The 72089-nt window shown below is 47.6% G+C and overlaps 1 protein-coding gene across 10 annotated transcripts; it reads right to left on the reverse strand.

Annotated features, from left to right (window-relative positions):
- Positions 1-6635: 6635 nt before the first annotated feature.
- On the reverse strand, positions 6636-50601 carry Hr38 (Hormone receptor-like in 38). 10 transcript variants are annotated; one of them, XM_055061571.1, is made up of 13 exons: positions 50122-50266; positions 49413-49566; positions 44329-44384; positions 40193-40290; positions 35922-36079; positions 19059-19372; positions 18472-18996; positions 13889-14063; positions 13276-13405; positions 12322-12482; positions 10411-10610; positions 9653-9831; positions 6636-9272 (listed from the first exon to the last, which is right to left on the reverse strand). In XM_055061571.1, exons 3-13 carry the CDS (start codon positions 44370-44372, stop codon positions 9016-9018), a joined length of 2241 nt encoding a protein of 746 aa, XP_054917546.1. In that variant the 5' UTR covers positions 44373-44384; positions 49413-49566; positions 50122-50266; the 3' UTR covers positions 6636-9015. The 10 variants fall into 10 exon arrangements, with proteins under 10 accessions (XP_054917546.1, XP_050049218.1, XP_050049217.1 ...); XM_050193261.3 differs by having other exon boundaries at positions 19059-19192; positions 49413-50601; XM_050193260.3 differs by having other exon boundaries at positions 18472-18990; positions 49413-50601.
- Positions 50602-72089: the final 21488 nt, after the last annotated feature.

Here is a 72089-nt window from a genome sequence, read left to right on the forward strand (position 1 = left end):
GCAAACTTGATAGTTTCGTTTTCTTAAAATGTTTTTATTTTTGCCAATCTGTAATAAAAAATTGGCGACCTAAATGAAAAATCCAAAACCAACAGTCACTACATTTTAAGTTTTTTTTTTAAATGCAACAAACCTCGTCTAATTTCGTGCAGTGGTTGCCGAGAAAAACGAATTAACCTTTTACATGTATTTAGATAGGAGGGACTCTGGAGCACCTTCTGCTGGCCTGCCCTGCTCACCTGCAGCACCGGGGCCGACTTCTGCAGGAGTTCTCTCACCTGGGGCTCCCATGTTCAGGACAGGAAGACATCCTCTTCCCCAGTGGTAATCAGCTACCAGCCTTCCTAAGTGTCATCGAGTACCTCGACTCGTCGGGGCTCTCGGCGAGACTCTAGGAAATTTCCTCAAAGACGAATAGCCTAACGGCTATTCACCACCTCGGGCCTCCTGATAAGCCTCAACTTCGCTTTTGCTGGGCCACCTCCTATGGTCTATCACCAGTCCACTCCTCCGGTCGAAGCCACTGGGCCTTCCCGGCCGGGCTGCTCCGCTGCTGCCATGGCGACTCTCTACCTTTCTCCCTCCTTCTATCTCCTTCACTCCCATATCCATCCCCCTGCTGACGCTGAGCCGTGCTCCCGCAAGGGTTGCAGAAGTTAGTGCCAGCCTTTCCTCCTTTCCCTACAAGAACCACTTCTCCCTTTCTAGGAGCACCCGAGCTGAAGCCTTCCTCTTAAGCTTCGCCTTTTAGAGTGGAACGCAATAGCATTCAAAGACCCCTGACTGCTTCTCACGCTTCCCGTCAACTGCAGCCTATGTAACCGTAAAGTTTCCCAGGAAACGCTGGCGGCGAACGCTATGCACGAAGGCGGGCTTTTTAGTAGAAACCCGGCCTCTGCGGCGGAGGCGAGCGCCATCTGGACGCGTTACAAGGGACCGGGCGCGCCGCTCCGTGGCCTCCAAGATATTCGTGCGCCGGCGCGCGCTAATGACGGACGCTGTGGCCGGTCTATGGATTGCAGAAACACTGGAAAAAGGGTTTGTTTGAGTTACCGCGTAACAGAATTATGTTTTATCATATATTCAAATTGAAATACGACGCAATCGTGCCTGTAGGTTGTAAGTCGTACTTTACGATTTCCTACGTATTTCAGCTTGAAAAATTCAATTCAGTAACTTCCTTGCGCCACATGAGGGGCCTGAGTATGGGTGGTTCGAAATTCCTTTTGCCGAAATGACGCCCGACGCCGGACGCCGAGGCCGGATTTTCTGCGACGCGGGGCCCTTAACGTTCTCGCGTTAATGTTGTTACGGCGCATTTGGACAGGACCGCGCGCGCAAGAGGGAGACGAATAGGAAGTGCTAGTCTAGCACGGTTGAGAGCGTTGCGATACGATAGTGCATGAGCGCATTTACGTGGCTTTGTTTCATATTTGGCGGGCTTTCTTTAAACGCCGAAAAAAGAAATCACCACGCGGCATCTGCGTTGGCACAAAAAATTGCATCGGTTGTTTCTGAATCCCTTCTACAACGTAACGAAACGCACTTGGCCCTAAAGTGAATATAAACAAAATTGCATACTTGATCTTAGTTAATTAACTAATTAAGTGGAATATATAAATATACTCTAAGGAGCGCCACATGACGGCAAACCATATGTAGTTGGTTTCATTCAGCTGGGGTTAAGCACTTTTTTTACATTCTTGGTTAGGCTCCACCTACCAGTCCCCACGTGGTAGAGGCCCGCAGCTCTGCCCTAGGGCAAAGCTTCTCAGGACCTTGTCATTAAAGTTCTTTGTCTGTCTGTCTGTCTTGGTTCAAGTTACGTGAAACACCCTGTATAATTAGCATAACAGCAGACAAAAGATGTGGAAAAGAAGCAAGAAAAATGAAAAAAAAGGAAGAATAAGGTGGAAATTTATTGCTCAGCCTATATGTGGGTCAGTAACAATGACATTAGACTTTAGTTATCGTGAGAAAACGCGATCGAATGGAAAATATGGAACACTTAAAAGAACGCAAGATACCACTTAGGGCAGCACCAGCCGAAGAGGTGCCATTCAATGCATTACACAAAACTCAAACTTAAAACAGGTCAATTTAATAAATTATGGGGTTTTACGTGCAAAAATCACTTTCTGATTATGAGGCACGCCGTAGTGGAGGACTCCGGAAACTTCGACCATTTGGGGTTCTTTAACGTTCACCTAAATCTAAGTATACACAGGTGTTTTCGCATTTCGCCCCCATATCGAAATGCGGCCGCCGTGGCAGGCATTTGATCCCATGACCTTGTGCCATAAAACAGGTGGTCGCAAACATAAAACAATATGATATCATGCCGTCTTTATTATTATTATTATTATTATTATTATTATTATTATTAATTGGCATCCCCTTTGAAACGGGGCGGTGACAAATAGTCACCTAGCCTGACTGTGTTAATCAGGTATGCTATACATGCTTTTTATGTTAACATTTTCTATACATCTCCTTAATATTTTTTTACCTTCCTAAAAACTTCTATATTAACCTTGTACTGCTACCTATGCCTGTAACGGACGCGATCGTATAAATCTCTTTCTATCTTTTTTTCCACCAAAACTCCAAAGGTCTCTTGCTTATCTCTACTGCTGACGGTTGATGCTTCCGTCCTCTGGATGAATACCTTCGTATTCCATTACGATGTGCTAAGTGGTCTCGGGAAATTTGATGCAGCAGAAACGTGCTTCATCTGGTTGCGAATATTTGCTCCGGTATGTTTTTATGTTTAAGCAACCAGCTCGAGCCTGAAATAGCCTTTGTGTTATCGTATAGATTTTCCCTTCTAATTTCTTTCTTGTCGTTCTTGTAAATCTCCATGCTGTTTTTTTTTTGCTTCCACTATTTGGATCCAATTTACTTGCTATGTTTCTATCACATCCGCGAACTCTCTTCAGCGCCCTTTTCATGTAAACAACTTCCTTATCTATACTCACTAATTGTGACAACGACGTGAGTGAATGCTGTATTGATATGAATTGCCGTGCTACTCATCGGTGTCCAGAAATGATGCGCAGGGCTTACGTAAATGCCGCAATTTTGACGCAATGGACGCCGTTTGCTGCGTGTAATACTGCTAGCCTTATTTACACGAAAACTACAGGTGTGACTCGTACCTGGTGGTGAGTCAGGTGAGGTCATTACAACTCGCCACCTGCCGCGTGCAGACGAACACTATTTTAGCGCCGATAAAAACACGCTTCCTCTCCAATATACATATTATGACCGCCTGCACATTTGGATAGTCAGTTCTGCTATGAGAAAATTTGCGCTCTAACCAAAGGCACAAAGCTGCAGAGTGGGCCTTGTATATCGCAGCACGTCCTTTAAGATTTTTGTTGTTGTGGCCTTCAGAACATGACTGTTCGGCCAACCTGGGGGTAATGAACACACACACACACACACACACACACACACACACACACACACACACACACACACACACACACACACACACACACACACACACACACACACACACACGCACACGCACACGCACACGCACACGCACACACACACACACGCACACGCACACACACACACACACACACACACACACACACGCACACGCACACGCACACGCACACACGCACACACACACACACACACACACACGCGCACGCACGCACGCACGCACGCACGCACTTTGTTGCGTAACAGACGCACTAGGACAACATAGTTTTCATAATAAAAATTAAAGTACACCATAGTCGGCCCCATAGCAACGCAACCTTCCGGACGCTTCAGAGTGCTTTCGCAGAGCTGCCATCACGGCGTCATGCTGGTCATGCTGGCGGCGGATGTGGAACATCCGCCGCCATGGTTTGTAAGTGGTGGCGCTGTCTAACACTCCCAAGGTTAGTTCTGGCAGTAAAACATAAATACCCAAGAAAGTGGATGGGAAGACGGCGCCAGCGGTAGCTCAACTAGTTAGAGCATCGCACGCGTAATGCGAAGACGTGGAATCGCTCACCTTCTCCAGCAAGTTGTTTTTTTCATCCACCTTCATTGCCATTAATTTATCATTTCTTTAATTCAACTATTCTGTACAAGTAATTTCCCATATGTTATCATTGGTGTCTTTCTTTGTTGGCTTCTTATGCTATGATTAATAAGAATTGGGCCCCTCGGTTAATCCCCTTTAATCTCATCGAGGTATCTTCAGTGTTCAGATATCCTGACGACACCCAAGTCCAGTTTTTTCGTGGCATACTTTCAAAGTGGGCCGGATTAGCGTCCGAAACGTAGGATTGGCGGGTGTTTACCTGCATGGGCCGCTTGAGTATACCTTAGGTTCCTTCAATTTATATAGGTGATGGCAGAAACCATATGTGGATAGGCTGCTTTTGAATGCGCATTGGCTTGAAGAACGCAGATCACTGGCCGCGCTGAAGATATCTTTTAACCGCCGAACGTCTTTAACTAGGTTATCGTTCCATTTGATCTGTTCTTGTATTGCGATAATGAGGCGATTAACCTTGCGAGACGCCTGCCCACAGTGCGCCGACAACTTTCCACCCTGAAGTCAGAGAAAAAACCTCAGCTTGCATGACATATTGTGTTGGACCAGTCACGCACATTCGCCTTCACAATGAAACTGCGAGACTAAGAGTTTTAGGCTAGAGAAACGACCACATGCCAACTTCGTACGTGGTATGCCCCACACCAGGTCTGGCTTTTCAAGATGAGAGACTTTCGCTCTACATTATACATTATATGTATACTAAAGAAGTATATTAAGCTGGATTCCAAAGTGACGCCCCTACAATAACAAGACCATGTCTTACCCTGAGCAGAGACTTGGTAACCCTCAAATTATGCAAAAAGAAAACACAGCTTTGATGTTCCCCTATACCAGCTTCCCGTGACGTCACATATTTGGCAGCGTATGCGTGGGACAAACATTGCTTACTAATAAACGAGGATTACGACCCAATGTAACGGCACAAAAGAGCAAACCTAGCAAATTTTGACAAGTTTCACACCACATTAACGCCCCAAGTACGCTAAAATATTTAACATTATTCTCGTGTATTTGACCGTAACGTCACGCTGATGGAAACGGTGTTGCAGTTTGGGCTGCCTATGAACTAAACGACCCGACCGGGAACATTTTTTTTGTTGCCATCTCTCAATGCGAACAGATCTTTTTTGGGATACATTATTTCCTCTTTCTCTTTTGTGTGTGTGAACCATGGACTTCTAGTTAATAAATATACATCCTTGTTATTTGTGAGGTATGTAGTAGTCGGCTGCAAATTTTCACCTAGGGTTTGCGTGTCAAAAAAGATTTGACCTTTTCAACTGGTTAAAGCACCAAAGAAAGCAGAAAATCGACAATCCCGGAGGTCTAGTTTTTCCTCTTTCACCCTACAGCAAATGATTCAGTCCGATATGATGATTCTTACGCCGATGTTGGGCACTTTTATTATTCGTACTGTACTTATATATTTGTGAAAGTTATGCTCGGATAAAGCCATGTAATTTATCTGTGCACAAATCTATGGCGGACTGGAGTTCTTCTACATATTTTCAAGTTTTTATATGCTTACGACTTTCTCAACCTATATCTGGTCAGTTTTCCAATACGCAACAATGCAGTTACGCTGCATTGTATGAAGTTTGGATTTGTACATTCAGAGGTTTAGAGATTTTCTTAGTCATAATGCTAACTTGGCGAACTTTTCTTAATTCGGGCGATTCCCTATGAGGCATATGACAAATAAGGACATCGAATAAACGAACGCAGCCCTGTGTGGCGCAGGTACTGCAGTAGTGACTTTGCGCACTCGTCCGTTATCCAGTGGGGATGGTCTCCTGAAACATTAGGCTTGAGTTTGGCTTCCTTGAGTATCTTGTGCCCAATATTCCCAGTACTATGGCAAGCCACAGCAGGTGATGAGTTTCCGCCGTAGACACATGGGCCGGGCTCTTTGGATTGTCACTTGTGGATTCCCAGGCCCATGTGACTGCAGCTGTCAGGGTCACCCCAGCACCAAGCCTTTTAAGACACATTTCTTCCGCACGGGAAAGGTTGCGGGGAAGGAAGCAGACACACGGGGATATAAGTGCAAGTGTGCCCCGTCAGCGAATGGACTTGGAGGCGTAAAATTACTTGACGAATTGGCGAAGTAGGAATTGACACTTGGTGAATTACTTGATTAGACCATTTAGCTCTTCTTTTTCTTTTGTGTGAGCAAACAGTTTGACGCAAGGCCAACAAAGAATTTCAAGATGTAGCACCAATTTAACTGATGAGAATAGGCGGGGCTGGAAGCTCCGGCATAGGTTTCCGGCTGCTTCTTTAGTGTTGGAGCATAAAAACTCACAAAATGAGTTGCTGACACAAGAATGTGAAAATAAAAAAAAGCTGGCACTACAATTGTGTGGCCCACAATGTCTGAATCGTGCCTACATCAACTGTGTTCCCTGTATGTTTGGTCGTGGCAGGTTCTCGCGCTTTCTTCGTAAGCTTCGTAATAGCACACGCATCGTCATTTATTACGAGATGTATAGCGTCCTAACGCAATCGCTAAAATCCCCATCTCTTCACTAAAGTGTCGAGACGGAGAAGTAGTGACACATCAACGATCACAACAGCAACAAATTCTGTATTTCACTCACGTCTTTCAAGAAAAACAACAACAACAACATAAAAAGGGCGGTTGAAAGCACAAAGAGAACCGTGAACCATGTTACAGTCTTCTGGTCAGCACAGTATTTCTGGGATGGTGACGGAAACGAGTACTCCGGCAGATGCCCTCCCTAACGAACGGCAACAGAACGGACAACGACTCGAACGAACAGTGGTGGTGGACGACGGCGGGACCGCACGTCATGCAAGTTTGGTCGGTTTTGGGGGGCCGCAGGCGCGGTCCCAGGAGCCTCGCCGACGCAGACGCCGCCAAGGGCGAACATCCGGTATGTCACCCGCAACGCTAGTTCGGCTGCACGCCATATGCAGGTCGCTTTCTCCACGGGCCGAACGGAACGAGCCCCGTCACATATTCGCCTCGCTGGGACCCTTGGCGTGTTGCCGGCGGTGTGTGGGCTCGGCCGGTGCGACCTGCCGTGAGCGAGTCGCTCGCGGAGGCGAGGCGGGTTACGCTTGGGACGTGCTCGCAGGACCGCACCAGCGAGGCGGTGCGCGGACAGGATGGGGGTATTTGATACCGTTACCGCTGTACCGTTACCGTTCCCATCCAGGCCCCAAGTCGCGACACTATATACGGGCGTAGGCGGACTGGGCGTCTGTAAGGAGGGGCAACGGCAGGGGCAAGGCTAGAGCTAAGCGCCGCGCGCGCGCGACCGCCGCGGTGCTTTTGAAGCGTGAGCATCGGGCAGGGCGCAAGCACGGCGCGGACGACGCGAGACGCCGGACCTGTCTTGTGTACTTGCCTCGGGAATTCCGCGCGCAGCTCCCGTATCTTTTTGTACTATCGACATATATTGGTTCCCTAGACACCGAAACAGCCGCACTCTTCAACAACAATCTAAGTGAAAAACGTCGACAGATAAAAATAAAACTGTCTAAAGACTAGAGCAACCTTGACTTTAAGATGCCGGTGCCAAAAGCACGTGCCTGTTTGTCTGGTGGTTTTGATGTATGTATCTTATGTACACGCGTTGGTATATTATTTATATCTGTATATATATGCACATATATGCGCTCAAGCTCAAAGAAATGAACACTAAACATATTCGAGGAAATAAGCTGACATCGTGAGAGCCGATTGCAGGTCTGCGAAGAGACAGCGTGAAAGAAAGCAAAATGAAGGGCGCACAGAGGAAGCCAACGGCTTGTGGAATGTTTCGATACTCTCCGGGCGCCATCCACGAGAGCGCAGTAACTAAGTTGGTCTAGCCACGAAGTAGCGGGGAATGTTGCTGGAAGGCAGTGAGGGGTCTCGTGTGTGTATCGTGTCGCCGCGTCTGCTGTACAGAAAAATACGAAAGGCAGGCTCTTCTCTTTGTACATGACTTGTCAAGAGCGAGTACCCATGGCATTCTCTCTCGTTCTGCCTTTTTCTTCCTTTCCGGTGGGTCTGCGAGACCAGTTACCAACAAGTGCTAACCGACTGACCGCCGATCGTTTAATGGGCAGGACACCACAAGATGAAATAGAAAGCGAATACAGCATATCGAGCAAATAAGGGTACAGTACACGGAATACGGGCCGTCCGCTTCTGTGTACCGGGCAACACACATAACATTTGACTAGATCCAACAGCAAAATAGACTCGAGAAACATTTTTTCAACACGTGCGCCTTGGGGACCAGTATATCATGTACGGCGTGTATATAACGTATATGAATATATATCCCAAAAAGAAAGGGCGCTCAGCTTCAACATGTGCTCAATCTCGGAATACGCTTACTCGAAATGCGAACGAAACAGAGGGCGAGCTGGCTGACTAGAATGGGCTCTGCCGAAGGGACTAACGGTAGCGCGGCACGACGCCGGTCTAGCGGAGCACTGACGGCTCGTGTAAGTATGGAGGGCCCGGGCGGGCCTCTCTCTCTCTCTCGGGTGACGCAGGGTGTACGCAAATAAATAGCGCATGAGAGGTGATAGTGAGCCACATACAAAGGGGAATACACAAGTTCTAAAAATGTTCACGGGTGCGATGCAAACAAATGCCATACCACGGTGAGAGTGCGCGAGCGATAGGACTATGGCGTGCGCCGGCCACTTTTACGGAGCGTGGCTCTCGCGGTCGCCGGTCTAGTCCCCGGGTGCAGGACACGAACACACAAACGAAGCGCCGGAAGGGCGCGCGAGTGAGGAGGGTGGGATCACAAAGAAACGCCTCGACAAGACACACGAGAAAACGGACGACGCGACTGCTATCACAATCATTATTGTGAGACGGCCCCGGCCGGGTACCGAAGGCAGATTGACAACAACCACGCGGGACAAAACAAGAGGGGATGATCCGATGTGCGGAGGGCGAATGTTCGGGCGCACAGCCTTCAGAACGGCAGGCTGGAGACGAACATGTTCTCGATGACCGTCGGCGCGGGCACCAGGTCTTCGAGCTTCAAGTAGAAGATGCGTTGCAGGCCCTGTACGCTCAGGCTGCGCAAGTCCGGCAGCTTGGCCAGCAGTCGCGAGAAGTAGTGTGGCTTCTTCTGGGCCTCGCTGTTGTACGTCACGTGGTCCCTCAGCGACCCGATGATTTTCATCTGGAGCCGCTCCACCTTGGCACCGTCCTTGAGGCCGTGTCGCTCTGCGGCGCGGGAACGAAGCATGAGCTCACCGCCGTGCACACAGCGCAAAAGTGGAACAGCCTTGCACAACTACTCGCGATGACAGCACCCTGCCAATCCTTCTTACGCAGGAACCACATGCAGAATGAGGGGATGCAATCACTAAGGGATACGTCATACACGATCAGTGGCCAACAGTGAGCGCTCTGATCTTGACCTTTCAGACTGCCCCTTGTGTATTCATAAATTTCGCAATTGTTCCGCATAATCAGCTGGCTGTTGCTGATGTCTGATTAGACTCCCCCACTATTCGGCATACTGCGTAGCTGCTTCGACTCGAATGCTAGCATTTGCCGGTTAGCCTACGTGCGTGCAGAAACGGCCAAGAAGGTCAACTTACCAGTCACGAGCGTCAGTGCTGCGAGGCAGGCGAACGCAGATATGTCTATCTGCATGGCGTGCAGGCTTCTCGAGAACTCGAAGATGGCAGCCAACCATTCCCCGAAGATCCTCTCGCACTGAGTTCGGTGGAGGACGACGCCGTTACAGAAAGTGAACTCGTCATCTTCCTGCCTGATCCTGCACAGCGCGCAATTGAAAAAAGAACGAAAAGCTTGTAAATAAGTTGCAGATCTGCATCGAATTTTTTTTGCTCTTAAGATCACCTCGGCTTTAAACGGTTGTCGAATAACCAAGCATACCATGCTTTTTTACTAGAGGATACCACGGCTTGGACTGCAACGTTTAGAGGTTAATGGACGGGACGCTTGCTGTAAATTAAAAAAAAATGAAGACAGATACACCTAACAGTTGATAAGCTACCTCTAAGTCGGCCTTTCTTACTTACTGCAGGTGAAATGTCAAGAAATTTATTTCAGCGACAATCGTCTTCGTCATTGGCAAACTTAAAAATTCAACCAACATAAAACGTCAACGTGCTGTTTCACCTCTCTTTTTCACATACATCTGGTTTGAAATAGTTGGAGATGGCAGGTGAATTTTTATCTGTAATCATTACGACATTACGAAAAGTTTATTTAATATGTAAAGGCCAAAACAAGCGAAGCTAGGTCTATTGTTTTCCGTGTGAGATCCTGCAATGGTTACGCGCGTCCTGCTGAAGCGACGCCAGCCACGTGTCTCTTGTGGCATGCTTACCTGTATGCCAGTCGAAGGGCAAAAAGCTCGAGGCTAGCAGACTGGAAGAGAAGGTCCTGGTCGCTTTTCTCCAGTTCATTGAATCCCGGAATCTTTTCGGAGAACGTCTTGATGACGTCAACCGACGAGGTCAATAAATTGTAGAACTGCTGAACTTCAGCTGCAGTCCTGCGGCTTTCATCGACCGGCATCTCCTGGCACTGTAAAGGAGAGAAATAAAAGAAAGAGCCCTTAGAGGTCACGAAAAGGTGCGCAGAAAACGCGACACTGTCCTTGCCCAGGAAGAAGTGAAGTTCTTGACCAAGGTTTCGCTTTAGAGCCTTCACGCCGAAGGAAGCTGGCATGAGCACTTGGGGCTTAGGTACTTTTGATTACGACAACTATTGTGCATGCTTTGACAAAACCGAAGATTATAGTACAAACTGAAAGTCACCTTAGGAAACAACTGAAGCATAAAAATGTAATTGTTACGAACGATCCACTGGCCCCTAACTATTAGGGCGATTTCACTTCTGACAGTTAAAGTTAAGCAGAATTGACATTTGGGTTGGTTGGTGAAAATTCATCTTTGACTAGAATGCTGCGCAGAAGGCGAGGGATATATTATAGAGAGACAGAGAGCGATAGAGAGAATGAAAGCAGTGGTGTGTCATCTTTTCTCATATATTAACCCTCGTTATCTGCACGCTGCTGTAGCCAAAGATGAGCTGTTCAAGCACGTGCGGAGGCTGAAAGTTTGTAGTGTGGCTGAAAATACTATCTCTCAAAGAACTAATAAGACAGAAACCGTTTATTACTACTACTACTAGTACTGCTACTACTACTACTACTACTACTACTACTACTACTACTACTACTACTACTACTACTACTACTACTACTACTACTACTACTACTACTTCCCTCCATGGTGGCTTAGCGGCTTTAGTGTTGCGCTGCTAAGCACGAGGACGCAGGATTGAATCCCGGCCGTGGCGTGCATTTCGATGGGGGCGAAATGCAGAAACGCCCGTGGTCCCGTGCTTTGGGGGCACGTTAAAGATCCCCAGGTCGACAAAATTAATTTGGAGTCCCGGACTACGGCGTGCCTTATAATAAAATCGTAGTTTTGGTACGGAAAACTCCAGAATTCGCACCTACTACTACAAACTAGTGGTCAGTAATAGTAAGTGGCTGCTGATTAAAATATGTAAATGAATGGGAAAGAAATTTCTCCTTAACTTATCTTAAATCTGTTGACAAAGCTATGTGATTTATTTTTGTATCATTTTCATCTTGTCAAGTTACGTTTCTTGCTTCGGTTTGCTGCTTCACATTCCTGTACCGTGAAGCATGCTGGTAAGTGCTGTTCTTGTATTATGTCTTAATCACTGAATTCCAAATCTTTTTTAAATAGATATGCACAACTTATTAAATTGAATCGTACACTATGCTTGTAAGTGCTGTTTTTATATTGTTAATCGCTGTAATGCCAAATCTCTATCTTTTTTCTTTTACATAGATCTGTACAAATTAAGTAGCCTGTATTTAGAAGGAACATGGGCCTTTGTCAAGCCGCACTCTTTCGGCTTTTTGCCCATTTTCCTGACATTGTTTAATAATGATGTCGAATAAATCTGTCTGTCTGCTCGCCACACTGTAACTGTCTAGCTCGACACCTAAACAGCGGCGATCAGAGGGAAGATGAGCTATTGGATCACTGGACAGGTACAGAGACAGCACCGCTGAAGAGATGGAAAAAAGGGATCAGAAAAGGCGATTTAGCGTCGATTTCGAATTGAGACCGACTCTCGATTTTTCTTTCTTTTTTCTTGCACGTACGCGAGCGCCTTTTGGCCTTCAGCTGTTCCAGCCTCCATGGAATACAGGCCGCGCGCTAACGATCGTCAGCAGCAGCGAAGGAAGGCTTACCAACGAGTAATCCCTGTTGGCGAGATCTGGAGAGGTGTCCACGTGGGCCCTGACCAGTGCCGTGATGAGGCTGACCGGCGGCGATGGCGGGGACTCCTGGGGACTCTTGGGCTTCGAAGGCAACCTGCCCCGTCGTCCCTTAAGGCTGTCCGTCCGCACAACTGAAAGAGGCGCAGCATGTGAACGTCCGATCGTGAACGAAACACGCCAGCTAGGCCAGCATACAAGATTTCCACGAGAAACCGAAAGGATCAGCAATGTGATGCTATTCATATTGTACGCATGCATTACAGGGTCTCACAATTCTGACTTGCGTTCTGTACAGCCTCGAAAGAAAGCAGTTTTTAAGGATTCCACAACATATTTCCCACGTTACATGAACCTCGTTACATGCCCCTTTAATGACGGCTTATCGCTTCCCCTGCCCAAAATGACTAACACAAAATACTAAAGATAGTGAAATAAATGCAGCAAGTTATCACGGTGGGTGGCGTGTTGTTGTTGTCTGTGATAGCGATAAAGTTCGGGCCAAAAAGGGGGTTTAACGACCGCTACTAGGTACGAACACATTTGAAATGCTGGGAATAAAGATATTAGTTTTTCATTTGCGTAGATACTACTGCAGCACCAGTACATATCTTTGTAAATGGGGAAGGGATACTCATACAAAATAAAACACGGATAATAAATCGGGAAAGTATAAATATATTTTGAAAGGGAGATAGAACGGCAGTAATATAGATTTAGGGGCTAGTGATTACTCCATAGAAAGGACTTGCATATTAATTTTTTGACAAAAATTGTCACACGGCACAGCAGTCAACAACATTACTTAGGGCGGAGGATATTATTAATTTGCGGGCTGCAAAGCGTGTTAGCACTTGTTCTTGTGGTTTAACGCAACGAAGTAACGCCACTTTAATTGAGCTGAAACTAAGGAAAATTGCCGCTTACCTTCTTTGACCATTCCGACAGCGAGACATTTCTGAAACCTGCAGAACTGGCAGCGGTTTCTTCTCCTCTTGTCGACTGGACAGTCTCTGTTAGCAAGGCACACATATTTGGCTCCTTTTTGAACTGTCCTCTGCACAAAAGAGATAATTAAAATAAGAAAATGAAATTTGAAGATGAAGGAAAGAGCGCAAAGAATAGGACGAAATGGAGCGTAGACAAACACAGCGCTACAATATTGCATTATTGGAATTTAAGAAATTATGACGCCGAACGGGCCATTAATTAAGTAATTATTAATGTCATTTAATTACGTAAGAACAAATGCGATTGTTTATTCCTAAATTAGATGACTAAATCATGGCTACATTTCGGATCGTGCTCAATTAGAGTGAAAGTACTCCTACACCGCCGGGTTGCACGAGAGCTCTCGGAAATAGAGCCAAGCATGGGAAAAGCAGTTACTCTCCGATAAAGGAGTTGCCAGCGCTACGCCTTTCTCTCGGTGCGTCAAAACGTTCGGAATGCTTAACAGTCCAAGATGGTGGAACTGCTTTTTGTGAGCGTCGTCTGTACCGCGGTAGATCGCTGTCGGCACGTGTTCGTAGAACCGTACCTTGAAGAATCCCTTGCAGCCCTCGCAGGTTCTGACGCCGTAGTGCTGGCAGGCGGCGTTGTCGCCACACACGGCACACAGCTGGTAGGACGGGGTGGCGGGCGGAGGCGACGAGGCCGCGCTCGATCCCGACGCCGGGGGCGTTCCGGGAGCCGACGGCGGGGCCAACCGTCCACTGCGCACGGGGCACACGTCCATCAATCAATGCGGACACAGCCACGCATCGAAGGACTCTGACCAGAAGATAACGAACCCTCCCGTCTAAATCCCGGCTCCCTTTTATTTTCCCCATGCTTTCCTAAACTGAAATGTCATTGCAGGTAACGCAGCACAACATAGAAATCTTGACACCACCCCATTTTTTTCTCCTTCTGCTCTTTCAAAAACGCAAGTTCTTTATGGGAAGTAGTCTCTGTTAGCTGCAAGAATAAATACGCATGATATCATAAACGAAGAACATAACTTGTGCGAATGTCATGGATGGTCCAGTTGTGATCATAATATACGAAGAAATCGCCTTCGTCTCGCCTGAGAAGTGCTAGAACCTCCAAGCTCTTTGCACTTCGTAGAAGCGAATTTTGGGCGCCCCTGTGTGTTTCTGCGCATGCCTTGAAATGTCGAAGGCACTGTAGGTTTGACAGTTTCAGAAAGCATTGTGCTAATAAGAAAATTATAAATTTAATGGCTAGCGTAAATATTGATCCGTAATTTGGTCCTGCTCACTAGAGTCTACGACGAAGATCTGCATATGCAGTGACCTGCATTTTTATTCCAGTAGCATCAAAAAGAAACAAAAAAGGAAGAAATTTGTTCTTACTGCTGCTTTGCTATCGTTTAAGTTTTGCCAGGAAGGATTCTAAAGCAAATAACTGTCCTCAATGACAAAACACAGCATGGCTATGCAAGTAGCCGCACATTTTAGAACCAGACGAGGCAATTAGCAGCTTGCAGTTTATTAGAGCATGGTAGTTATTTTAAATACTATATAGAAGTAAACTCTGTGAGTAAACTCTGGTTTCAGAAGAAGACATACTTCGGACCCGTTGACTTGCGAAGAGAAACAAACACAGTTATACGAACATGCAAGCCAGAGAACGACTCTCAGCAGCAAGAAATTAAGCCGCCCAAATCCTGCCACGTGGAATGTACAGTAAAGTAGGAACGACGCATCAGGACAGCCGGTACTGACTTCGATCTTTGTGTGTAAAAGGAAGTGCACGACAACGACATGAAGCATGAAGGGGTTGTGCCAGAGGTAGCACGGAATCGACAGTCCCTTTGCCGAGATATAAACACTTGTTCGATGGTGAGTAGATTGCAATGCTCTTACCGCTTACTTGACACAGAAAGGTAATAGGAAAAATACAACTGCCTTATGTCTGTAGAGGCGTTCTGACGACCACAGCTATACTACTGCGACGTACCAGCCTATCTCCGAGGCTATAAAACCCGGCAGCGTATGGCGTTTGTTTTTCTACACTTCTAATACCATAGGAACTCGGCCAAACAATGCTCGAAATGACCGCCATAGGAAGTGACGTACACTGCATCACAATGACAGAAATATCTGGTAATATGGGCGGTTTGCTTCGTGCATATTTCACCTAAAAGGCGCCACCGAGCGTATCCATACCCTATGGTTACAAAAATAAGCGAACAAATACTACGAACAGCTGCTTGTCTAGTCTGTTACTGGTGTGGCGCTAGTTAATAATCCCCTGAATTCTGAGGAGGGTAGCTTTTCGAATATTGCTCCAGTGAACTGACCAGTCAAGTAATTTGACGAGTTCTTAGTGTTCCAGGCTGCAGAAAAAAAAAAATCGTACTCCTTCCACCATCCCATGATAAAAGTATCGCAGTTATATTTTAAGTAATGGTATCTTCCATGAGAACGTTATATTCATATACTAGTGTGGATGACGTCACAGCAGGAGAAAGAGGACGTCGCTTCTCGGCGCTTTCGTCTTTCTCCTCAGAGTTGTTTCGCCATCCAGTAGCTGCTCCCTCACCATAGCGATGAGAGTGAGGGCACGTTTTTTTTTTTTCCAGCGAAAGCAGACGGCTGCCGTGCACGGATAAGAATGTGACCTTATCAAAATGCGATCACAAAAAGTTGTGCTCGTCACAAGCTGTCCGATGCTGACATAGGGGAACTGACGCACTAACTCGGTTGTTTTTAGCTCTACAGAAAGAAAAGAAAAAGACGTTCTACACGGTTAGGTTTGCTTGTTGTTCGCGCATCAGCTAAAGCACTAACTACTAGCAAAAGAGCTGAGGAATGAGAATAAGCGCACACGTCAAGGGATTAGTCCGCGATAGCCCTTCCGCCGCTCTCTTTTATGGCAATTCCTGAGAACATGCATGCCGAATCCGATTGATTTATTCGGACAGGATTTATAGGAAATGATCTAGATGGAGTGATTTTAGGAGAAAATATTAAAGTGAACTGAATGCGACCCAGTGACTGAGGACGGACGGAGTTTTGTCAGAGCGACAAAAAGCTGGGAACATTGGTCGGAATTCATGGCACTGAAAGGCAGGCGTGCAAAACAAGAACATAAGAAGAACAGGAAAGACGTTTACACTTTGCTGCTCGTTCCTGTGTCCGTACGCCTACCTTCGCGTACCATGAGTTTTCTTTTAGTGTTCGGAAGCCTGAGATTGGTGGCGCACTTATTACTGGTTACCTTCTCCTATATACATGAGACAACCTTGTGGATTCGCTACATTCGCTATATAGCCTGCTCGCGCAGGGTATGTTTGTTAACGGTCATGCTTTAATTTCCAACGGTGCGGTGCTCATGGCCGTTTTATGAACGCTGAACTGCGGCCGCCTCGCAATTCTGACGAGGACCGGATGCGTCACGGTACACAAACTGTGCAATGGAAGACGATCATATATGGTGACCTGACAACGAAAGTAATATATTTCTTCTTTCTGTCGCCACTGCCCGGGCTCATAACTGAAATTCAAATTTTTACACCGCAGTTTCTCATCTGTAGAAAAAATATTAAAAACAATAGCGACGTGAACACAAGCGCCGTACACATCAATTTTAGGGCAGAAGAGCAAAGTCAACGAGCTGCTTTTTGCAAAGAGTTCGAGCAATACGGAATTAGTGATCCGTAATTCGGGTTAAGCGAGGATTGAAATAGTCTTGATGCACTATTTTAAACGTTTTTTGTCACTGATATTTTACATTTCACAGAACCTTACTGCACTGCTGTGGAACTGCGCAATACAGAGTCCACAAATTAGTGCTTTGAGAAAAGTAAGTGGGCTCGGATCAGGCCACTGATATGAATACGTTTTCGAAGGGCTGCGCGGAAGGCGGGCTGCGGCAGCTGCCACGCAAAGCCCCAATAGCGCCACGAATAAGGCTTTCTTTGGTGACCAGGTCAAATGATTGACTTCATTGGTAAATGCAGTTTAACAGAACTCTCCACCCCCACAAATGTCGACACACCATCAACAGTGATGAAGAGGTTTGTATGTAGCACACGTCAAGTCGAGAGTGCCTTTGACGCCCAGCGAACAATCGAGAGGCGCCGTTGGGCACTCTTCTGTGTCATGTTACCGAGAAAAAAAAAGACAACTAGCGCAAACGCAGACTTGCTTGCAAAATAACAGTATAGATCTGTCTGTCGTCACTGTCCAATCGGCTATTCATCATTTTTTTCTCGAACCAGCTGCACACAATGCGCCACCGTCCGAGCCACAGAAACCAGACTCCGCTGTGCGCCGCTGTTTACGGCGTGTAGTATCGCTTCGGCCTTGCGCTTGACTTTATACAGCGGTACCAGAGTATGCGAAGAAGGATGCATTTAGCTGCCGAGAGATAATGTTTTCGGCATTGTCTTCACCACAGAATCACAGCGCACCAATTCAGGATGGATTTCTGCCCGCACAGGAGAAAGTGTGCATGCGCGTTCCCAGTAAACTCCTGTGGCGCAGCGCCTAAAATTTGATGTGTGCATGAAAAACGGCAGCGTAAATTCCTGCACTCGCTTTACCTGAACGATGAGCAAGTTTTTGTCTCAAAAGTCTCGAGGCGCCGAAGTAATCTTGATGGCGCAGCAGCCATCTCTTATTAAAATGCGCTAGTTCAGCGGTTCCCAACAGGATAGGAAAAGACAGGGGGCACATACTGTGAGAGTCCGGAAACACACATTACATTACTCCACAAGGCGAACTGCGGACGTACGACAGAAAATGACATTTAGTGCGGCACTTTGCTTCCTGAAACAACGGTATTAATGATGCATAGAGACGACAGAGAGCACTGAAAACGTTAACTGGCCACTCCAGAACGGCATGCGACACTAAGACCATTTAAAAGCGCCGGGTAAAATAGGCATTCGATAAAATCAAAATTTATCTGTATAAAGAAAGCATCCACAGTTTGCTGGCGCGTCTGAGTTGCCTACCTAGTAAAAAACAAGTGCGTTCTTACTCCTAGCGCTCTGGCACATTAGAGCCCACAGCATAGCTTTTGAAGGACTGTGCACTGTTTTACCACAATGTTAAAGCGGTTTCGAGCAGCAAGTGAAACATGATGCGGGGGCACTAAAGCCAGACTTACCCTGGCTCGCTGGTAGCGGCAGCGGCAGCCTTGAGGAGCGCCGGCTTGCGGGCCTGCGGCCACGTGCCCCCAGGGCTGGGCAGTGGCGGCGTCAGGTCGCCTGGGAACGATGCGAGGGAGGACGAGGAACCGGCCGAAACGAGGCTGAAGCTGGAGCTTTCTGAAGGTCCCGGGAACACGAGTCCCTTCTGGAACACGGGTGGCGACGGGTGAAGGTAGCCCGAGAAGCCGGCTTTAGCATGTTCCTGCTCAGCCTGATACTGCACATAGCAGCTTGAGCTCTGGTACGACGGCGGTTCTGTCTTGTAGAACTCCTGGGATGGGCCAGCCATTGGCTGCGGCGGCGGAGGTGGCGGCGTGAACGGTGGCCGATAGCTGGTGGACGCGTGAGGCTTAGGAGAGAAGCCGCCCACGGACACCTGGTAGGCCTCAGGGCTACCGGCCTCAGCCGGCAGCTCGGTGTCCGAGCGCAGCTCTTCGAACTTGAAGGAAAACACGCCGGAGTGTGTGATGTCCCGCCTGTACCTGGAAGCAAGGGGTTTTTGATGAAGAGTCTGGCTGGTGCAAAAGCGGCGCGCACAACCCACCTGGGCGAGTACGTCTCCTCGAAGCTGGGCAGGGCCGAGGGGTTTGCAGGTGAAATGCTCAAGGGAGTCAAAGGTGTCGGCTGCTCGGTGAGGGAAGGACTGCTGACCACCGGGAAGCCCGACTGGAACATCTCCTGGTAAGAGGAGACTTCTCTCACGGTGCTGCCGAATACCTCAGAAGGAATCTGCGCTCCCACTAAATCGAGACCGGGGAGCTTGAGCTCCTCGCTCAGCGATAACGATTCCTCGGCTGTGAACGAGGATGAGAGGTAGTCGGCGTGTAAGAGGCTGCTCGTGGAAGTTAACGCCGCGCTCTGCAAACGAACAGCGGACGATCCAATGTGAGTCCGCCGGCAACGCAATGCGGCCCCCCACCCCAACTCCGCACAGGCCGGGCTCAGTGCAGGCCTCGGCCGAGCCCGGCCCGTGCGCTTTTTTCCCGCGCTTGCAATGGGCGCTGCTCGAAAGCAACCCACGAAGCCAATGGCTCTGCCGCGAAACGCGCACGGGGAAGGCGAATTTGGTTGGAGAGTCTACGAGCAGCTCCCGGAAACATTGCAGAGCGGCCGCTGCGGAGAAGAGGGCCAGTGGGCTCCCTTCTCCGCAGCGCTTCCAACATAGTACGGCACTTCATGGTACGCTCCACATGACTCTGGCAATAATGTGCGAGCACATACTTCAATATCGCAACTCAAGATCACACTGAACGCCGGTATGCATGCGCAGGAAGCACGAAATACAACTGCTTAATCACGCAGCTTACCCAATGCAAGTGATCCACAATCATACAAATCGCATTCAGCACATAAAAAATTGCATGAAATACGCCGAGAAACAAGGGAGAGCGAGCGAAATACACAAAGTATAATGGCGCGAGACCCCCCGCGTCGTCAGCCGTGCCTCCTCAACAGCTCAATAGCTAAGAGCTCGATGAAAACGAATGAACGGCTGGCAGGCGAATGTCGGACTGCGCGCGCGGCCAGTGGCCGAGTGGATACGTGGCAGTCGCGCGGGTCCGATCGCCGCCACCCCATGACTGGTGGTTCTGGAGCCTTACGTGAGCTCTGCGTACGAGACCGTGCCAGGCGCCTTGGATGCTAAGAGCCGCGTCCAATTCCATCCGCGGCAGTCTGTCTTCGCAATGAACACGAGTGCAGCCGTGGGTTGCATATAATCGGTCGCGTCAAGGATTACATGTCCAGTGGTGATGCGCGGTTCGCAGGTGCCAGAGACAATGACGAGAGCATGTCATGACGAGGAAAGAGGGCTAGAAGGGAAGGGCGCGCGGTGGGGGAGAGCATGTCCACAGGCAAGGGCGCGAGCACAGCGAGCGATCCGCTAAAGGCTAGACGTGGTCAGGGCGAGCAGCAGCAGGTGCTGGGCGTGCACACGCCCGACTCTGTACGTCACGCGGAGACCAACGTCAACGGCGCCAATGGGGTGCCATCCGCCTCCCCCGGCACTTGCTTCCGTGGGGAGAGAGCGCTCCGTGTCCACTCAGCAGCGCGCTACGCACCCTCGCCGCATGCGCGCGAAATGACACTGACACGAGGTCGAGGCACTTCATCCTTAGGGATCGGGCCACGCGTCTCCTCGGCGTGTCATCTGCGCGCAGCCGCTGCTGCCGCAAGGCGAACGCGTAGCGCCTTGGACGACATCCGTCTCCCGTAGCGCGCGTCCGCATTAAACACGACAGTCGCCATTGTTGGTTGGTGTGGAACAGCGGTACACCAATGCAAATTACGCGTGTGACGCCGTAATGGTCAGCGGAAACAGTAATCAGAGGGAGAGCGGGACGCCGAGAACCGGAGTGTATATGCACACAGGTTCAACGGAAACATCGAAAACTGGCTATCCAAGCTTGCTGAACCTTTTTCCGCTCAGCTGCGACCTCCGGATACCATTCCGCGCCATCTGATAGGTACACCCGGCGCGGCCGATCGCCCGCTCACTTCCTTTTGATCTGACTCTTTTGCGATTCCTCGAGAAGTGAGGGCACGCTTCGTGTACGCCCCTAGAGCGCCACGCCTATATGTTCCTCCGCCGAGGCAGGTCTCGAGTGGGGAGCGCGTATCTAAAGAGACACTCAGTCTTGTCGAGTGCTTCATGTTCACACGACCGAAGGCTTTTAGATGGTTTTAAGTGTGATGCAAGCGAGTCCAGAACCAGCGTTCTCCCCTGAACCGCGAATATTAGCGGCCACTTGGAGCAGTAATGAATGAGACAAGATATGAACACTGTCTGGAACAAAGCGCCCGCGGAAACCACAAGCACTTCGAGGTTTCCACCCTTCGTCGCCAAACGCGTTATTGTATGTGTCTGTCAATATGACACTGTTCCACGAGAGACGCTACAAGAAGCGATGGCTGGACACGATTTACAGTAAGTATTGACAGACAGCGCAGGTATTTTCGTGTAGATACGAACCGATATATGCGTGTATACGAACCCATGTGGCCGAAGTATACAAATCTACAGCTTCAAAGATTACTTTTGCTACCAGTATATTGGTACATCGTGTCCAGAAGTAGGAGACGTGCACAAACACTCAGCTTCAGTGCGCACTACACTCTTTTGTTAGAGAAAGAGATGAAAGAAAAAGCAAGCCCATCCATGTACTGGTATTATGCAAGCGCTACGTACGCAGCAACGCAGCAGGATGTGATAAGGGAGAAATAAATAAGAAAAAGTCAGAGATTAACAGAATGAGGACAACGATCGGCGAACAGACTTAATATAACGCTTTAGGATTTTTTTGCAGAAACTATAGCAAAGAACCTCAAAAATATGCAGACGACGAAACGCATTTATGCTTCTTGGTACATTGTTCAGTTAGTTGCTAGCCTACGGTTAAGGAGGAGGAAGTGGAAAGAAAGAGAGAAGGCAGAGATGTTAACCAGAAATACGTCTGGTTAGCTACCCTACTCTGGGGGACGGGAAAGAGGGAATATAAAGACGATAAAGAGAGAGGGAGGGGGGAGGCCAGGAAAGGCGCGGTGGGCTCGCGCACGCGGATGGCCCGAGCAAGTCACAGGCGTTCACATAGGCCAATCGCCCTCGTTAAGAAACCTGAACAGAATCATTAACTCGACCATCGGCATTTCAGAGCATGAACGTGAAATTTTCGGTCGATGGCTCCCGGGTAACTGAAGGGAAAGAGACACGACAAACAACGTCCGGTCTATACGTGTACTCTCAGCTTGCGGACAGAGCGGCCACCGTACGCAGTATGAAGGCCTGTTGGAACAGACGTGCACGCGTAAAGCATGGCTCCGGAATCATGAAAATTTTTGTACATTCTGGCTTCGGCAAACTTGAGTGAAGTGTATTCGTTATTTTCCCGTCTCATCAGACTTTCAATTGGTTTTGGTGTTTGTGGTTGAGATGATGTTATAGGCCGCCCAAGCATGACGAGCTAGGTCGAAAATGACTCCACCACAAAAGTGACTTATCAAGCTCCCAGCAAACCGATGTCACGCAGAAATGCAAGCGCAAGACGCCGCACATTTAGCTGCCTCGAGCCTTTTTCCAGCGTGTATCCATTACCTTTTAGTATTTCATCTGTGCTCCCGTTTGGTAGATATTTGAGCTCTGCGCTGCAAGTGAATTTTTCGCTATGGCAGTCGTGGCTCCTGTGTCATTGATAAGTGCCAAAAAAAGAAAGAAAAAAAAAGAATGCCAATTACAAGGTGAACAAACCGAGCAAGCAGAGGACTCCCGCTAAGAGTGGCACGCGAATCTCTGCTTGAGTCTGCGGATTAATGAAATCGCAGGCGCTGCACGACGCGACACCATATCAGTCTTAAACGCGCATTTAACTGTACAGGTCTACACGAAGTTGTAAAGTGTGCACACCTGGACGCTGTTCTCTATGTCCTCCATTGCCCCCTGCTTCGATTGATGGACGTGAGCGCTGCGATGTGCCAGCTAAGAACGCGGCGCTGATTGCAGCAAAGGCATCTCCTATCTGCGCTGCAATTTCGGTGCCACATGTGAATGCGCTGATAAGCTGGTACGGCTATGGCACTGAAATGAATGCAGGCCACCTTCACAGGATAACTCATTACGCCTGTGTGTGGTTGAACACCAGCAAGGTGTGTGACAGGGCGAGTGTATATGCTCTCGCTCACTATATATATATATATATATATATATATATATATATATATATATATATATATATATATATATATATATATATATTCTTAATGAGTTTATTTTGATGAGAGCAATAAACGTGGCAAGCAAGCTAGAAACCATACAACAACATGGTAAACGTTCCTTGGCCCTCACTGAATGATATTTAAACAGGAATTTCGCGTCTAAAACCCCAATGGCTCGAAACTGTTCGATTCGGTAAACTGTTGCCTTTATTGATCAAGGGAATTGAACCGTCATGCCCATGCGCTTTTACACTCACAGAGGCAAATTGGGAGATTGCTTAACCGTCTACAAATGATTTCCAGCTTGACACAAATTGCACTGAACAAATACAGGGTCTCATTAAGGCTTGATAATGACAAATCGAGCTGAGCAAGCCTTTCCCAGGTCTCCATAATTCTTCAAGTTTGACCGTAAAAACTCTGCTATCGTTTACTATCTCCTAATGTCTACTCTTAAAGGGTAGGGCAACAACTAAACATTACTGCATTGTTAGCCTTCGTGGTCTTTCGTACGCGCTCAACGTGCTCCATTATGTTGATCTCCCAACGCCACGTCGCATTTGTAGCAGCAGAACGCATTAAATGGAACGCTGCATGGTTGTAACGTCGTAAGAAAATTTGATGGGAATACGCGTAAGAAAGATAAGCTATATTAAGAATATTACCTCTTCTGAAACAATCCCGTATTTGAAATTCTTCTGAAACAATGTACAAATAACCAAACAACCTTAATACGGGCAACGCTGACGGCAATGTTTGCATGTTCGTCAAACAGGTTACCCAGGCTGAACACGAGCAATATGCAGGAAATGCTTGAGATTCAACGCTTCGAGTTTCAGTCTGATTATTTCGGATGTCACTATACCTGTGCTTATCTACGAGAACCCTGCTTCTTACTTTTAGTTTCTTTGGTTTTTCTTTGTACTAGTGCATTGGCTAGGTGTTCTCATATCCACTGTGGTGTCGTCATACAAGTTCATGTACGCGGCTTTCATTCAGCACTGGTTAATACAGTACTGTTATGTCTACTGATCTTAATGGATCACCAACGAGCCCAAATAGCCACATTAATGGTTAATCCTCATTTATCACTTGCCCACAATGACGCGTGAAAAGTGCGCAGACCAACTTCCACGCCGGAGTTTTTACGCTGCATAGAGTCGAGAGCAGCAAATAATTAGATGAAGTAATGATATTAAAAAGTTTTAGGTTCTAGGTGATACGGTTAAAGAGGAACTGGGGCGAACGAGCTCCTTTGTATTTGTCTTGTAGTTAACTTAATTAGACTGAGGACAATGGTCAGTACGCATATCCGCGTAAGCAATCATGCCTCTTTTGAGATCTAGCCTTATTTGGTGTTCATGGTGCTGAAAGTCATCCTGTGTTGTGATTGTGTGCGTATGATTGTGTGAGTATGTGTGCGTGTGTGTCTCTCTATCTTATCTCTCTTCCTCTCCCCCATCTCCCCCAATGACGAACGATCCCTACGATTGGAAAGCTTTGTGGATGCGGTACAAGTTTTGACCGCGAGGAACGTCGTGACGCGCAAACGGCCATGCTGTGCTGCTTTGGTCATGCATGGAAGGCTCCTGACCACAACGGGCCTTCTTGGGCGATGGATTAAGAAGTTTGGCTGATAGAGTATCCAGTGAAACTGGCCATTAATTCATGCTGGCGAAGGCCATGGCTTTCAACCGTGTACAGTCCCTTTGAATGCGGTGAAAACACCGTCCGACACGGGAGATGTGACAATCATGAGTAAAGCGAGAAGTGACATCAGCTGGGTCCCTCAAGGTGAAGGGCCCAGCTGGTCATAAACGCGGCGCATGGGGCACGAGGAAAGCTAAAGAAATCGCGCGTAGGTTGTCCCTGCTCAGGCGTGACCCGCAGAACAGCAGGTAACTCAGTGCGTGAGTAGGCAGCCCCAGTACAGGCACACCGAGCGGCGTTGACACGTTTCCCTTTCCTACGCTGGTCACAGTTGTAATTGAACACGACTATGCGCGTCCGTCAAAGCCACAGTGCGGCGCACTGCGACACATCAGATCACGATGGTAGGCAGCCACGCCTGTCGTAATAATAACAATAATAATAATAATAATAATAATAATAATAATAATAATAATAATAATAATAATAATAATAATAATAATAATAATAATAATAATAAAGCTGCTGCTGATGATGATCTGAAAGCACACAAAGCAGAGCCAGATTAAGACGCTTCTCGCACCAATGTGGAAAGGTTTCGCGGCTGCCAATGAATCTATCCTATTCTGTACACGTGCATTAGAATGACGTCACTCAATTTGAGGGGCGTATGCAAAAGTGTGTGAACCTATCGATATTGCGCTTAACAGGCAGCCAGAGCGAATGCTTCAACTTGCGTCTCTCAAGGGGAAAGGCGAAGTTCCAAGCAATGCACGAAGTTGGTTCGCCGGACAAACTTTTCCACGAAGAGGAACTCTACGGCCATAGAGATCTGGTGCGTGTAGTCGATCTTTATCACTCTTCATCGCATTTACCGCGACTGTGAGTCACAATGAAATACGCCCGCCTGCTGCTTAGCGCGTGCATCTATCTTGTATACTTTTGTAACTGTCGACTGCTCAGTTTCGTCGTAATACGGTGAATTTCAACTTTATCTTGCAATTCATGTGTGCAATATTCACAGTCGGCTATAAGACTGTCTTGCAACGCCAGAAGGGAAATGCCGTTGGCACGCTTTGACAAAGACTAACCGCTTGCTTGAAGCCTGTCAGCGAGTGTTTGGCAGGACCAACTCGAGCGGTCCTGATTCCCAAGTAGCGCTCAGTTCAAAGAACTGTTACATATATATATATATTCTTTTCTACTCTCCGAGAACTCTTGTTTAACGTCTGATTCGCGGAACGATTATTTGGTTAACGAGAAATGAAATTGTAACGAATGACTCTATTCTCTGACCCGAGACGAGGAACGTACGCGCTCACGTTCACGTTTAGACGTCTTCAAGGTTGCAAACCGAGTTATATGCGCGCCGCAGTTGGCGCGGATCATGCTTCGGCGAGTAGGTAGGTAAACAACCTCTGCTACAAGGACCGTATGCGCAAGCACGTGATGTATGTAGTCGCTTCTGCGACGACGCTCGCTAAATGCCACGAAAATGAGCGTTTGACGGACGTGCAAATATTTACCACGCCCGTCGAAAACGCATAACCACGTGAAAGGAGCCACAATTGAGCTATCAATCACAAGAAGGATACGAGTTGAGCGGTGGGAGCAATCCGAGGGAGTTAAGAGAAAGCGAGAGGGGGGGGGGGAGGGGAGTGATGAAAGCTGTTGTGAGTGGGTGGCGACAAATTCTAATTTCCCTGACGCATTAGTTGAGCGTCACCTGCGTGCAACACAGGTTCTTGGTATGTGCTTCCCCCTGCCGGCTTTGGCGAGCCCCGAGCTACGAGATCACGTTCTCGTGCAGCTGGGCGAGTCTAAATAAGGCAAGTGTTTCGTCGCATGTATCGCCTCGGGAATCTTTTGCCACGAAAACGTTGCCTGTGTGGAGCTGTTTAATACAGCGTCGTGCCGAAGTGCACGCAGGCTATAGCGACCATGCTTTGCGTTCGCGAACCCCTTGTGTGACGATGCAGTGCCACGCTGAATATTATTTCCGCACGCGGTATAACCCAGTCTCGAATAAGACATCTGCGATGTTTATGGGTGAGCATTATCTTGTCAAGCCCGCATCGCCCTATTCGAAAGAGGGGGGGGGAGAGAGAGAGAAGCAAGCTACGAGAAATGAGAAGCTGGGTGCCATCTGTTCTACTCGGTGCTCTCATCAGTCTCAGCTGCGTCTTGCCTCTCAACCGCCTTGAAAAGAAAACTGCCTCCGCGAGCCAATCACAGACCGGCGTACAGGTTACGTAGGGTGGTGAAGCAGCCACTCGCCGGGAGCAAACAATGTTGCGCCAACGTGGGACGGTGCTGGTAGAAAAAAAAAAAGAAAAATGAAGTTTGTTCCTTTTGCATTTCGAACGGCGCAGTCTCCGAGGGCTGCTTGCTCAAGAGCGCGGGGCCGGCTGTGTCGGGGGTGTAACTCAGCGGCGCCACGAAAAGGAGGGAGGGAGAGATGAAACGGCAGCCTCCACCCCTGCTGCTCGAGACTGGGCTTCGAGAACACTCCTACTTCCCTGAGAGTGGACCTTCGCGGATGCACGGGCGCGGGCCCTCCTGCCTTCCCGGTGGCCGCTGTGGAGACGTTTTGCAAACCGCCGACGACAACGAGGCGGTTGTTGTCACATCTTTGATCCCTCTATCATTAACATCCAACTTTGGCGGGAGCTCGAACGGTACTGGCTCTCACGCCCGGTTATAGTATTACCTTATTTTCCACGCTGCTTGAAGGCAGTAAGTGCAGGGATACGAAGTCACACCCGAAATGAACATTCAGTCGTCAACAATGAGCCGTCCTAACGCTCATTCGTGAGCGATTGGTTTTCTAAAATCTTACTGCGGGGGGCCCCAACCAAATAATGCAGTGTGCGCGTTGCACTGTAGGCATAGGTGACACTCCCCAGAAGATAAACAGGTAATTTTCGTGAGTTTAAGATAATTGCTACTCACAGCTTTTCGCGCATCATCGTGATGCATTGAACTGAAGTTAATGAGTGGTAACTGATACTGGTCGTTGTCGCAGACGTCAGTGAACCTTGACTGATCAGGTTCAAACATTCCTGGTAAGTTTTATGGAGTATACAATGGTGCATATACCGCGTCCGCATCGGCTATCTGGTCATGATAGGCGTAATAAGGCAAATTTGTCGTTGAACTCGACAGGCCATGAGGAAAAGAATTAAGGCACAGACCCCGTGCCACTTCAAATAAAACAGGTCATCAGATGCGCTTTTCTAAGTCTTTTTGTTCGAGGTCAACTATAAATTATTAGTTTGTAGGCATGAGTGGAATTAGCTTGCTCGTTAAAACTGTTGAGCTGTTTAATACTCGGCGTTATCTATTAATACAACCGCCTCCCAAAAATTTAAGACGCAACTTTGTTTTTAATTAAATAATGACGAGCGCCTGTCCGTTAGACCAAAGCGAGTCGACCAAAAAAAAGTGCATACGGCCTAATATACGGTTGCGCAACGAGGCTGCAACCCGCCGTGGTTGCTTAGTGGCTATAGGGTGTTGGGCTGCTAAGCACGAGGTCGCGGAATCGAATCCCGGCCAAGGTGACCGCATTTCTATGTGGGTGGGATGCGAAAACACCCGTGTACTTAGATTTAGGTGCACGTTAAAGAACCCCACGTGGTCCAAATTATTCTGGAGCCCCCCCCACGACAGCGTGCCTCATAATCAGATCGTGATTTTGGCACGTAAAAGCCCACAATTAACTTTTTAAGGAGATTGCATGCCATTCTGAATATTACACTCTAAAAAAAAGTTTACGCCCTTTGAGTTGTATTTTGTACCCAAACAATAATCGTCATGTGCCTTGCCCGCATTTCCTTTCTTTAACGCTGCGAGCCCGGTATAGCCACGAACGGCATGCGCGTTATCAGCTTGACACAGCATTCTCGACAGGAAAGTAGCGAGCGCCGTTTTCAAGAGAGGAAACGAAAGCAAGGCAGATGACAATTATTGTTTCGAGACAAGATAAGCCCGAAAGGGTGTAAACTTTTTTTAGTGTGTACTCTTAAAAACATTTACACCCTTTGGGTGGTATCTTGTCCGACAACGATAATCGTCATGTTTTGTCCGCATTTCCTTTCTTTAACGCTGCGAGCCCGGTACTTCCGAGTCACGAACGGCATGCGCGTTATCAGCATGACAGAGCATTCTCGCCAGGAAAGTAGCGAGCGCAGCGTTTTGAAGAAAGGAAACGCAAGCAAGGCAGATGACGATTATCGTTGTGGGACAAATATGCTCTCCGAAGGGCGCAACTGTTTTAAGAGTGTGTAGACTTTTACGCGCTGTTGAAGCGCAAAAAAGGACTGCGCATATTTAGCCTGTGATCGAATGCAGGGTTGCGACACACGTATCCCGTCTTCGGCAACAAGTGTCTTATGTCTATCGCTTGTCGTCACCAACACGATCGTCCGTTGTGCGAGTGCTCGGGGTTCCGCAGCACTCAGCGTGACAAAAATGGACGTAGAATGAAACGTAGATAAGGTGAACTACGCTCGTAAGCGACTCCGCCGCAAGAAAGGGGAGAGGGTAAATTGTGAAGCGGAGGCGGGTGTCAGCAGGACGGCGATTAGCGGAGCGCTCCGTGCGACCTCGAGTGGCGGGCGGACTCCATGGCGAGCGCGCACGGCGTGATGCAAGTGGACGCGTTCGAGCAGGCACCGCAGGCTGCACGCGTGACACCTCTCGCTCTGCACTCGTGCGCGGCACGCTTATCTGTTGACGTTCTGGGAATGGAATTTCTCACTTCAGCTCAACTTATCGTCGCCGCGGCAACGTAAACATTCGATAGCCATGCGCTTCTTTTAGAACGATAGTGAAACCTCTGATGTCCGAAGCGATGCGACCCACCTGCGTAGTCGGCGGCCGCACCCTCTCCCGACCCGGCTCCCTATTCTTATTCCTGAGCGCATTTTAATGGAGATAAGCAGCGCGAGGCGTCCGCGAAGACAACCTTCCAGCGCAAGCGTAGAGACTACCTTTCAGGGCTCGCGCAGCCCAGCGAGGAAATGGGAACGGATAAATCGAGGAAAGGGCACTCCTCCTTCACCGAGGCACCACGATGTCAAACAAATTTCGATTGCGACAACTGCCGTCGCAAGCATATACAAAGCCACGCTCGAGTGCAAGGCGATGTCTGGCCGAACGTTGAGGCTGGTAAACATCCTGTGCATGTCTGACCTGACCTGCTGGTGTAGAAAAACTCGGAAATCTCGACCCGTGGTGGTCGCCTCAAGCAGATACGCAAATTACAATCGGTGTATTGCTTTGAAACGAAAGTCATTCACAAGTCGGTTCTACCGTAAGCCTCTCCCACGTGCCTCCGGAAGAACCTTTGGCGAGGCCCATGTCGTTATATATTGTAGTCATAGAGCTCTTTGATCATCGCAGCATACATGGCCGCAAAACTCCCTCAGAAATCTGCACAATGAGTGTGGTGTTACATTTGGAGCCACAAGACTTAATGTGTCATCTATGACTGACTGAGACATCAGCGGCGACACGTACTATATGTAAGACATGGTGGAAGCCCCCTTTCTCCAAAGGGATAATCTTTCGCTCTTTTCTGTTGACAGGGTAGGCAAAAAACTTAATGCGCCATCTACGACAGACTAAGATAGCGGCTTTAAGACGCAGTGGAAGCCCCCTCCTTCCCAAGGAGTAAACCATTTTCTCTTTCGGTGCGCACATGCATACTTTTTAGATTCCGAGGGAAAGGTAGACGGGGCAAAGAAAGGGAGATGGCAGGGAGGCTAACCAGAACATATAATACGGTTTGCTACCCCATATTATAGCATGGGGAACGGGAGTTAGAAAAATAAGTGAGGGGGGGGGGGAGAGGGGCAGTGGCGATCTCACAACAGATACAGACATGCGAAGACGTCGTCACAATGAAAAGGTTTGGCGTGTAGTTCAGGAACTGTTATGGTCAAACATTCTGTCATGCTATGTATCACGAAACACCTACAGCAAATGTATTCCGAATAGACACGATCAAGGCTCTAATGTTACAAGTTCCGCTTCCTCGACTACCACCATTGCCACCGCGTTCGGCAGGCGCGGATATCGGATATGGGATATCGCTTTTGTACGTTTCTACGTGCATTGTAACAATCTCAAAGATAGACATACAAAGAGACAACTATGATGGTGCCAGCGATGGCGAAAAACAGTTTCACCATTACTAAAAGTCAGAGGGGCATTAGGCTCACCTATAACTATGCGTGACTCCAGATGTGCGGATTCATGGCGGTAGATAAAGAGAAAGAGCTGCAATTTTTCAAATGCCAAAAAATGCTTATCAAATTTCGTCAACAAATGTAGCATAACATCTATTATACACCCTGAGAAACTTGTTCAGCTCAAAAACGCGTACTGTGGAGACTTGGCTGGCAGGTCCAGAGAGCGGAAATCTATTTGTATCACTGACACACTCTTAAACGCCGGCCAAAACTTATTACCCCTATATTTCTATATATCAAGGTTTTTGGAACCAGACCTGACCCTTATGTGAGTTGGGTAAACATATGTAGTCAATAAAAAAACATAATTCACTTGAACCTGACTAAAATTTCTTTAGTATGTGGCAAACGCCAAGAAAACAGGGCTCCCAGATAAAGTTAGAGCTTTAAGAGAGCATTGACACTAAATTTCCGACTTCATCGTTACCTGAAGGTCACAAACCGCTAAACCAAAGAAACAACTCTGGCAAGTGTCAGACCACCCTAAAAGAAAATAGCTTATTCTACGAACGAGGGCCCGTATTCACAAGAACGTCCAATACGGTGCAATTGTTCGTAAGAGAAAATTTCAACCAATCCTAATGCTGGACCTATCATTAGCGAAGGCAGCCGGCCAATGGCAAAGATCACGAAAAGATTTGCGAATTCAGTGCAGTTTCGGTATTCAGGTGGTGGATGCGTCACGACGTCACGATACATTGGCTCGCTTCGCTTCTGCGATAGATGCGGCTTCCACACGCGAGAGCAGCCACAAGAAACGTGTACAATAGTGTCGTTATTTTTGTTCTTTAATGGTCAACGTCTTCATACCTCTGTCATGACGTCGCGGTAATGTCGATGACGTCAGGACCGGCGTTCCAAAAGTGTGAAATTAAATTTTTTTATAAGCGCTTCCTAACGTTCGTGCTTGCTAAGCGTCATCCTTTTACGCGCGAGAAGCTTGTGGAAGAGTTCTTACAACTTTTAAAATAGGTGTCAGTACTCCCTCAAGGTTCACGGCCCGAGACTGAGCTAGCGATCGTCCAGGTGGCGTTGCAATGGGTGAGTGTCAGACAAGGTGCAATTCTAGGCTGCTCGAGAGGTACTTTTCTATCGTAATGCTATCAGAGCTGCTGGCAGTACATGACGTCAGTGGCTTAGCACCCCGAGCGAGTATTTTTATTTGTGAGTTTTTTTTTTCGGCAAGGCGTTCGGCGTGGCGTCAAGTGAGTGCAGCTGTGCATCGCGCCGCATTGGATCGAAGGCGTTTTGCTGTGCAAGGTGGCTTTCGGAGAGGGAGCAGCGGGGGTGCTCGTGGCGTAGCCAGTATTTACCGCGTCGCCGACGCTGCCAGCGCAGAGCTTGCTGCGCTGCGCTGCGCGGAGCCCATACATCAACAGCGGCTGCAGCCTTCAGTCAAATTGTTTCAATTGCAAAAAAAAAAAAAAAGGAAAATGACAATGCAACTGGCTCAAAAATAGACACAAGAAAAATAATAGGCGTAGTCGAAGGCTGTATCTAGAAGGGAGGGGGGGGGGGGCGCATGCACTTGGTAGTAACGCTTTCGATATGGCGGGCAAAACTCGGGATCGAAGGCGAGCAAGAAGAAAGGCCGACTTTCCGAGACACTGACCATTGTCACTTAACCCGTCGGTATCCTTGGGGAAAAGAAAGACGAAAACGAAATCAAGACGAACAACGAAAGAAACAGATTTCTCGTTTCCCGGCCGACTTTCGTGCGTAACAAAATGTGCAGGTGCGGACAAGAAAGTGAAGAAGAGGCATCGGCCCATCGATCTAGTGTGACGAAAATTCACTCCCGACAAGTCGCGGCTCCGCACGCTGCGGCAGCGACAGCGACGTTCGTATCGTGACGGCTGACGGCAGAGAATAAAACGAACAGCTCCCGACAATGGAAAGAAGACACAAATTCGAGCCACGTTTGTACAGGAAACCGAAGCACCGCTTGCTCGTAAGGCAGCCCATTGTTTGAAGGCGCCCTGAATCTCCGACGCGCAGGGGCGCAGGTGCCTGGAGCGAGCAATGGGGAACGTGCGCTGTCGCCGCGGCAATACGACGCGATATGCGCTTGACGCACATCTGAGGTGCGCATGGGAGCACTCGAGGGCCGAGCATGGTCAAGACTGACGAGGGATCATGTCCAGTGACAAATATAGTGAGGAGCCTTGAACTCCCGAGAGCACTCAATCTGAGAAGTAACTGAATAATAATAGTAAAAAAAAAATGTCAATGACATGCGCAGGAGCATCATGCCTTGTGGTGCGTATCAGCAAGCGTTACATTCACTACTACAAGACGCCGAACCGTGCTCCCTAAAGGAATGCAGAAAATAGCGCCTCTTCATCTCCGCAAGCACTATCTCCCTCACTAGTACCGGATCATTAAAACCGAAGCACAGTGGCACATGGTAACAGCCTGGCCTGGTAACCCTCCCTTAGCTCACCCCCCCCCCCCTGCACACACACGCACGCACGCACACACACACGCACACACACACACGCACACACACGCACACACACGCACACACACACACACGCACACACGCACACACACGCACGCACACACACGCACGCACACACACACACACGGACACACACACACACACACACACACACACACACCCCGATCTAATCACTGTGAATAATAACGACTGAGTGAGTGCAGTAAATAAAACATCTGTCAAGTAGCTGTACTGGATTATGGGATGTTCCCGTGCTAGAGTAGGGGAACATGATAAAATGAGAGCGAAAGCTTACGCTGTGTTTTTCTTATGTACTAGGACTGTGCTTAAGGGCAGGTGATCACGTACACACAGCCACGAGGAGATTCACGTCGCCGGCATGACCGTCTTTGTTCGAATTGGTCGGGCGTCCTTGCAGCAGTAATTTCTGCATCTTGAGCCTTGGTCTACGGCTTTACGAACGCGTCTTCGACTTGCCGGTGACCTGTGTCGAAACATTGTTTTAGCGCTTGCCAGGCGTGAACGTTAAGAAACGGTTCCCGCCGAGTCATGCGTGCTGTCTAGTGACTTGTTTTCCCCCATGTCGAAGGCAGCTGCGCATTTAATGCAAAGAAAAAGCAAAAAAAAAAAAAAAGAAGAAAGGAATAGGAAAAGAAAGAGAAAGAAAAACACGACTGTGTTTTCGCGACTGCAATGGTAACATCTACGCTCCATCTTACCAGTGACATGAAAACTGGCGTTCACGCCTGCTATCTGAGAATCCGCAGAGCCTGAAAATATGCGTTTTACACAGCGCCACCTTTCCGGCCTGACACCTTGTCTGCTGCTTTCTAGTTTGCTTTATACCTTTACACTCTTCATCATCGGGTTTCTTGGTTGGACGAACGAAGAAGGGGGACGCGGGACATTCGTTCCGGCTTGCAGTTCACACGCACGGGCACGACGTCACTAACTCAGGCAGGCAGGCACCGAAGTTTGACTCAACACGCGCACGCAAACGAAACCCCCGCATGCGATATGCAGGCTGTCCCAACTGTCTTGCACCAAGACCTCAAAATGTGCAAATGCCACGTGGCTGGATTGAACCAAGATGATGTTGTTTGCCGTCGCTTGCAGGTACTCAGATTACTTTCTTTTTTGCATTCCGCCTAATTAAATAAATAGTGTTAATTATTTAATCAACTTCTCAAATATCGTAATTAGATTATAAGTGTCAGTGAGAAAATTGGAGAGCGACAAGAAAAACTCTCGATACAGCTTTTTGTTGCTCAATACGTGCTACGTGATAGTTCTGCGGAAACCCGCAAGGTGGAGCGGCTGCCCCGGAAAGGCCGTGGCCCCGGGTTGGAGTCCCGGACCAGGACAAATTTTTTCTTCAGTTGCGATGCTTTTCTTTCGAGGAACCCGTATGGGCTTCCTTTGTAGCAATTGTGCCTCGAGCGGCCAGTCATGCGGCAATTTAGCGTGTATTCGCGGGCTTCTTTCACGCTCGGAAAAACACGTTTATGTAGCACGTATTGAGCAACTGAAAACTGTATCGAGAGTTTTCCTTGTTTCTCTACAATTCTCTCATTCACACTTTTAATCGAATTACGATATTTGAGAACTCGATTAATTAATTAAGACTAATTATGTAATTAGGCGGAATGCACAAAATAATCTGAGTATCTCCAAGCGACGGCAAACAGCATCACCTTGGTTCTGTCCAGCCAAGTGGCATTTGCTTATATTAAATTTTTGTTCATGATAGTCGTCACACCCTGTAAAGCAAAGTACCGGAACCTGTGACATGAGGGGGGGGGGGGGGGGATTTCGCATATTGAGAAGTCCCAGCTAAATGATGTAACTCCTGTGTTTCCACTTCATCACTGTCATCTCTGCATAATAATAATAATAATAATAATAATAATAATAATAATAATAATAATAATAATAATAATAATAATGATCTCATATCTTCTTCCTGGCAGTCTTACTATATATATATATATATATATCCCTCATACCATCGCTTGGAATCTGGAGTACCTTTAATCGACAATATGAGAACACCAATAGAAAGAGGCCCGCAAATTAAACAAATTTACTTCAAGCCCGCGAAACCACAGTATATCTACACTCGCGCTCAGAGCAGCACCCAGCATATTTAAGCGCGTATGTTTTTCTTTTTCTTCGCGATAGGACCGGCCAATGTTTTCTTGCCAGGCGTCAAAGACACCCCACTCGACATGAAAATATCCGCCATCAGGCCACGGCAAACACTTCTCGCGAGGAACGGCGCTGCTGGCAGGGCGCCCGCGAGCGCAAGCAGTAAAAGTAGGGGGCGCCTTACCTGCGGTGATTCAAGGAGCAGCATGGTTTCTGACGGTGCAGCCCCAATTGTCGCCAGAGCCTGGGAGGCAGACTCGAGCTCCGTGCTGGGTTCCGATCCCGCTGAGCTTGCAGCTGCACTCGGGCTGGGCTGGTCTTCCGGCTCAGACACCGCGAGGGCTGCGTGGGAGAGTCGAGCAGGGCGCCGCCATCACAATCGAGACAAGAACACTTTACAGTTTCGCGCGCCAAATATGACGCCATTGCGCCTCCTTTTTCATCGTTTTTTTTTTCTTTCACGAGCTAAAGACGTTCGGGAATTTAGATCAGCTACAGATACAAAGCGTGAACCTCGAGGAGCCTATTTTCCATTGGGCCTGACGATTCTTGCATTTGACGATGGCAACCAATAAATCAGTAACATATTAATCGTCTATGAATACGCTAACAATTGGACAAGCATCATCATTATCATAAGCCTATCTTTATGTCCACTGCAGGACTAAGGCCTCTCCATCCGATCTCTAATTACCCATATCCTGCGCCAAACGATTCCAACTTGCGCCTACAAATTTCCTTATTTCATCACCCCGCCTAGTTTTCTGCCATCCTCAACTGCGCTTCCCTTCTCTGGGCGCTTATTCTGTAATTCTAATGGTCCACCGGTTATCCATCCTACACATTACATTGCTTGCCCAGGTCCTTTTTTTTTCTCTGAACTTCAACTAGAATATCGGCTATCCCCGTTTACTCTCTGATCCACACCGCTCTCTTCCTGTCTCTTAACGTGACACCTAACATTTTTTCATTCCATCGCTCTTTGCGCGATCCTTAACTTGTTCTCGAGCTTCTTTGTCAGTCTCCAAGTTTCTGTCCCATATGTCTGCACCGGAAGAATGCAGTGATTGTACACCTTTCTTTTCAGTTATATAGTGGTAAACTCCCAGTCAGGATCTGGCAATGCATGCCGTATGCACTCCAACCCATCTTTACTTTTCTGTAAATTTCCTTCTCTTGATCAGGGTCCCTTGTAAGTGTTTGACCTAGATAAACGTACTCCTTTACAGACTCTAGAGGCTGACTGGCGATCCTGAACTCTTGTTCTCTTGCCAGGCTATAGAACATTATCTTTGTCTTCTGCATATTAATGTTCAACCCCACTCTTACACTTTCTCTGTTAAGGTCCTCAATCATTTGTTGTAATTCATCCCCAGTGTTGCTGAACAGGACAATGTCATTTGCAAACCGAAGGTTGCTGAAATACTCGTCATTGATCCTCACTCCTAAGCCTTCCCAGTTTAACAGCTCGAATACTTTTTCTAAGCGTGCAGTGAATAACATTGTAGAGATTGTCTATCCTTGGCTGACTCCTTTCTTCATAAATAACTTTCAACTTTTCATGTGGAGAACCAAGGTAACTGTGGAATATTTGTAGATATTTCCCAAGATATTCACGAATGCCTCCTATACTCCTTGATTACGCAATGCCTCTATGACTGCTGGTACCTCTACTGAATCAAATGCCTTTTCGTTATCGATGAAAGCCATATAGAGCGGTTGCTTGTACTCTGCTGATTTCTTGATTACATGATTAATGACATGCATGTGATACATTGTAGAATATCACTTCCTGGAGCCAGCCTGTTCTGTTGTTTTACTGTAGTCAAGTATTGCCCTTATTCCATTGGAAATAATTTTGGTGAATATTTTATACAATACCGAAAGCAAGCTAATGGGCCTATAATTTTTCGATTCTTTAACGTTTCCCGTTTTGTGAATTAGTATACGTTGGCATTCTTCCAGTTCTCTGGTACACTTGAAGTCGTAAGACATTGTGCATAAAGAGCCGCAAGCTTTCCAAGCATGATATCTCCTCCATCTTTGAATAAATCGACTGTTATTTCATCTTCTCCTGCCGCTTCTCCCCGAGTCATCTCTTGTGAGGCCCTTCGAACTTCATCGCTAGTTATAGAAGGAGCCTCTGTATCTTGTTCATTACTACTTCGAATGAAGATAGCTTGGCTGCTTTGGGTACTGTACAGGTCAGTACAGAATTCTTGCGCTGCATTTACTATATTTTCGAAATTGCTGATATTAACCTGCTTAACATTCATGCATACATCTTGGCTTGTCCTATGCGAAGTTTTATTTACACTGATTTCACGTTGCGCCAATTGTTTACTGCTTCCTCCGTCTTTCTCACGTTATAATTTTGAATATCCCTTTCTTTCTCCTTGTTGGTCAGTTTTGACAGTTCCGCGAATTCTATCTGATTCCTTGAATCGGACACTTTTATGCTTTGCCGTTTCTTTATTAGGTCCGTTGTTACTTGGTAGAGCTTACCTACTGGTTGCCTTGGCGCCTTACCACCCACTTCAATTGCTGCTTCTGAAATCAGCCTAGTTATGGTTTCATTCATTACCTCTGTCTCATTATCATCTCTCTGTTCCAAAGCTTTCTTTTTCACGCCCTTCTTTTTGTCTCCGCTCTTCTTTACGTTTTTACTGCCCCTTTCTCTTCCCCTAGTGCAGGGTAGCAAACCGGAGGCTTTAACTCTGGTTAACTTCCCTGCCTTTCCCTCATTTGCATCTCTCTCTCTCTCTCTCTCTGTTCCAAAGCTGCATATTTGCTTGCAAGCTGCAGCCTGAATTGGTCTGCTTTTAACCTTACTGCGTTTAGGTTAATTTAGCCTGTTTATTCTTCACTAATTTGACTCTTTCTCTCTTCATAACTTATGATCCCTGCACTTTACCCTACATAACACTTCTAATTATGCACTATGCCGGGATCGGCATAGAGTATGAAATCTATTTCATTTCTTGTTTCTCCATTAGGCCTTTTCCAGGTCCACTTCCTATTGCTACGCTTCCTGAAGAAGGTATTCATTATTCGGCTTATTCCTTTCCGTGAATTCTACCAACATCTCTCCTCTAGAGTCCCTAGAATCGATGCCGTAGTTGCCAATTTCTTGCTCACCAGCCTCACTTCTTCATTGAAGTCGCCCATAACTACAGTACACTGAGTTTGCCCTTTTCTCATAGCTACTTCAACATCTTCATAAAACTGTTCTATTTCTTCATCATCGTGACTGTAGGTTGGAGTGTAGGCTTGTACTACCTTTATTCTATACCTCCTATTTAGCTTTATTAGGACTACTGATACCCTCTCAATAATGCTGTAGAATTCATCAATATTGCCCGCTATGTCTTTATGGATTAGAAATCCTACCCCTTATTGTCTCTTTTCTGGAAGTCCTCTGTAGCAGAGGATGGGGCCGTTAGTCAGCACTGCATAAGCCTCCCCAGTTCTTCTAGCTTCACTAAGGCCAATAATATCCCACGCAATGCCTGATAATTTCTTTTTTCTTTCTTTCTTTATTTCATTTCTTTCTACAGCGAAAGTGGAGCAGGAGCTAAAGGCTCAAGGCCTAACAGAGGCTCCTGCCCCTGGTAACATGTTGAGTATACAGTTTCACATAACCGAATGATGTAAACACAAAACAACACACAACTCAATCATGTATAATATTTGCAGATATTCTGATGTACATATCACCATTTCTGAATATATATATATATATATATATATATATATATATATATATATATATATATATATATATACATATCGTGGCCGAATACTGCACCAGGGAGGTCAATTCCTGTTCTGCGAAGGGAGTGTCTTTTGTTGAAGCTTAGTGGGCATTCCTCATTTGGTTACACCTGGACTAGTATAGCCCCACTGGCTCACGGTATTTTTTTTTTTTTTTTTTGCCGGTGTTAGGCGTCACTCCAAGCCTGAAAATGCCTGAAAGAGCGAGGTGACCCTAATTCACAGACAATTTGTACATCATCACTACAGTTGTAATTTCATCCATATGTACTTCTGGACCTATACTAGTAAAGCTAGTAAAGCTCACAAGAACACAAACCGTCCAACAGTGACAGCGAACTTATTAGCGAAGGCCGCCGACCAATCAGAAAAGGTTGTTGCAAACAAAAGCCTTTGTGAATTCGGCTCCTGTATTGGATACGGCATAGCAGCTTCGCTGATGGGCCTATCTGAGCCTAGTGCATAGAACAAGCCATCAGTTTACAGCGTTGCGATTACAACTTCGGAATTCACGAGTAAGCACTAGAGACGGCGCTGACCACACCAGGACTAGTGTTGGAGCGAGTTATTTGCTATGCTGGTTATTCGTTGCCGTTTCAGCCAGGCACCACCTCGGAGCACCGTGAGGAGCGCTAATGGTAACGACAGAGCGGTGGCTGTATGCGAGAACGTTCTACTAACATTTTGACACGAGATGATTCGGCTTGTTGTATAATTGAAATCCATTGTCCACATGACGCACCACTTGTTTGAGAGAGTAGAGATACGGTCCTGTCCGTCTGCAAAGGAGTAGCCAATTGCAAAAGCACTCTCTCAAGGACTTGGACGTAGTCTACACAGCATGAGCATATTTATCTCACTGTAATGGTTTGCAGCTTCCGTATAAGCCACTAATGCCAGATGCCTGGCAAGAAATGTAGCTATCTTTTCAAATCTATAGTGAGCGCAGGTGGTTAACATTGTAGGCGCATGATCCTCGCGTCAACGCTGAGTAAGGTTTACCGCGCGCCAGTCGAGATGTACTATAGAAGCAGGAAATTCCCTCAAAGTATTCTGTTCTTCATTTTCTTCTACTTTGAGACAGCATTGTTCTGACACAGCTGCTGGTTGGCGTCAGCGAAGCTATGTCAAGACCGCGCACAAGCCGCTAAAGACAAAACACAGTGTGCATTTCTTCCTCCTTGGATATTAAGTTTGTTTGCCGGCGTAAAAAGAAAGTGACATCAGCTACAAAGAGCTTTGTATGTAGATACAAAAATAACTTGTTAGAAGTATACGCTCAGCACAACTATCAAGAAACGGCACACTGTGAATAATGGTTGTATGACGTCATCACTACTCAGAGAAAAAAAATGTGTTTGCGTTGAAAAATGATTTGTACTAAGCCACCAACAGCATTTAGGTATAATTACCATTGTGGCTAAAAAACATGAAAGGAATACATTACCGAAGTTGCGTTATTAACAAGAGAACGTTATAACGTTTAACGTTAATAACGTGTCTCATGCAAAACAATTCATAAATCAGCCAACCTATGACCTGAGCAGAAAATCTAAGTGACATTTTTAGAGCCCTCAGGTTTATTTAGCATCAGAGAGTTTATTAAGATAATGAACAGGGTGTTAAAGTAAACAGCATAATGATATGAACACAGCATGACGAGCAGTCAGCAAGGACACACTACATAGAAGACACAATAGGTAAAATATTGACATCGCGATAAGTACTACGTAAACAAACCTGACCTCTCACAGAAACATTGAAGCATAATTTATGAGAAAAAAATGGTGGAAGCTGCGTTGGGATAACCGAATTAAAGCAGACCAACGGCGACGTTGGACCAGCTCTTCCAGAACTGCCAATGCCTGCAACTGACAGGCAATGACAATTTTTCTCGAGCATACCTAATTTCGTTTCAACTACGTTACCCATGCAAGAAACGCCAGAGTTGATAGCACATTGGCGAGTGCATCCATTAAGCGAGCACAAGAAATACGTCACGTTAATTCGTATTGTTTTTCTTTCGCTCTCCACAGTCGGGTTCAAATTAATCTCATGAAGCGTTGCATTCAGAGTGAGATCGATGTGTCCATGCTGAAAAGCCGGCGCTACAGTTCACAGGAGCTGCTCTCAACGGGAAACCAGATGGGGCAAGGGGGGGGGGGCGAATTCAAGATGACCTTAGTCCGTAAAAGCTATTCCTCGAGGAGTGGCCGCATTTGACATCCCGATAGGAGGCCGCCTGCTCTTGTACGATCTGCGTCGTGCGAACTGACCCGGACGCGTAATGTCTCGCGAAGACACGCCCAACATTGCGGTGGTCGACCGCTGGTGCAAATGTGAAGTCTTGCGCTCAACTAAGTGGCGCGCCCCCGGCGGTGTTCGCCTTGCTTGCCGCCTGGCACTCGGCGACAGCCCGGCGGCTCGCGCATAACGCGAGCACTCGACAGCTCTCCGAAGCGTCGGCGGTGCGTGCAACACGTGCGCGCACATACTCACACTGTTGTGCGTACGGACTCCAGCAAAAAAATCGGCCGCGTCGAGAAAGCGCGGCGGCAGGGCCACGAGAGGCGAGGGGCACCTCGGAACGGCGCCGACTGCGGGCAGACTGCGTGGAGCCGATCGCGCCGGCCGAGCGAGCTCTATCAGCACGCGAGCGGCACCTTTATCGCGTGCGGCCGCAGATAGCGAGCACGCTGGAGTCACATTGCTCTAATGTCCCTGCCGATAGGCGATCGTCCAGCGCGAGAAGAATTCGCCCAAAGATTCCAGGCGCGACTTCGAAACTAGAACCGGAGAGGCGCGCGCGTCGCGGATCTCTCTCCCTCGGCGCCTTCTCGCCGTTGCGGACCGGCAAATGCGCGGTAGCTGCTGCCGTGGGTGTCAACGCGGGAAGGTAAAGGGACCCGGTGACGGAAGTATAAAACCGGCGTCGGAACTACGAGATCCGAGTGGGTTCCGTCTGAGCTCCCTTCTCCCCATTTCGTAGAGAAAGGAGCCAGATTCCCGACAACATTCGCGCGTAAGGACCTCATTGGCTGCAGCGTGGGCGGTGTCCAATCGTGGCGGCCAACGAAACAAAAGCGAGGTTTCGGGCCAATCACAAGCCACTCTTGCCTGCGTGCAGCTTGGTGAATCCGCCCCTTAGATTTTTTGACTCAATCTACTGCAGAGTCTCTAAATAGCGCTTCCGTTTGTGGTTAGCTGAGTAGATAATAAAATTGGCTCATGGTTCTAAAACGAAATAGTCGGTGATAAATACTGACTCGCAAGTCTTGGTGGCCATCGCCTGAAGAGTCTGAAAGCTGCTAGAGAAGTACGGATTCTAAAGGTGATAGGCGGTTCGTAGCAGTTTGTAGCATGTTGCTCCCACTCATCAAATTATTGCTTCACTTGTGCAGCCCGTATACCAACAAACCGGCTAGCAAGTGTGCTAGGAATTTACTAGCATGCTTCGCCTTTTGGCTACATTTAGGAGACTGTTCTTACAGTTGGACTATGAATGGCAATAGAGAGCTCATCACTCTTACGGAGCCGTCGACGGCGAACATGTGACTTCAGTACAATACCACATTTCTTGCTGAAGGCGGATCGGCTCAGGAAACGCCGCCGCGCTTCTCTTACGTCAAAGAAGAACGCATCAAAATTCAGAGGTTCGTAGTATAGCAAAGCACAGTTCTGAGAGCGGGAAAGCGTAGTACAGTCGGCTCTCCTCGTTTAGTGTAGTCGCCTCCTCCGTTTTAACATTATTTGAAAGGAACTGAACGGCATGTGCGGTGGTAAGTTCTTGCTTGTGGCTCGCCTGCTCGGGACGCAGCGTGAAGAGAGCAACCTCGCGATAAACAGAGACCCAACATCTAGCGTAAAACTAGCACCGCTGCCCTCCGTGTGCCGAGATGTGGCAAGCTTCTTAATGCAGAGAGAGAGAGAGAGAGAGAATGAAGAGGAAAGGCAGGGAGGTTAACCAGATATGAGTCTGTGTACTGTACTGCGGGCAGGCACACAAAATATGGCCAATTGATTCTTCATGGCCGCAGTTCTTAATGCAGAAATATTCGGAGTCTAGGGGAGGTAGAAACAGGACTCAAGATGTCGTAGTTCAATGTGTCGCTGATAATCGTGCAATGTATCCCGCACCGCTGTTGGACAAAAAAGCCATAAGAATGGTGAAGCCTTCGACTCACGAGTAGCAGTCAAAGATGTTGACCGCTGCTCCCAGATGCACATTACTTATGCGAGTCTCCCATTTCGAGAGGAAGGAACAATTAATCGTGTTATCACAGTTGTTACTGAACGTAATATTTATGCCTTTCAGGAGTTGGTCGTTGTGTACAAGTGTCAAAGAACTGTGTTGCAGCTTCGCCCGAGGGTAACGAGATTATAGTTGCCCACAAACATTTTTCAGCGCCATTTAGCAGATGAGACGTTTTATGCTTGGCTGGGTGTGTTATGACGCTAAGTTAAGCACAGTTTTTACTACCGTCAAAGATCTGAAGCATCAATAAATGGTGTCACGGAGCTTAGAACATCAGTAAATCATGATACCAGACGCTACTGCCCGTGCACCGTTAAAGAGAAATGCAAAGTGCACGGGGTTCTAGTCTCAATAATAAGGTATTGGCTTAGTGCAAACGAGCTCTCCGCAAGTAGCAGTTTTACCTGTATTGAAATAATGTCATTGGTTATCAATTAGTAGAAGTATATGAGGGCTATCAATAACTGAACTCATGAGAGCACCTAAATTTATTAGGATAGATGAATCGTAGGAAATGTGACACTTGCCATTTTGTTCGCAGTGAATAATTAGTGGTGCTCACCTGTCGGCCACACATGTCAGAAAATCCGGATATACGAACCACATTGCTCCATGATCCTGTAATGTAGGAAACTTTGACTAGAAATTTTGTAATACAATATTTGCATGGCACCTAGAGACATTCTTGTCGCTCCGGAACACAACCGGCCGCGTTTCGGTTTGAAGATTACCGTATGCTATACCTTGTATTAAGAAACCAAGGGTCGGGCACTCAAATTTTTGCATCGCCTGTGTCACCACTACCACACAACTCTTTTTCAATTTTTGACTCGATCCAGTCCGTAGAGAGCCGTGACGGGTCAATCGCAGTGCGAGTACTGGGGCCGTATTTTGTGAAGATTTTGTTCTTCCCGTTCTATTAATTTTTTACCATACGTCCCGCCGAGTGACCAATCCTGGCGACAGTGGGCGCGTGTCTTCATGCGTGCCAACGACGAATATGAATAAGAACTGAAAATGAAAATAAATGTGACAAAATACGCCCCCTGATTTTCTTCAGCACGCAGCCAAACAAAACATACTGATTACATATTGCAGCACTCCTGTCGATGCCATAGTGACACTGGGGTAGGCTACCGCGCCCTGTTCACGGTCTGTAAGCTTTTTTACAACGGTAGCATTGGCCAGTAGTTAAAAAATGGGCAAGCTTGTAGCGTGTAAAGTAGAGCACCTTGGCCAGGGCTAATTTCTTTAGCCATGCTGCCAGTTAGTCCTACATTAGTATTACAAGAACAATGAAAACCTTTGAACTACGCACTAACTAGGCAGAGAAATAAATAAATAAATAATACGTTAATTGACGGTACTGTAACGTCATAGCCTTCGTCACTAGTGCCCGCATTAAGAGGTTTGTGAGCGTGGTTGTATCTCACAACGACGCCATTGTTGAGAGAGCGAGAGAGAGAGAGAGACAGAAGAAAGGGGAAAGGCAGGAAGGTTCACCAGATGGGTAGATCCGGTTTGCTACCCTATGCTGGGGAGAGAGCGTAGGGGAGCTAAAGTGACGAACGTTCTGAATGAGCTGAAAATATGCAACTCCATCATTTTTTGAATATTATTTCGCGCCAACTCCCCTTACTCCCCGAGCGCTTGAACGAATGAACAAGTGCCTAATTCACAAAAACGTTCTAACGTTAAAACTGTTCGTAAAAACAAGTGTCGGCCAATCACCATGGCGAACGGAGTAGCTAAGGCGGCAGTCCAATGGCAAAAAGTTCTCACGAAAGAAAAACTTAAGAAATTCGTCCCAAGGCCCGCATTCACAAAAATTCGCATACGTAAAGCACCACTTGCACACTGGCGGCCGCTTGAGCGCACGCCACTCGTCAGAGCGATCGCCGCGATAAGGATAACGTCGCGGAGGCGATGGCCCCTCGCGAACAGCACTTGCAGAAGAGAAGTTTTGCGAATACGGGACAGGTGTGCTCGAAAGAAGGGAAGAAGAAAGTATAAGCTTGGACGTAATCCAGGCGTGCCTTTGCTTGGATACCGACAGAGGTGTGAAGGGTGTAAATGTCACTTAGGAGAGAGAGGCGAGTACGATCTTCTAGCGCAGGTGAGGCAGCCCAAGCGTGTCGACTTAAATGCGACAACAAACGCTTTTAATTTCACCAACCGAAACGCTGTAAATTTACCTCGAATGACCTCGCTCGTTAAGATTCAGACCAAGAGAGAGAGAGAGAGAGAGAGAGAGAGAGAGAAAGAGAGAAGGGAGGGAGGAAAAGCAGGGAGGTTAACCAGACTGAGTCCAATTTGCTACCCTACACGTGGGGAGGTGCATGGGGGAGTGAAAGAAAGGGAGAGAGAGGACATGAGTCTACATCGCACTTTCACATGCACTAAGCTAGATGCAGCATGTCTATAGTCGGGCACTCAAGTCTGTTGCCTTCAGGCACAGAAGAAGCACTCGAATGGCTTTCTGGGCTAATGAACGGTGAGCCCAGGCTCCCAAGACCTTTGCTTCCGTAAATTGCCTGTAAAATTTCAGTTCTGTTAAATAAAAATAAAAATGTCTAGATGCGATTCTGTCTTCACTAATCGGCTGCGTCTACTATGCACATCATAGATGAATGAAGCAACGTCGAAGAAGCGTCGCCTGACTCTATCGTCTGCGAGGAGGTCGGGCTAAAAATCCACTCCGTAGCTCGATGTCGGCCTTTCGTTAAACAATATTCGCTGCATATTCAGGGGAAGGAAGTTTCATAAAGACCTATAATGAAAAGTACGGCACATTTGTTCAAGTCCTAGTATGGCTATTTGAATAATGCGAATTACATTTGGGCTCGCAGGGCTCGTGGATGTAATTTGTCCTGTCATCGGCGAGGCTGGCCGTTATTCTCCTAGGAAGACAATCGCGCACTCGCTTCAAACAGACATGCGCGTCACGAGTGCCTCGGCAAGCGACCAGATCTGTTTGCAATGTTCTAATTATGCGCAGCGAGAGTGTTGAAACATACCCTCGCTGCCTACACGCCTCAACCCGCGCCGAACACGATTCTCTGAAGAGGCTGCCATCCTTTTAGAATGACAATGCCGAATTCTATAACTATTTTTTTAAACATTCTAATACGAGCGAGAGAAGCGTAACATGGAGTTCAGGAAATCAGCAAAAGAAAGTGCAAAACTATCAGAATTCCTTGCGCTCTTTCACAGTATATTGTAAGGTTTAAAGTTCCAGAAACTGCACAGGGACGCCGTAGTGGACGGCTCCGGTTAATTTTGACCACCTGTTTTTTTTTTTTTTTGACATGCACCCATTGAAAAGTATGCGAGCGTTTTTGTATTCCACCCGTTGAGAATGCGGCTGTTGTGGCGGGAATCGAACGCGCGACCTCGTGCTGAGCAGTGCAACGCCATGACCACTGAGCTACCGCGGCGGGTGTGCTCCCTGACTAAGGCTAGCCAGAATAACTTTAGGACAGTCACGTCTGAGCTAACATTTCATAACTTGAGCACTTGGCTACGTTACAGCGAGAGTAACCACGGATTTTTAGTCGGCTAAGATCAACAGCATCACGCCAACAGTTGGGGTGTATTTCATTCAAAAGTGCTCAACATACCTGCAAAGCACGCGTACCAGTACTCTTAGCCTAGCGGCTAGTGTAGTGTACTAGCAATAAACAGCGCAGTATGTATTTTTCGTGTAACTATATGATGTCAAGAAAACAGGCTGTGAACTGAGTGTTTACTGACTGTGAAGAATGCCTACGGTAACATCCCGACGCACATTGCTGACATGTCATGCTGAACCGCCACCGTGGCTCAGTGACTGTGACGTTTGTGAGTTTGATTTTCTGTCCACAGAGGCCGCATTCCTATGGGGACGCAATACAAGAACCCTCGCGTAGCGTGCTTAAGGTGCACGTTAAAGAAGCCCAGATGGCCATGGAAATTATTCCGGAGCGCTCCACTACGGTGCCTCTCATAGCTCTTGCTTTGCTTTCTGATGTTAAACCCCAACGCTTGATCAACCAATCAACATGCCACGCGTGAACTGATAAATGAGACAGAAAGTGCCTTCGCATGCGATATCATAGTTATTAGCGAATATCAGAACGAAAATACAGCCGGAAAATCGAAAGCCAACAGTCAGTAGTTTCAGTGCGCCAGTATACGCATAAATGTAGATTAAGGGGAAGAAGAAAAAGGATGTATGAATCTCAGTAGCGCTTGCATAAACCTCGATGTGAAAAGCATACGGCATGTTGTTGACGCTTTGTTGACGCTTTCAGTGCTTAAAAGGTCGTCACTATGTCGTCTCGTCCGCAGGGGTAACATACCTGTATGAACGTTATTCGGCTCAATCTCTAATATAAGATAACTGTCACCGACACAGTGGGAAAATCTGTATAGTTCGGAAAATGCAAGCGAATGCTTTGCAATAATCAATGGGGGGTGGGGAGCAAATGCAGCTATGCCAGCTTGTGCGTAAATGTGACTGTGAGTGCGTAAGCCAAACAAGTACTAGGAAGATTTTTGTTTGCACGAACTCCTAACAACACTGAAAGCTGGCAGCACACTCCGATCGGATTTTGTGTCCTCAGGTTCACTAACTAATGCTCAAGGTCAAGGTTACCCATACTCGCTGACCTCTCGCGCATCGGTATAAACAAAAGAGCGGCGGGCGCGAGCTCAGCTCTTCCGCGCGGCATTCGCGAGGGTCGGCGGCGGGAGGAAAAGGAGTGAGGGCCCCTACGTCGGCCGGAAGGGAAAGCAGCGCAGAGGCGGACTCGCCAAAGGGACCGCAGCGCCAGAACTAGGTCACAGCGTGTGCACGTCATCGGCGAGGCTTGGGCGCCCGAAGAGGCCGTACAAGCATCCCGAAATAGACCGATCGAAACGGCCGCTGACGTCACGCGCGGCGCTACACTATTATTGGACCCTTCTGACGCTTCCCTTCCCACAATACTCACGTGACGTCACAATGGCGTCAACGTGACGTCAGCGGGCGCAGTGGCGAGCTAACTCCGGGCTGTCGGGCAACCAGGCCACAACAGCTGCCCCCAGTGCGGCCGCACAACCTAGAGATGGCCACGAGCTCACTGGCGGTGACTGCAGCGCTGCTTAGGGCAGCTGCTCCGACTACGCTTCTGCGGATCTCACTCAAGCTCATCTACACTCTAACGTTCGGCATAAATACAACAGACAAGACTCATGTTCGCTGATGCGCCAATGCAAAGCCACTGAAGGGTACCAGCGCGAAAAGAGGCTCACCCAAGTGAATGTATCCTGAGCACAAGTTCCCAAGTGTCGCCTTTTGGTCTAGACCGTAAGCTTATGTCAACAAGCTACAACACACACGGCCGTAAGAGCGTCAACCGAAGTAGCGAATAATTGCATTCAACAAATCAGGGTAATCCAACAAACCTAGACGCTATTTACAAGGCAGCAGCGAACTTCAGTGGACGCGTAATGCAAGATGCAATAGGGTGAACCCACGCCGGCGAGCAGCCGCCACGAATCCCGCGGGTCACGCGGACTCGGCGCTGCCCACCGGCTAAGCGTGAGGTCAAGGGTCAGCCGCACAGGTCGACCACGGGTGAGGCAGCCCGGGCCGGCCCGTCCAGCCGGAAGGAAGTGACTCACTGGTTGCTGGTCAGTGCGGCAGTGTGCTCGGTGCTCGACGAGCTTGCAAATGGTATGGCTGGTATCCGGAGGCTGGTTACAGATGGCCGGTGCCGACGTACGCTGTAAGAGGGCCTCTCTCGCGAGCTGTCCCGTTGAGCGAAGACGAGGCTGCCTGCATGAATGTGTCTGAGAGGTCGGCAAACTTGCGTCAAAATCCGGGCGCACCGGCCGCCGGCGAGCTTTTATAGCGGCCGTGAGCCGAAAGGGAGCGGTCATGACGCAACCACGGGTCGTGACGTCACGGCTCCAATCCCGAGCGCCGCGTTCGGTGACGTCTCTACAGCCCTGAATGGGGAAGCGCAGGCAGACATAAGACGCGCTGCGACGTCACGCATCGATTCGGGTCCGTGACGTAAACACGCGCGTCATGAGGTCCCGGGCCACGCGACCAACGCACCGCGATCGATTCCGCCTGGGGCTCCGCGCACACGTGCCAGCACGTCCTGGCGACGCGCACTGACAACATTGCGTCTAGCGCCGGGGCCTACGTGACAGCCGGGGCCCAATAGCGGCGACGCTGACGGCCGCAGCTGCTGCCAGCTTCAGCTGACTCACGCGCGCGTCGTCTGCGGACGGGCCGTTGCGCCCGGCGACTGCACGAAAACAGGCACCCGTGGCGGGAAAGCGTGTTCGCCCGCAGGACTCCTAAGCCGCAGGGAGAGCCTACCTGCAGGACTGGCCTGCTTGGTCAGGTGCACCGCGCCCAGCCAGCCTTCCGCATTCTTGGCGCCTTGTTGCCCACGTGGACCGCCCAAGCTTAGCCGCTGCAGGGATACAACTGAGAACGGCGAGAAAGAACTGCGCTGCTAGCGCCGATCACGCTTCGAATGTAACCGTACACTCACAAAAATGTACTGCCTACCATACAAGCGCCCAGCGCGAGAGTGCGCGCGAAGCAGTTACTTACAGATGGTTTGAATTCATCACCACGTGTGAGAAACTGCAGCACAGAAGGAACCAAAGAGAGAAAGGCACGTTTCAGATGCGCGGAAGGAGGAGGGGAGAGAGAGAGAGCCGATGATGTGCTCTCTCCTTAGGAATTCAAGCGGGGTGATCGCGAACGCTTGCGAGTGATCGAGTGGGTTGTTGTGATCAGGCAAGTTCTTTTTGCAGGAGTGCCTTCCTTGCTATGGTAGGAAATATCCAGATATATGTTCGAAGGCAGTCCTCTTCAGTAAGGCTTCCAGATGAAGAAAAAAAAAATATTCTGCGAATTTCTGCTTTCCTGACACACACTTATACCACTAGCTGCTTACAAATCTTGGAAGCCACACTTATAAATTAAACGACACAAATAAATAAATAAATAAATAAATAAATAAATAAATAAATAAACTTGTAACGAACAAAAGTTAAACTTGAAAAATAGGGGTATAGGGGTGAGGAAAACAAGGGTTGAAGGGCAGAGAGGTAAACCAGATTAAGTGTCCAGTTGGCTATTCCGCACAGGGGGATGGGGATAAGGTAGAAAAGGTAGGAAAACGAGAGCAGAAAAAAAAAAAAAGAAAAGAAAGGGTAACGCGTCAGTTCGCACATTCTATAGTTTTTTTAATGAGTCCCGTTTCCTTTAAAAAGCCCACTAGCGCTTTTAAAGCAGTTCATGCCGACGTCGGCTGGGACCAGGGTCCAATAATTCTGCTTTCCGTAAAGGGACAGTTGTCAATCTTGTCAAGCTTGGTGCTTAGGACTTTATACATAGAAACGACGACAATCACACAGAAGGCACGCTATCGTCTCTTTGCACCCGCAAACTTCACTTTCCGGACTTGTGGCAATTCCGATGAGGTAAGAGTACGCATTGGTAATAGCTACTCCAAGCCATAGGCGACAAATAGGAGTTACTTCCTGTCGTGGTGAGCCATGTGGAAGGCGGAGTTTCAGATTAGGATCCAGGGAACAAAGGCGCTGGTTTTTGAAGTTTGCCGAATTCCATGGGGCTAACGTAAGGTCCCGAGCAAGCGCACGGAACTTTCCCGCTGTACAACAAACGCTTTTAATTTCACCAACCGAAACGTCGTAAATTTACCTCGCATGACCTCGCTCGTTAAGATTCAGACCAAGAGAGAGAGAGAGAAAGAGAGAGAGAGAGGAAGAAAAGCAGGGAGGTTGACTAGACTGAGTTCAGTTTGCTACCCTACACGTGGGGAGGGGGTGTGAAAGAGAGAGAGAAGACATGAGTCTACATCGCACTTTCACATGCACTGAGCTAGATGCAGCATGTCTATAGTCGGGCACTCAAGTCTGTTGCCTTCAGGTACTGAAGAAGCGCTCGAATGGCTTTCTGGGCTAATGAACGGTGAGCCCAGGCTCCCAAGACCTTTGCTTCCGTAAATGGCCTGTAAAATTTCAGTTCTGTAAAATAAAAATAAAAAATGTCTAGGTGCGATTCTGTCTTCACTAATCAGCTGCGTCTACTATGCACATCATAGATGAATGAAGCAACGCCAAAGAAGCGTCGCCTGACTCTATCGTCAGCGAGGAGGTCGGGCTAAAGATCCACTGCGTAGCTCGATGTCGGCGTTTCGTTAAACAATACTCGCTGCATATTCAGCGACCCACTAGGTAGGCAATCCGAGCCCGTTTTTATGTGCTCAAGGCCTGTCGGATGCGAAGCTGGAAACCGCGCAGCCGTCATTGTCTGGGAGAACAGGGGAAGGAAGTTTCATAAAGACCTATAATGAAAAGTACGGCAAATTTGTTCAAGTCCTAGTATGACTATTTGAATAATGTGTATTACATTTGGGCTCGCGGGGCTCGTGGATGTAATTTGTCCTGTCATCGGCGAGGCTGGCCGTTATTCTCCTAGGAAGACAATCGCGCACTCGCTTCAAACAGACATGCGCGTCACAAGTGCCTCGGCAAGCGACCAGATCTGTTTGCAATGTTCTAATTATGCGCAGCGAGAGTGTTGAAACATACCCTCGCTGCCTACACGCCTCAACCCGCGCCAAAAATGATTCTCTGAAGAGGCTGCGATCCTTTAGGATGACAATGCCGAATTCTATAACAATTTTTTTTGAACATTCTAATACGAGCGAGAGAAGCGTAACATGGAGTTCAGGAAATCAGCAAAAGAAAGGGCAAAACTATCAGAATTCCTTGCGCTCTTTCACAGTATATTGTAAGGTTTAAAGTTCCAGAAACTGCACAGGGACGCCGTAGTGGATGGCTGCGGTTAATTTTGACCACCTGGCGTTCTTTTTTTTTTTTTTGACGTGCAACCATTGAAAGGTATGCGATCATTTTTGTATTCCACCGCCGAGGGAATGCGGTCACTGTGGCGGGAATCAAATCTAGGGAACAAAGGCGCTGGTCTTTAAGGTTTGCCCAACTCCATTGCGCGAACGTAAGCTCGCGAGCAGGCGCCCGGAGCTTTCCCGCTGCGTCTCTTGTTGAGAGCGGGATAGCGACGCAGTCTGCACTGGTAAGTGAAGATCGAGCGGCTGTGTCTGCTTACTCGTTTCCAAGGCTGGCGCAATGACTTGGCAACCATTGAGATACGATGTCATGTCCTGCCTCAACTGTCCGTTGGTGAATTTCAGGTGTGTCCGCGACAAGTCGCTCGTGGGGTCCACGGCGTAATGTAGAGGGCAATCTCTGGAGGGTGGCCTTGGAATAACAGAAGGTGGACTATTCCTGGGGCGTTTCCTGGTCGATCAATTGAATTGCTGCACGCAGAGCTGCAAGTACGACAGCCGTTGTTGATGTCAAGTGCGATGTCCTGAATTTCATCACTCTAGGAAGGAAGGAAGGAAGGAAGGAAGGAAGGAAGGAAGGAAGAAGGAATAGACGGAAAGACAGGGAGGTTAGCCCATCCTCAGGCCGGCTGGCCACCCTGCGCTGGGGAAAGGTGGTAAGCGGAATAAAAGGTAATACAAAAGAGATGTTACAAAAAGAGCAAAGAAGAGCAAAAAAAAATGGTGAAAAAGGAACGGCGAATGCGGCAGTGCTAAAGTCTGTCTCTGAGACCAGTTCTCCGTAAGAAGCACAACAGCGCTTTCAAAGCCTTCACTTTAAACGTTATCACTGTAGATTTTGCTTGGACAAATACTGCAGCTGCTGAACTGGAGTGCATGACCGAACCTTCGGTGTAAACATGTAAGCGCTCGCGGTGGACTTCATGTAATAGCAATAATTCTGCCTGCTTCAATGCTGCTGACGGCATCTGTACCTTCTTCTTGATGCCTGGAATGGTAAGGCATACTCGAGGTGAGTGCAGAGACCACAGTGGCAGCGAAGGCCATGCTGCTGGGACGTAATTAGATGGTTGCGATGCTCCGTGAGTAGTCACGACACGGCTGAAACTCGTATGCGGCCTAGTTGTTGGCAGGCAAGCAAGATGTCAAATGTGCACTCTTAGAGCGCCGACTGCAATGTATGTTGTTATACGGTGGTCACGCGCTATGGCGATTGTGGCTGCTGTGGATGCACCCTTAAGGGAAGCCGAGGCATGTCCGTAGAACTTGAGCTTGTATACTCTGGAGTGCGCGAAGGTTCGTTTTACTGGCGCTTCCCAGCACGGGCAGGCTGTACCTTAGGAAGCCCATAAATAATGCATGGCACAGCTGCAGCATCGATTGCACAGATGCGCCCGAAGAATTTGCGGCAAGAAATTTGAATACAGGGGCTATGGCAGTCAACCTCTTTTTCATCTATGAAATATGGGGCGTCCAAAAAAAAAATCACGGTTGATGATGGCTCCAAGAAAACGGTGCTTCGTTTCGTAAGCAATTACTGGTCCATTTATGAGTAGAACATACGGAGTAATTGTAATAGGTGTGAGAATTCAATCGTGGTAACAGACACGAAGATTAAAATGCAACGTAGCGGAAAATTTGTAATAATCTCCTGGAATAATACATATGCCAAAGCAGCAGAACTACAAAGGTGCAGTTAACACGTTAGGGCGCAAAGCAGTGAAAGGTTCGCTAAGGAAAGGATTCGATTTTTGCATTTGTTTTTATTTAACGAAAGAACATTGTTGCGGTAGGTTACTACAGAGTTTTGGGACATGCGCGTCATGCTCGCTTATCCTATTTCGTCACCGAAGAATGTAAGAGCAGCAGCAGCATCGACATTAACAGCTGCTACTACTACTACTACTACTACTACTACTAATAATAATAATCAATCTTGCCACAGTTAGGCAACAGTAGGTATCCCTGCTATTTCCTACTGAAAGAAAATCAGCGCTTTGAATGAGAGCGTTTTCGCATAGGCTGCCTCAATTCCAAACGCCTACTAGGCGTCGAGGCACCCTATTTTCGCATACCGCGGTGCGCATTGCACTACTGCGATCAGCAGAACCCCGATTTCACCTACGCATGCCCAGCTGACCAGGCGCATGCGCACCTAGTCCTCCGCAGTCATGTGCTGCCGTGGCCGATAGCGCTTTGCTTAAAAACGGCTTAATATGACCGAAAGTTTACGCCACGTCTTCAAATAGCGGCGATAGTCGCATTTCGCGACCGCAGGACGTGGCCCATGCATGACTGCCTCTAACTGCATAGCTCTTCTTAATTTCGACTATTTACTTCTGTGAAACGATAATAGAGCTAGAACAATCATATTTGGGTGTAATAGTTTCATCGTGGCATCGATTTGAATTTTCGCTGTCTCGAAACAAAACAACGACTACAAAAAAAAAAGTATCATAACAGTCAGCCACAAAAGATCGGAGAAAAGCGTCAGTACAGTTGCTGAAGAAACAAAGCAACCAAAACTAGGGTTGGGGAAGAGGGGCGGGAAAAGTGCGTGGTCGGCCTAATGAGTGACTGGAGTTTCCAGGCATTTGCAGCAGTGATCCGCATGACGTCGGCGTGTTTCGCGGGCGACCTTCGAGCCCGGGCCCGGCGCGACGCGATGTCACCTCGCGTGCCAGATGGCTGTGCCTGTTGTGTGCTCGGCCGTCGAGCGCAGACAGGCCTGCGCGGTGATTGCCGTCCGACAGACTCGTGCACGTACCGCATTCCTAGATGACGCTGTACGACGCGCCACAGAGACGCGACAGAATCCCATTCTGAGCTCCCCGGTGCCGCTTCGCACACGATCGCAGTTAAGGGGCGCGAGGAAGCCTTCGTGCAGAGGGCGTGGAGATACTTCTTGTCCGATTACTTGGATCGCCGGTTTTCTCTCGTGAGTTGCGTCAAGCCTTGCAGTCATTTTCCAGAGCGCGACCACGCCGACCGCAGTCATTAGGTGACGAGTGTGTACAGCCTGTTCCTCGCCTGCCGCGTGTTGGCGCCTATTGCTTTTCCAGCATGCCTCGGCGTTTTAACTGGCTACATGTAGGGGTTTCTTTTCTAATTGACCGGTATTCTTGAGATACTTATGCCTTTATCAATACTTCATAGGCCTCCAGAACGTCGTATAGAGTAATTGGTGAAGGGGGTTACACACGAGGACCATAGCAAATTTCACGCGTTGATAAAATGTTTGAAAAACGTGTTTGTTATGCACTCGTCCAGTCGTTACATTATGGAGTTTTACGTGCCAAAATCGCAATCTCACGGAGGCACGCCGTAGTGTGGGGACCACGGATTAATCTTGACCGCCTGTGGTTCCTTAACGCGTGCACGCAATGCCCGGCACGGGCGCTTTTGAATTTCACCCCCATCGCAATACGGTCCCCGCGGTCTGGATTTGAACCCACGCCCTCGGGTTTAGCCGCGCAATGCCACAGCCACTACGCCACCAAGGCAACCGCAAGATTTTTTATCGACATAGACACTGAAGAGTGTTCATGTACGAAGTGACACTTAGCGCATTAGAAAAAGAAAAAAGTACCCTATCGCTTTATGAACCTCAACCGCGCATGAGCAGAACGCAAACGACATTTTAGACTTTGCATCTACCTCTGGCTCAAGCCATAAAATCGAGACATGACGCGCGTACGGAAGACTACAGGTAACATGGCGACACCGACTCGATCTTTTCGCCATGAATTTGTCTCTGTACACACGTTGTGAGATCGCGCTCACTACAAATAAAAAAGCGAAACTGTCTTTCCCTTCCTGTCATCTCTTCTTGATGGTAATGCATGTGCGCAAGAACACGTCTGTTTTTGTTTTTTTCTCATGAGCGTCTTCAAACCTAGGGATTCTAAAGCCGTAAAAATGCGTAGTCAGAACAACATATTGTCCAAACGTGTAAATAGTTTAGCTTGGCACAAAACAGCGGAAATGAATGAATGTTGTGTAAAACGCCGCGAATTATTATTGAAAACTCACTTCAGCAAATGTGAAACAGCAGGAATTGGCGCGAACTGTTTTGCTACATCGCATTGTTGTCAGCCGGTGTGCCCCTACAGGTAACGATTGTAAAGCCAGACCAACTGCTCCTTGATATAATAATTTTTTGTTGTTGTGTGTGTCTGCTTTGAGTTGTCAGACCAAGCGGGAAGGGTGAGAATCCATATCCAATGGAGGACACTGGACGCATTCGGCGCGATGACTTTTTTTTCCCACTGAGCTACCCCCTCCCCCCTCCCCCTTCCCGCTGTGCCTCGGTCACTGCGGCGTTCTTAGCATGAGGTTATGGGTCCGATTCTCGCGCTCCGGTGTGGGTGTACGCTCGTGTGCAACCATTCAAGTGTGCGAGAGTGAAGACCAGGGGAGTCACAATTATTAATGGGGGAACAGCTCACTGCGCCGTTCCACGTAATCGAACTGCTCGGTTTCGGGCCGCATATCCTGATTTTTTTTTTTTTTTGAGTAGTGAAACTTAAGAAGTACAGATAATAAAATTCCTTCTCCAACATCGTCATCACTGTGAAACAAACTCGGGGGGCGAAAATTCTTGGAATCTATATTGGTTGAAGATTGCGCTAAACACATGCCTAACATTGCCACCAAGTGCATGTCAGCCTGCGCGGTTCCTCAATTCCATTCAAATTGCGCGAGCTTTCGCACATGATGGAAGGGCGAACTTATGCCCTTGTACTCGTCTTCCCGTGACCTGTTTAGGACGGCATAACTCGGGAGGCAAAATAAAAAAGAGCAAGTCATAACAGGAGGTGCTATTGTGTTCCCGTGGTGCCCTTTACATCATTCATTTCAACACGGAGGATGGAGCAGGATAGGTCAGAAGCGTTGAGGTAAAACAAGGTTGCAGCTGTCACTTTCATTCCACAAAGAAGGTATCGCTGCTGTTACCCTTTTTTGTGTCATCTTTTCCCTTTTGTTTCCTACGAACATCTTTGAAAGTCAACTTGTTGTTGCTGAGCGCACAAACATCGGTAACATAAATTCATAATTAAACTATGTATAAGTTTAGAAAAAAAAAAGAACATAGGGGAAGTCGTGCTTTTCTTCTACGTCATTCCCCTATATTTCCTTGATTTAAATGACTGTTGACTGCTTCGATTAATACAGGCAAAACAACGTCTGTACAGTCTGTTTATAGTAGTAACTCGAACGACACCAGATTCTGTGGAATGTGAAACTAAGTAGAAGTCTGTTAAGGCCACAGTTTGTCACTCCTTTGTATTCAATGGGTTCTGTGTAAATCCGATGAAACTACTCGTCTTTTAATCGCGCACTCCTTTGTGTGTTATCGGCTGTACGCATAGTTTATCGAGATCGTCTATTTATTTATTATATATATATATATATATATATATATATATATATATATATATATATATATATATATATATATATATACAGAACGGCGGGAATGTTGCTTTCCGTCACCTGTAGATGCTCAGCTTATTTTAATGCGCAAGCATTATATGCCCTATTACGCGAAAATGCGGCGTTGTAGTCGGCGGTGTGACCGAATAATCGTACTAAATATGGCCGACAGCAAAGAGTAAAACCACATAAAGAAATACTCGAATTGACGTCAAATTTCTCAGGGAGGTTCCCGTAAACGAAGTAAATTAGTACCTTTGAAAGTAACGTCAGGTAAGTTTCCGTCTGGATTAATTACGTAACTAGGTAGAATGAAGAACATAATCTGAGTATCTCCAAGCGACACCGAGCAGCATTACCTTGGTTCTGTCCTGCTACGTGACATTCGCATATTTTTAAAGCTTGGTGCATGATAGTTGAGACACCCTGTATATAAGTAGCCTATTTTTATGCCCACCGCGGCACGAAGGCCTCTCCCAGCGATCTCCAATTACTCTGTCATGAATCCGGCACTAGCTTATTTTTATCAGGCGAAACAGAGTAGAGGAAGGAACGAAACTGCTATAAGAGGAATCTCATCACCGTTAAAATTCCTGCTGGAGGGTCAGTAATAATTTTGAGCTCCGGGTAGCCTACATGCGGTCCAATATAGCCACTGCATGCCGACATTCGTTCAGGTGGGTACTAATTGCAGCTGGGACCTTTGGCGCCATCTAATTCACAATTTTCCATTTGTGGCACACAACCTGTCCTGTGAGGGCTTTCTTATCCGATAAGCTGAGCGCATTAATGAGACCCGTGAAGTCTGTTGTCGCAGTGTAAATCTCTAGCATGCAATCTTCTTTTTTTTTTTTTTGCAATAGGGCTGGCAGCATTGCATATACAGGGCGTCTCAACTAACTTTAGCCAGCGTTTAAAAATATGCGAATGCAACGTAGCTGCACAGATAGATCCAAAGTAATGTTGCTTGCCGTCACTTGGAGATACTCATTATTTTTTTTTCATTGCACCTAATTACATAATTATAATAGTCCTCATTAATTAATTATCTTCTCAGATATTATAATTTGATTAAAAGTGTCAATGAGAAAAATATGGAGCGACATTAAACGCTCCCGATACAGCTTTCTGTTGCTCCATATGCGTGCTATATAAAGTGTTCTTGCGAGCGTGAAAGAAGCCCGCGAATACACTCAAAGTGCCCCGAGCGGCCAGTCGCGGGGCCACTTTTGCGTGCATTGGCGGGCTTCTTTCACGCTCGGAAAAACACTGTTATGTAGCATGTATGGAGCAACAGAAAGATGTATCGGGAATTTTTCATGTCGCTCTACAATTTTCTCATTTACACTTTTCATCTAAGTATATCTATTTAAGAAGTTGATTAATTAATTAAGAGTAATTATGCAATTAGGCCGGATGGAAAAAATAGTTTGAGTATCTCCAAGCAACGGCAAACAACATTACTTTGGTTCTGTCCAGTTACGTGGCATTCACATTATTTAAAACTCTGCCTAAAGTTGGCTGGGGCATCCTGTATATTTTTGTCAAGCTTGTCTCGGCCCGTGCTCACAAAGAATTTTTTGCGCTAGTGCCATGGCAGCCAATCGTAATGCAGGATCACATTATTAGTGGAGGCGGTCGGCGAATGGAAAGCGGCACTTACGAACGAGAAGCTTTGCGAATTCAGTCCCAGCGTCTAAATTCAAAAAGCTTTTCGTTCCAGCGTACGAACATTTTCGTGAATAGTTTGCAATGATTATCACGTTGAATTTGATCAGCATACGAGGCCGCGAGCCGGGCTAACGTCTCCAGCTTCTCATTGAAGTCGGCATCGGTCTCTCTCTATCTTCCTGGTTCGCATGCTGTAAGGGTACAACGCAGGACTGCATTGTAGAAAATAGAGAAACGTTCTTGTGATTGATCCACTTTGATGTTTGGAAAAACCCGCCAGCGTTTCACATAAGGATGCAGTTTTGCACCGTGGTTTGTGAACATTAAGCGTTTATTCCTCATGGCGGCTACGGACGCGTATACGCAGCTGGCAGAAAGGTAAGAGATGACTGGACGCCGTGACCTTAGCAGGTTTTGGTTGACCGTGGCTCGGAGCAGCGGTTCGCGCGCTCGTCGCGGACATGGCAAGACACTGCTGCGGGCACTTGTTTCCGGAAGCGTGCACTGCTCGTTCCGCACCCTTTTTGTTGACCGTGCACTGTGTGAGGTAATGGCGGAGATTGCTCCGCACTTCAAAGGGACGAGCGGCAACATTACACATTCGAAACCACCGCATAGGGGCAGACAGAAAAATGCAATGCAAAGCAGGACTTGTCGTGCGCCAGGACCCCGGTGTTTTTCTAGCCAACTGGAAGAATTAAAGCCGACAAGAGGGGCAGTCATGCACCTGTTACAAGCGCGCCACAATGTTCGTGTTGGCGGACACCCAAATTACTTCGCCAGGTTGAATGACGGCGGTTAGCCAGCGGCCGTTGCTATAGTGAGCCTCTCCATAGCATCATGCCGCCAAAATCGACAGTCGCATAACTGAAATACAATATTGCTTATCACTGACATTTTTAATGACTTCTGACAGGCATGAATGATTGGGCTCGCTCCAAGTAATTTGTGAGCAACAAAGAGCACAAAGGAAGAACGCGTCGTATAACGCAGGTTGACCCCGCGCGCTCGTACAACTCTGGTACAACCACTCCATCCCCGTGCACTTTCTTCGGCTCATCAAAGTTATTGTTGCGCATTTCTTCTCATTCAAATGTTTGTCGTGCGCGCATGTGTTGGATTGCGCACGCGCATATGTTGTGCGCAAGTCCGGACGCGCACTACATTTGTGTCTGTGTGTTTGTGCAGAAATTAAGCCGGCGTGATAGGTGGCTGCTAATCGAATGATGAATTGTCAGGCAGCAAATGTGACCCACGCCTAAGCGCGCGTGGTTGTTTTGCTTGTCAGCGCCTACGCGAACGGTGATGGCTTTGTATTCAGAGAACAGTGAGATCTGCTCACTGAATTACTGTATGGTGGGAGAGGAAGCTTAACAGCGCTCATAATGAATTGGTAATTGCGTTCAGTGCACTAGCAGTGAAGTGGAAACGCTACTCCATTACCGCCACCTACCTCCGTAATGTAATAAATTGCCTTTGAGAAACTAGAGAAGAATTTCACGAGGCAGAGAATGAGTGGCGAAAATTAGAAGGCAAGGAACGGATGACGCTGGCTCATCACGAGAGTCGATGAAGAGAGAGAGAAAGGAAGCAAGGATATTCGCCATGCTTAAATGTGGTTGACTACTGAAAACGTGAGTACTGAAAACGTACTACCAATGGCTTTGCAATCGATTTGTAGGAATCAGTGTTGGTTCTCTCTTCATTACCTTTGAAAATTGAATTCATTCTACTCTGCCGCGCATTCTAAGATACTTTCTTGTCCATTGTGACTTTTTCTAACGCTGCTTTGGGATTTGGTCGAATTGCTTGATAGGTCCACCACGTCTAGTCCCTTTGAAGCGCCGACCAGAATTCTTTCTTCTGCCATTTTCCACTTGTGATTCCTCAGCTGTAATACTTTCCCTGCATGTGCCTTGTTTCGTATTGACCATTTCATGGATCGTTCCACCGTTCTCGAATAACTTGGCTGCAGTTCCTGTAATGAAGTTCAACGCGTCTTGCCCCTGCAAATGGCCTCTGCCTGCGTCCTTATAGGATACTGGACGACATTATTCCTTTTACGGAGAGATTTGACGTTGTTCCAGAATTTTCTTGATACTCCGTTGTTCTTTTTTCGCACGTACCTCAGCTTCAGCAATGATTTGAGCTATTTGAGCTTTTGTTTTTTTCCGGAACTAGCATATGAATTTCTAATTATTTTTCACCAAGATCAAAAGTGGGGGGGGGGGGGGGGTGCAGTCTGCCACTTTTGATCTATTTTCTGTTGTGCATTGCTGCCTTCTTGTGTTTTTTTATCCTCTGTGTTAACTTGACGCTTTGCTCCAATTATCGACTCCTTCCGCGATTGTATAGTTCCGCCAGCTCTCCACCAAACTTTCTTTAATTGCCCTTCGATGCTTGTTGCTGTTTGTCGGTCACTTAAATTTAGTTGGGCGTGTTGTACCCCTGCATCATCCTTCTTCTTCTGTCAGGCAACCCGAGTGCTACCTAATACGCTTGCGATCACTTCCTAAGCTTTCTGTTCCTTACTTCCTTATTGTCATCTAGCCTACTTACCTTGGATTTCGCCGGACATAAATGCGTAATCAACGGAGGATTGCCTGCTTGCGGATTCTCACGCGATTTTGCCGTCCCGTTCAGGTTTCCTATTCACAATCGCCAGATGATAATGGTCGCTCATGTCAAGCAGGATTTTCTCATTGCAGTCTCTGCTCCCCTCCAAGTAATAAACGTGGGCATTCATATTTCCTAGCAGTATAATTTCTGCATTAGCTGCGAGCTCTTTAATATCTTCATTTAGGCACTGTACGAACCCTTTGTTTAATTGTCTACATCTTTACCTGTAGACAGGTATGCTACTCTCAGAATTACATTCTTTCCCACGATTGTGTCTGTCGTTCAGAGATGCTTCTTACAAGTAAGCTTAATTCTGTAGCAGTTAAAGTTATGATAAAACAACCCGCCGTGGTTGCTCAGTGGCTACGGTGTTGGGCTGCTGAGCACAAGGTCGCGGGATTGAATCCCGGCCACGATGGCCGCATTTCAATGGGGGCGAAATGCGAAAACACCTGTGTACTTAGATTAAAGTACAAACCTCATGCAAGCGATCTTGCCCGCGACAGCGACAAGCGACGCGATGGAGATTCCTGTCGCGTTCGCTCGTCGCCTACAAGTCATACCCCATGCGAGCGATGACTTCGAGCGACGTCTCCCCAGTGTTGCCGGTATGAGGGCAGCAATATAGGCGCCGAAACTAGCGTGACGCGTGCTTTATTAAACTAAGTTGATATGTTTTACTGTAAAAAGCAGCATAAAATATTTCTGAAGGCCTTTCAGTAGGTTCTTAACTTTGCACGTATAAAAATGCACTCGTTTGCTCGTTCCGTACGACAACCGGAAGTACTTGAGTTATGTACATCCAGTTCCGTCTTCGCGCTAGTGGCTAGTCGCGATCTGTTCAAGCAACGGCCCGATCCGTCGCTCGTCGCTGTCGCGCACGAAATCGCGTTCATGGTGTTTAGCCTTTAGGTGCACGTTAAAGAACCCCAGGTGGTCGAAATTTCCGGAGTCCTCCACTACGGCGTGCCTCATAATCATAAAGTGGTTTTGGCACGTTAAACCCCATAATTTAATAATTATAATAAAAAGCATAGCAACGCCGCCTCACCTCTTGTCTCATTTTCGTAGATCTTAGAGTCGCATGCCGTAAGCCGTTTTCTTTGTTACGTTAATGTATGATTACTGTCTAAATTTGACTACGAGGTATGTGGCATAATCACTTGTGGTAATTTGATGCTGCCAAATTAATACAGATTGATATGCGATAAATGAATAACTCTTTAGGAATAAAAGATAAGGAGCAGGTGGGCGCTGCATCAGCGCGTCATCTCCCTCATATAATGCCAGTGCAAAAAGAAAGAAAAGGTTCCATACGCATTTCTACGCATTCGCAAGTGTAACCAGCTTTAGTCAAAGTAACTGATAAGTATGCCAAATAGTCATCCTTCTGAGCTCATTTCTTAAACTTGTTTTAAATGTCGTGTTCGTTGCTATATTGTTCTAATTACTGGAATCAAATCCTATACCACACACCTGTTTATTCCGGCAAAAATAATTTGGCATGTTGTGAAATAGTTGTCGGTGCAAATCATACTTCAACAGCAAAGATGTTCCTTTTCCATATGCAATGGATATTTTCGCCATCTTATGAAACGATAATGGCAGGCTGAACCAAATCAATGAAAACTATGGCAGCTGCCACCAACCCTTACGGAGGACTGAGATTGCTTGGCCATCGTCATGAGAGCAGGCTACGACAATGTCGACAAGAGGGAAATGGAGATCGAAGTCGAAAGAAACGAATTCGACTTCACAAAATGTTGAAATACACCATTGAGGATGACGTGAGAGCAGGGGAGCTGAAGAAGCAATGAGTCAAATAGAGCATCAATATCCAGGAATTAGGGACATCAACTAGTGGCCATAGAGTGGCCATTAGCCGGTAACGGGGGTGTGTTATTTCTATAGGTAAAGCGCCGTTTCTCACGAATAGCGTTTCGCCGAAGTCACCATTAAAAATGCACGAAGAAATATATTCAGTGCGTCTATTGGCAACTCCAGAATCCACTACTTGATCTGGCAACACAGTCCAAATAAAGAATGATGGCTACGACATCCAAGTTCGTGGCGGCTTTTTCGCTTGGCGCTGTGGTCACGGTACTCTACTACGGCGTCAAATCGAAGTATTTTGTGGAAGCCGAAAGAGTCCTTGCTGCCCACCAGCTTATTTTGATCGGTCTCAAGGATTTTAGCGGCGAAATCGCGGAAATGGTTGCGCTGTGCGTGCAAGCGTCCGTCCTGCCCAGCGAGCCGCATCAGGTTTTTTTTTTTTTTTTTTTTTTAGGACAAAGAGCTGTTAAAGTGATCCGGAGGATTTAAAAAAAGGAAGTGTTTGTGCGTAGCGAGCCTCTTCGAAAGGTGCAAGCACTTGTTTGCGGCGTTGCTCCACTGTACAGCTACGATACTTGACTGTTTTTGACCTTCATAGCCAACTCCACACTGCGACTCATGTATCAGTATATCACGTATAGCATCTCACAATATATAGCCAATAACGTCTGTCGTGGTTTCAGAAGCTATATACTAATAATCTGTACTGGTAGAACGAGGCTAGATGCTGTAAGGTTACCTGGTCAGCCTCTCTTTGTACAAAAATAAATGAGAGTTCTATAGGTGAGTCGGGTGCACCTTCTTTTTTTTATAGTTAGCTGATACGTCTGATGAGGTCGCCTGTGTCCCATGACTTGCGCTTGTTCGTGCTCGCAGAACGCAGTGTTCTAGGTAGGGCTCGGGCTTGGGAACACACCACACGCCTGCTACCCGTAGAAATTCTCAAACCTCGTGAAACGTGTGACATGAATAACAACCAACCGGAACAAGTTGAGTATCGTCCATCAGGTTTCCAAACTTTAGCGAGGGTATTCTCTTGGCAAACTCAGTTGTATTAGTGTATATGCATGACTTGGAAACGAATTGAACCAATTGTAACGGAATTTACCTGTGTGCCCAGTGTCGAAAGAAAATTAGCAGCGCTGTGCTCCTTTCCCAAGCGCATAACCCCTGAAGAAAGTTGAACGCCAGGCCGGGCTACACGTGTGCCCATTTGAGAACCAGTGGGTGCCAGGTGGCGGCGGGAATCGCACCCACAACCTCCCGCAGCCGAGGTGGGCGCTCTGCAACCGTCCATCGCCTTTGACGATTCACCAGCCGTCATAAAACATGAGGGTAGCTTGTTGGGCGGGTTGGTACATGGTTCTGAGCAAGGGGGTTGCCCGAGAACAAAATGGGAAAACAGGAAAGGAAATCGGCAGGAAGGCTATGACTAAGTTGAAGGCATGGGCCACTTGATAAGGTTAGTCTTCCTCTTTGTTTACTGTCCTGCTTTCACATTCTGTTCTCTGGCAACCTCCTGCACAAGCCTGTCATAGAACAGCCTACCGACCCCGTTACTCTCCCCGCACACTCATTCTTCATTTCAAGTTGCGAGGTGCTGTAATAGCCTTACTGTGGCCATGTACGAGTTACGACCTCATCAAAGTAAAGGAAATAGTGCCACAGCTACTGACGGCAAACTCTCACGGAATAAATAAGCAAACGGTACATAGAAGGCTGTCACTATCTTCGTTATAGATTAATCTTGTGGCGAACAAGTTAGGCAAACATTTTCATAAGGAAGCCCCTTTCATCCCTAGAAACTTGAGACCAATTTTCATTTGGCGATGTCATACGTAAGCAACAAGTGTGCATAGGCTGCGAGTGTGCCGAGTACAGACCGTTGCCCCACAACTTCGTCATTTAGATGGTCAGCTCGCCTGCTAACCCACGCCCATATTCTCCTTCGCTTCTTTCCTCTCCTTTCCCTACACACAGCCGCAGTCAGCCCTCGTCTAGGGCAGACGACGTGCCAGGTGTGCTCTTTCTGGAAGTCTAGAGTGTGAGTCCATAGCTCGCGGGCAAACCGTGACTGCGCGCTTCCTCCACAATTTCTCGGATGCGAAACAAGACACTTCGGCATAGGACGACACCTTAAGAATAATTCGGGCCACTTTCCTCTGATTTCCGGTGTGCCACTCCTGAATAGCTTTTGTGCCTTTAATCCCGTAGCCCATTGAAAAAGGAGACGAACAGCTTGCGGGAGTTAGCGCCGACAGAAAAGTCTCAAAAAAGCGCGCGTTGCGTGGCCGGAAAGGAAGAACGAATCAAAAAGATCGATTTCAAGAATGAGAAACAGGCGCGGCAGTGGTGGACATGGGAGAGTAAGCCCCCCCTTCTTACCGCTCCATCACCGTTGCCTCCTTTTCACTCTGCGAGCCAAATCGGGAACTGGGTGACGTCGCGATTCGTCGCCGTCGCTAGGGAGACGCGTCATGGGCTGCGACGTCACTACGGTGCGCTGGCGTGCCCGTTCGTCCGTGGCGCGGCGCCTAATCGATGGCAGCGCGCTGTGAGCGACAAGAACAAGACGTGTTTCGCCGGCGCGCTACCGCATGTAATTGTAGTAGCGCATTTTCCACCCGACTGCACAGGGATGAATTGAAAAATGAAGCCGCTTTAGTGGGCGGGCGCACCACCGCCTCCTCCGCTTCTTCGTTCTCCTTTCCCGGTTTGCACCCGCGCGCTTCGCCCGCGTGCGTCCCGAAAACGAGCCATCGGCGCTTCGGCTTACTAGCGACCAGTTAATCAGCGATGACGTTGGCTGCTGCCTCCGCGTTTCGACGAGTGCGCGCGGCAAGAGCATTGGCAAGCGCGTGTGGGAGCGCGCTGGGCAGTCTACGGCAGCTCTTGGCCTCCACAAGTGTCGCGCTTCATTTTCAAAACACGAGGTGTGTGGCCGAAGCATGACTGAAGGTATTCGCCGTCCAGTATTCATCATTAACAGGCACGCACATCCGGTTCGACCGAACTGCGCGTTGATGCACCCCCTATACTGCGATGTTTTGCGTTTCTGGTCAGGTTCTCTTTTATTTCGTAGCGAGAAAAGATGACGGAGCAGTAATGATGGTGGCAGAAACTGTAACATGCGCCCCGCTGTTAGCGTTTCCTTTTACCCCGATAGCACTAACTGTTTCGCCGCACTGTGCGATAATACGCGCCTTATACTGCAATATTTTAGCTTCTGCTTTGGTTTTTGTTTGATTATTCGCTTTCAAAACCTCTTTGCTGCTTTCGGTTCACTTTGCAATCATTGTACGAGTGATTGTTGATGTGCAGGCCATGTCGTCGTCGTTGTTGGCTTCTTCTTCATCTTCATCATGATCATCATCGTTATCATCCTATTTTACGTTCACTGCAGGACAAAGACCTCTCCTGGCGATATCCAATTATTCCCGTCTTGAACAACCGACTCCATCTTACGTAGGCCTGCGAAATTCCTAACCTTCTCACACTACCTTATCCTAAGGCTTACTCGATTGCGGTTTCCTTCATTTGGCAGTGTGGGACCTATGTTGTTAGCCTAATAGATCACTGGTTATCTACTGTACGCTTTACATGACTTTCCCAACTTTATTTTCCCTCTTAATTTGAACTAGAATATCAGCTAGACGAGTTTGCTCTCTATAATTTCCATACTGCGGTCTTCCGGTTTGTTAAGGTTTCACTCATCATATTTCCTTGACTCGCTAGCTGTGCCGTCCTCAAGCTTCATTATCCTCCGAATTTCAGCCCCGCAGACTAGCACTGGTAGAATGCACTGATTGCATGCCTTTATTTGCAAGGATATTGGCAAGCTGCCCGTCATGACTTGAGAGTGCCTGCCATACGCGCTCCAGCCAGTTTTTATTCGTTTAGAAATTTCCCTCTTATGATGTGGTAGAAAGAAAAGAAAGAGAGCCCTTGCCAGGCTATTGAACATTGTCGTAGTCTTTATATTCCCTCTTTCCCGTCCCCCAGAGTAGGGTAGCCAACCAGACGCATTTCCGGTTAACATCCCTGCCTTCTCTCTTTATTTCCTCCTCCTCCTTTTGCAAAGTAATCCGCAAAACCACCCTTGCACCTTTGCCAGTTAAGGTCTTCAACCACACCACGTACCACATCCGGTTAAGTACTGTGCTCTATTTTGTTTCGCCTGGTCCTCAACGCTGTCTCCCCCAAATATTTTCTTTAGTGATACAACATCGTTTCATCCCTTGATACTGATGTTGTGTACAAAGGAAAAGGAAGCTGCTTGGGTGAAAAAGTGTGTCCAGGTGTTTATTCTGTGCGTTGCCTCGTCCGAAAAATCTATACCTTTGTTAAAAAAAGGGTTGTGCCTCGGTATACAGAGGCCCGGCCATCATAAAGTGCTGGTTCTACAATAAAAGTTTATTCCTCCTCCTCCTCGGTATACAGAGAGCCACTGCACTTCTGAAGCTTACAGCTTCACTAAGGCGGCGGCGGGTGTGCCAAGCGTTGTCTCCCTAACCATTTGCTCGCTCAACCAGAATACGAGTGCTCTTCTGAGGCATCCTGCGTACTGGTCCACGAAGACGCGGTGCCCTGTGAGCTTCAATATTCGAACTTCCCTACCACGATATAAGAAACGACGTTGAGCACCGACGTATAGCAGCCAGTACCAAAATGGAGACATTTAGAGGAAAAAAAGTAAATAAAAATAAAGCATGCCTTGAACCCGCGAGCTCACGTTCATCTTACCAGCGAGTGTGATACCCGGTCATCGAGAGCGCGCGGCCGCCCCACTTACTTCCTTTTTACTGCACGTACTGAACACAGACAGCACCACACAGAAGCCAAGAATAGTAGAAACTGTAACCAACTTATTACTGTGTTTAACAGGGAGAGGCGGGCTAGATATTGGAATGCATCATGTAACCGTGCAAACGACAACGGACGAGGAAGGAAACACACAGGACAGTGTGTTTCCTTCCCTGTCCTGTGTGTTTCCTTCCTCGTCCGTTGTCGTTTGCGCGGTTACATGATGTAATCCGATTATTACTGTGGAAGGTCAGTCAGCTTCTCGAAGCAAGGGAACCCGTCAGGGGCACACGACTGAAGCTTGCAGGGCTCAACGAACGGGCGTAATACGCTTGCGTAGACGGCGCGTCAGCATCACCGCGTCTGTGCGACGTCCAGCTTCTCCACATGTTTTACAGGCCCAGAAGCGTCACATCATCAAACGGTACGCTATGCTTGTTCTCAACAGCAGGGACACCATATGGGTCTAAAGGAAAATCCCTCTTTAATGTGCGCTGTGGTATATGTCAAAGGAGCATTGCATTGCAACAATCAGTGAAGACATGCTCGGTTGTTTCGGGTTTTCTAGAATAAAAGGATGCGTACCTCACGCAAAAATGGACTATTTCTCTTCCATGCAAATTTTAACCAGCAGAGTACCTGCACGCCAAAACTCAGCGGTTCACTACCAAGCGTGTATTTATCATTTTGCTTTTGAATTTTATGACTGCGTGATGAGAACAGCAATTTTGGGACAGTCTTACAGTCGTTTCGATACACTATCTATCTGAACACTAACTATCTGAAAGTGGAGCCGTTTAAAGTGTGTAAGACATCTGGAATATAACAATGACCCTGTCGTGTCTTTCCAAATCGTATCGCGCTGAGAAAGAAAGCCTCGAAATTTCGACGGTTTCCATAGCTTCTCATACTTCTTACTTCGCACGCAATTTGGAACACATTGTTGGCCGCGAAAAGCAGTACCGCTGTTGGGGGATGTTGAGCTAGGCATAGATCCTATTTCCTATGAATGTTTTGAATAATACAGCGTTTCTTGTATAAGTTATTCGTAAAAAAGAGCGCTTTCTCATGGAAACCGCGCCTGTTTCCATGAAGCTTGAGGCTGCTAAAGGCGCAGGCTGCTGATATTTCTAATTTGTAATCACGCTTAGTAAAGGGTGGCCAGAGCGGTGGTGCTACGCGTTCGTCTAGAATTGTCTTGCGCTTAATCCTGCATGTGCGTTCTGAGTGTTCGTGTCTTTTCTTTGTCTCTGTGTTTGCCCCTTTTAGCGCTGAAATACATAACTCTTAGTAAGTAAATACTATAGGGAGAAATCACAAGGCTTTTTGTTCATAAGTGTTCTTTGCAATTGACCGACTGCCTTCGCTAATGTTTTTTTCGGCACCAGGATTGGCTGCAATGTTTTCTTACAAATGATTCTAACTTGAGAGATTTTTGTGAATACGGGCCCCATGTAGCAAGTAGTCAAGTTCTTGCGTTTTGTTCGCCACTGACATCAGTGATAAGGCCTTTTTGGTGAAGAATGACTTAACCGGCTCCCAGTCAAAAGCTGATGAGAAGCAATTCAGTTTCCCTATCCTTTTTGTTATTTTTGTTATGCAATCCTTGCAGTCTCATGCTTCAGCTGTTAGCTCCTCTGAGGCTATCCAGGTCGCATTTTTACTATTTTTAGTAGGTACAGCGGGGCGTGGCCTTTCTCGCTGCGCTCGACGTTTCTGCGCAGGCGCGAGTAAGAGCGGGTGCGAGAGAGAAAATTTGGGGGCCTTTGATCCTTGAATATGTGACTCTGCCTATAATAGCACTACGGAGGAGGTTTCTTAGCGCGTGTTGTATGCGTTTGTCCCCTAGACATGCCGGCATTGCGGAGTGCGGTCGAGTTTGTTTACGTTCCGCCGCTAACTGCCCGCGCGGTGAGGCAGTGGGCACGGACGTCCCATTTGGTGATCGCTGTGTCTGAAGGGGCAAAATTCTGACTGGTGTTGTATAAGTCGCGGGTCGCTTTTTTCGTCGCGACGATAGATTGCATTTTTTTACAAGCACTGCTACAGGAGGGCACATGTAACCGGCAAATGGAGGCCTCAGTAGAGCACCTGAGGTTATAATAAAGCAGGTGGCGCAGGATCTCCATGGCACCCAAGGGGTAGCGGAGGGACCAAAGCTGGAAGCAGGGCGGCCTGTGGGTTGCGGCCGCGGAGGCCGAAGCGTGCCAGGGGGTGTTCGCATAAAAAATTGGCTGTCTGCTATCACGGACAGCCGATCTTATACACCCCTGGCACGCGCAGGCTTTGACGAGCCCCAACCAAGTCCGGGGGCTAGCTTTGGTGTCCCCGTTGCCGCTTTGGTGTCCTGGAGGCGCCGCCAATAATACGAAATAATGACAGGTTGTTTGAATTAGTAAAAAAAACACGATTGAATAAATATAATTACATCCAGCCGTCAACTTGCGATGCTAAGTTCAGCACTACCGCACCTCGCGACTTCTTCGGGCACGCCTCAAACGCATACGACACGCGCTAAGAAACTCCTCAGTAGTGTCTAGGCAGAGTCATATTTTCAAGGAGCAAAAGTCCCCACATTTCCTCTCTCGCACCTGCTCTTATTCGCGCATGCGCGTAACGTCCGGCGTCTCCAGAGTGCCACGCCCCGCTGTACCTGCTAGCAATTGTAAATAGGTCATCACCGATAGCTGCTTTCGGTATTCAGCAGTTTTAGTTATATACGTCCCCAGAAAGCGTGTTTTTAGCCAAGGCTCATTTAAACAGGTGGCGTGCAAACACTAATGACTGGCATCATGAATTCGTCCTGATCTAAGCTCTATTGCCATTATTCTTTTTTCTGTTGCGGCTCACACCTTTGTCTTGAATTTATTTCGACAAGATGGCTTGTGCCCCGTTACTTCTGTAGAAGATATTGAATGCTTGCCTTAGTTTTTTGTTGACGAAATCTCTTGTTTCTTGTGCGGAAGGATCGCTGTCTTCCTCCTCTTCACCATGTCTGTTCTTTCTTGTCTTTCTGACATGGCACCTGCGTTGATCGAAGCAATTCCTTGTGGGAAAGGAAGACAAGCTCGCCCCT

Source organism: Dermacentor andersoni, chromosome 1 (assembly GCF_023375885.2).
Source record: "Dermacentor andersoni chromosome 1, qqDerAnde1_hic_scaffold, whole genome shotgun sequence".
In the NCBI taxonomy this organism is placed as follows: domain Eukaryota; kingdom Metazoa; phylum Arthropoda; class Arachnida; order Ixodida; family Ixodidae; genus Dermacentor; species Dermacentor andersoni.

Coding starts and splice junctions, on each gene's coding strand:
- Hr38 (XM_050193259.3), bottom strand. CDS start 49,670: ATGACCGCTCCCTTTCGGCTCACGGCCGCTATAAAAGCTCGCCGGCGG. Junction 18,997..19,058: donor GAGGAGACGTACTCGCCCAG/GTGGGTTGTGCG, acceptor CCTTGCTTCCAG/GTACAGGCGGGACATCACAC. Junction 10,611..12,321: donor CCAACAGGGATTACTCGTTG/GTAAGCCTTCCT, acceptor TCTCCTTTACAG/TGCCAGGAGATGCCGGTCGA.